This window comes from Eleutherodactylus coqui, chromosome 6, assembly GCF_035609145.1.
Source record: "Eleutherodactylus coqui strain aEleCoq1 chromosome 6, aEleCoq1.hap1, whole genome shotgun sequence".
NCBI classification, from domain to species: Eukaryota; Metazoa; Chordata; class Amphibia; order Anura; family Eleutherodactylidae; genus Eleutherodactylus; species Eleutherodactylus coqui.
Genome location: NC_089842.1, coordinates 136911603 through 136983691, shown reverse-complemented (window position 1 = coordinate 136983691; position 72089 = coordinate 136911603). Strand labels below are relative to the sequence as shown.

The following is a 72089-nucleotide window of genomic DNA, read 5'->3' as shown; positions in this document are numbered from 1 at the left end:
AATGGTGTCTAACCTTAACTCTTTAGTTTCCTGACTCCCTCTTCTTATTAAATGAAGTCCAGCATAACTACTCTGTGTTAAATGAACTGGTAGTTAGAACAGTAGCTGTTAACTTGCAGGTAAAGTACTTTTATCATGTAGTGCCAGTCTAGGTCATTACAGGATGTCCTTCAAGAGCACATGTTACACAGTGACTAGCATGTGTTGGATAGAAAGAGTTTCCTGCCCACAAAAGTTCAGTAACCAATGAAATTATACTATGTAAGATGTTGCAACCCCTTTTGTCCAACATACTATAAAACTGGCTGAATTGATATAAACACTCTTTTTGGAACTGCACATGCTGTTGCGTGTTTCATAAACTGGTTCATTTATTATTTAACTAATCTGGTCAACAGCATATATGTTGTAAAAGGCTAGCTTTAGCTCTATCAGTAACATTATATACATGTTTTTGTTGAATATGTCATCCGACACTCGAACAGTTCGTGGACGGTGCAGGAATGATCCTGATATATTCTGTTACATTTGTGGTTGTTTTACAACACCAAAACAATGGACAAATATATCTGACTTTGTGCATAATGCTTATCAAACATATTTCGGGGGTTTAACTGGGTTACTAGGAAAAACCTTGGGCACCGCATGAAGTGTGCAGGACATGTGTTGCAAATCTGATACAGTGGACTAAGGGTCAGAGAAAAGGTCTAAGCTTTGGAGTTTCAATGGTGTGGGGATGAATCCATGAGAACAGTTCTCCAAGAAATCAAATATAATGATTATAATAATTATTGGTGGATTTTATGTGGTGACCTGAAAGTTATATCGATTCTTCTAGGTCAGTAAAGAGGATACACTATATTTCCTTGCTTCCTGTGCCTTTGTGATAGACGAGCAAAGGCAAAACATTATACAAGGACAGAATGGCCAGCTAGAGAGAATTTTACAATTGGTGAAAAGCATATCAAGAATGAACCACTTGTTAATCCTCATAGTGTTGTTCCCCCCACTGCATAGAAAATTGGGACTTATGAAACAGTTTGCTTAGGGCTTTGGATCGAGATTGAGTGCTTCAAGTACATCTGTACCACATTTCCTGCTCTTCCACATGAGAAGTTAAAAGCTGGCATATTTGATGGCCCACAAATAAGGTTTCTAATCAAAGGCAGAGAATTGCTTAATACCATGAAAACCATAGAAAAGGATGCTTGGTCTGCTTTTTCTGACATGGTTACCGTTTTTCTTGCCAACTTTAGGGCCGTAAATTATAACCGTATAGTTCAGCATTTGTTGATTGCTCATCAAAGACTGAGCGCAAACATAAGAATTTCAAATTGCATTTCCTTCATAGCCACCTGAACTACTTCCCCTCAAAACTTGGATGTCAGGGATTGAGTCCAGGTAGGGGGGCAGTCCCTAATCCTACCCGCAACCCCTGTCCCTACCTGCGTGCCCCCCTGGGCTAAGCCCTAGGGCGACAACTGGGCTGCGGTTCTTACACTTACTAGGGAAGCGGGGCACGGAAACCGAATACAGACAACATTGGAACAAAACAAACACAGAGGGGAGTCAGACAGTCTGAGTCGGTAACAGGAAGGTACGTGGTACAAAAGGGTCAGACGAGGGCGCAGTCTGGGTCAAGCAAATAGTCAAAACTGGGAGGCAGGCAATTCCAAAAATGTGAGTGCAGCAGAGACCTAACTAACACTGGCACCAGCAGAAAGACACAGAGGTGTTTAAATGCTGTCAGAGCTCCCGCCCCAGCAACTGATTGGGGCAGGGAGCCTGACAACAACAGTATAGATTCACAGAGGCGCTGGGGAACCCGCTTCCAGCCCTGCAGGATAGATGGACAATAGGGACGCACGCCTGGTTGCCATGGAGAGAAGGACGTGGCACGGGCGGGCACCCGACGCGATCCTAGCAACCCAGCGGCGAGGAAGAACAAGGCAGCCGGGGGAGGTTACCAGGACTTGGGCTCCCCTGCGCCGCACAACAGCAGCCTGGTTGACAGGGCCGGCGCCGTGGGCACGGAGGCCCCGTGAGCCGCCAATTCTGACATTGAATCTATGAGTGAGGAACAAGGAGAATGCTTTCACCAAGACATCAAAACCATGGAACACAGATATCAAGGCAGATGAAGCCCAAACATGATGGCAGACTACTGCTGGTGTTTACAGCGTGACAATCCTTGACATAACTATTCCAGGGCATCCAAAAAGAGAAAATTTCTCCCTAAGAATTAAAATTTACACAACTATTGTTCTTTTGGTTAGACGATAGACTCGTTTTTTGCTTGAAACAAATATATTACATGCTATTGCTTCTGCAGAACCTCTTATTCTCCCTGATATTTGACTTTATAACCTCTAATCAAACAGTTGTTATTTGTGAAAAAATTTGACATATTGCATATTTTTGGACTTCATTTGATGAATCACCACCTTTCATTTGGGTAAAATCAGCAAAAATTTTTAGGTCAGCAGAAATTCGTTTTCAAAAGCAGACTTATGCACTAGGACTAGTGTGGTATTAATATCATTGCCACTATATATGTGGTGCTGATACCGGATACCACTTGTCTATTGTAGGATCAGACATCAGTTTTATTGTCACTAACGTTTTCTGATAATATCTATTTGGGCAGGGATTGGGATTTGGCATTCTTTTAGGAATTGGTCCTTACTGTATATACTCCAATAAAGAACTCCTCCGTATCACATTGTTCAGGTTTACTTGAGTTGTTTCCATTTTTCAGTCTTCATGTTAAGATTTGTGTATTTATGTATTTTTTGTTCTATGTACTACTGGACGAGTTTTTATATTTTCCTTCAATAAAAGTTACATTTTAGAGGTTCTCCAGTGATATATATATTTTTTTTTACTTAGGTATCCCCCTTTTGGCCATACTGTGACCTGTCCTTATACTGTATAGCATGACTCATACTGTATATAATCATAATACATATGCTTCTTAAAGGTGGGTTCAGAAAGGGCGTAAAATAAAACCTGTAAAACAAGGTCCTTTATAGCATTGGCACTACTTTTTTAGCTAATCATTGGAGAAATGTTATGTAATTATTACCTGGAAGAAAATAAGGTAGAGGGAGGACATGATCGAAACCTTTACATAAGTGAAAGGTAGGAATAAGGTTCAGGAGGAAAGTGTTTTTATTAGGAAATTAATCATTAGAACAAGGGGGAACAGGCTGAGATTATTTGGAGAGAAGTAAATTTAACCCTTTTACGACCACCCATTCGTCTTTTGACGGCGTCAGTTAATGGGCTTTATTCTAATGCAATCGCCATTTTACAACAGCTGCATCAGAAGCCTGGCGTGGGTCTCCCGTGCCAGGGGGAGTTAGTGCTTGGCTTTTGGATAATTGCCTGGCACTTGCTCCAACAACGGAGACAGGAGAAATCTCTGATCCCCACAGTTTAGCCCACTGTCTTATTGCCCGCTGCATGTAAAAGGTTGACAGAGTGAAGGGGCTCCCTCTGTCACCCATTAGACCCCTGTGATGTGATTGCAGGGTCCTGAAGGGTTGCTATGGCACCTGGAGACTTCGATATGGCTTTCGGGTCTGCCGGCTATCGTGGCCTCTGAGGCTCAGCCTCTGCATGAGCTTGATAGGCTTTATAATTCACTGATATACTGAAGTATAATAATGTATTATAAGAATTTTAAAATATTGTGACATTCAAATTCCCTCGTGGGACAAAATTAAAAAGTAAAAAAAGTCTAAAAAAGAATTTGTAAAAAAATAAAAACGTCAAAACTTCACCTTTACCCTTTATTATGTAAAAAAAAAAAATCTGGTATCGTTGTGTTCATAATGACTCAGAGAAAAATATTAGTACATTATTTAACGCGCACAGTGCATTCAATGAAAAACAAAAAGATAGTTTTGTCTATCTCGCTTTATGAAAAACGGAATAGAAAGCAATCAAAAGGTTGAATGGATCAACAAATGGTGCTATTAAAAGCTTCTCCTGCAAAAACAACCCCTCACACAGCACCGTTAACAAAAATAAGTAAAATGTTAGGGGTCTTTGAATGCAGTGATAAAAAATTTTTTTTTTCTAAAAGTGTGAAAAGTAAAAAAAAATAAAAATAAAATAATATATATATATATATATATATATATATATATATATATATATATATACATATATATATATATATATATAAATAAAAATTTGGTATCGATATAATTGTACTGTCCTGCAGAATTAATTTAACATATTATTTATACTGCATGGTGGTCCCAAAGATTGGATAAATGAAGACTAGAGATCATCCTACAAAAAGCAAGCGCTTATACAGTTCCACTGATGGAAAAATAAAAATGCCATGGCTCTTGAAATGCAACGATACAAAAGCAAATCTTTAAAAAATAGGGGGTTTTGTGTACAAAAATAGCAAAACATAAAAACACTGTATAAACTTGGTATCACCAGAATCATGCTGGCCCAGAGAAAAATGTTAGCACTATTTATTTTGCATGTTAAATGCTGTAAAAATGAAATCTAAAAAAACAAATGGCGGAATTTCATTTTTTCCCAATCCCCCTAAAAAAACTTTTAAAAGTCATACAATACATTATTTGTACCCAAAAATGATGTCATTATGGCTATGCTAATGGAAAATTTAAAAAGTTATGGCTCTAGGAATGCACCAATGAAGAAAAGGCTAAATTAGTTGATCATTAAGGTACAAACAGGCTAAGGGTTTAGCTATGTCTAGGATAAACAACAACAACAACAATAATAGTTATTATAGATATAGCTACTAAAGGAAAAAATAAGGATATACTATAAGGTCAGACTAGATCGACCATGTGGTCTTTTTCTACTGTCAGTCATCTGTGTTGTTATGCTCAGCAACGTGCAACAGGATGCACACTTTCTGGGAAATACATTGCATAATGTCACACATGGCCAGGTTTAGTAAATAAGTTGTGCAACTGCAAGGTCACTCCACTCTTTACCCAACACAAGCAAAAAAATTTCTTTATGTTAGGAAAAAGTGGTGGGTGACTTTGCCCTTTGCATCTAAGGCCTTTTTTATAGGTGATATGAAGCATTAAACTAATTTGCATGTACGTTCCAGAGCTGCTGGCTGCTCCCAGCCAGGACAGCTAAGGAGATGTTCATTAAACTTCCATGTTTCTGAATGCCTTCATTTGTTCTAAAGCACTTCCCTATGTTATTGCAAAAATGGCTTGCTGGCTTTGCAGCAGATAAGGATTGTATGGTTTTTAGTGTAAAGCTATTGATGTGCACTGTGGTGGCTGACTATTTGGGAATACTTTGGAATTATGCACATTTCTGCTTATATTTGACTTGAAACTATATCAGATTTTCACACAAGTCCTGAAAGTAGATAAAAAGAACCAAATCAATCAAACGAGTCAAAAATATTAGACAAGGTCATTTATATTTTGGGGGAAATGATCCCATATCACATCTGAGAGTGGCAAAAGTATGTGAAACTTTCCTTACAGTATCTCATGTGACTACCTTGTGCAGAAACAACTTCATATAAACGTTTCCGGTAATTGTTGATTAGTCCTGTATATCGGCTTAAAGGATTTTTAGTCCATCTCTCTGCACAAAACTCTCTTTCAGCACCCCGTGGGGTGACCCCAGACATAAGGCACACATTGAGGAGCTGGGAGGGTAGAGTGGTCACTTGCCATGGTGGCACTTACCAGGCTCCTTCCCTGAGGGACACATGTAGCCTCGGCCAGAGTAGTGCTAGGGCTCTTGCGGGCACGCCTAGTATAGGGATGCCCAATAAACTGTAGAACAGGGATAGTGTTACATTAGTGTGGGCAAGTGAGCACCAGACCCACACAAACGTAACCAGAGATAAGGACTGCCAACAGGAAACAAACACTCACCTTGTATACCAACTCAGATAACAGATTGAATTGCTGTAATAAATATGAGGGATTAGTTTATGAATTGGGCAAGTCACTTAAGCCGCGAGCCCAGCGATCAAGGTTCCTCGTGTCTCGCGGTCCCTACACTAGGAAGACAACTGACCCCAAGCTTCAGGGAGAATGGCAGGACCCTACCTAATAAGAAAGGCGATCGCCTCGATAAATGCTGCCTTGCCCTGGAACCTCGGTCTTGACTATCCCTGAAGGGTTAATACACAGAACCAGACAGACGGTTTCTACGCAATTTAATCGCCCAACAGTGAAGTTTGGAGGAAGTTCTGTTATTGTGTGCGGATGTTTCTGTTTGGAAGGACTAGAGCTATTGGTTATAGTGAAGTCCAACCTCAAGACCAATGGATACAGAGGCATTATGGACAATCTGGCATTACCTATTTTGTGGCAATACCAATGAATTAGAACACTGTATTTGTGTACACCCAATATGCCTGCCCAGCATCGCTATCTGAAGCTGTCCTCAAGAAATGGAGGCAAATCGCCTCCAGACATCTCTCAGGATTTGGTGGAAAGCTGCCTAGGAGGGTAACTGCAGTCACTGAGGCCAAAGGCAGCCCAACAGCATATTGTAAAATGTGAACAAATTTGAATTTCATCACTTTTTATGTGTGCACTTTAGTCAACAAAGCAATGTGTATATAAAGAAGAATGTCAATATATTTCTAATATTTTCTGTCTTCATCACATCCTAATCCCCGACCATAATTCCTTGACAGTTTGGCATGAGTGGAGAATGACCAGTAAATCAATAACACAGTAATCTGCATTGTCATTGTTTTATCTGTGCAAAAGAGCATCAACAGTGAATCCTAATGAAATTAAGTATTCTTTATGCTCTATTATAAAACAATCCCACCATTGCCGATACAGCACTAAACTAACATCACTGCCATGACTTGCACAATGCCTTTTGAAGACTGCACCTTCTAAAATTGCTGGGAACTGTCAGTTTGCTTTCATTGTGAAATCCTTCGGTCAAAGCACTTTCCTTCCAACTGCAGCTCTTCAAATATTGATTGCCAACAAATAATCACAGATTCAACCGAAGAACACAGTGTTTACAGGAATCTAATGAACATGAACAGAAGGAACAGAGGTCTCTCCTTATTTCTGACTCATTATTTGGATTAACGACCACAGTGAATTGAAAATGCAGTAAGTAGGTAATAACTTCTCATTTTACGGATTTATTTTATGGTCTTACTTATCAACAGTTGATGTTTCTCAAGTTCAATGAGATAGACGGCCTTGTGATGTCACTACGAAACATTGATTGGACTTGGGTGTTAATTATAAGGCCGTCTTCGCACTCATTTTTCAATGAGAGGAGGCGGAACTGGGGTGGGGCTAAGTGCCAGGAATTAGCTCCGCCCCCATCCTGCCTCTCCTCATTGAAAATAGTGCTGGGGGTGGAGGGGAGGCAGAGAGGGGGCGGGAGCTCAGAGCACTGCTCCCGGCTCTTCCAGCCTCCTCGCCCTGCAGAGAGAGATGCCGTATATCGGCTGGGCGTGAAAACCCAGCCGATATACGGTCGTCTGAATGCAGCCTCAGATATGTTTTCCTGCACAGCACCGCGATGCGAGAAACAAATCGCAACATGTTCCTTCTCCCTGCTTGATCTCGCATTGCAGCCCCATTGTTTTCAATGGGAACGGTGGCAGCAGCGCCGGCTCAATTGAATTCAATGGGAGAAGTCCGCAATCCTCTGGCGCAGCTGTGATCACTGCGGCCGGGGATTCCCTGCACCCCCGAAGTAATGCAAGGCTGTTTTCACATGAAAGTGCCTTGCATCCATGGGGCTTTCACATGGATGGCGATATCAGGCTGTGATCCATGGCCCAATGTCACCCACATTAGTGTGAAGGAGCTCTAAGGACTCATTCACACTTACATGATAGACTCCTTGTTCAGCTCTGTCCTAGTAGTCAAATAATGGCAAAAGCAGAAGTGGCAAATCTCGAATGGCATGCAATCCTTTTTTGTCCTGAATTTACATGGAAATCTGAGATGGAGGCTCTGAATGGCCTCTGATGCAGAAGTGAACAGAGCCTAATGCTATCCAACAATTAGCCTTCATAAATGAATGTCATATTTTTGTAATGTCTTTCTCTGTACATCTTTTCCATGAAGCCATAACAGTTTGGCAATAGCTTTATGTCCAGGGTACATTGACACGTAGCAGAAATGCATCAATTGGTGCGGATTTTGAGTCGAAATTAGCTGCAGACCCACAGCTGATTTCAGCCTGTTGCACCTCTCATCAGCAACCCTTCATTGTAGCACACAGAGCAACCCTCACATCCTTCACCCGGCAATCGTAACAAAGCACCACAGCCACTAGTCAGGCGATGTGCCTACCTCCACATCACCTGACTGGCGGTCACAGTGTGTAGTAGTGGTCACTCGGTGAGGGCTGTAGTGAGAGGCTGCTGACTGCTAGGTGAAAGGAGCGGCAGCCTGTAATCAGCTGTAGATCCGCCACTGATTTTGAATCAAAATCCGCACCAATGATGCTGAATTTGACTCTTGCCTTAGGCCTCCTGCACACTGCAGAACTGGAATCCGCAGCTAAACCTGGCTGTGCCAGCAGCAGCGTCCGCGCGTGTCTGGTTAGTTTCTTTTTTTCTGTACTGCGGATGGTCCGCACAGCTCACAAACGGATATTTGCCGTACAGATTTTTTTTGTAAACTACTGCTTTACTTACGTCATTGCCTAGTGATGAGGCGGAATCCAAGACCTTTTCGCAATGTGATTGTGGAAGGGCCACAGATCAGACAGTTGCCATTGAATGCAATGGAAGCCTTCTGCGCGGAACCCACGAAAAAATGGAGCATGCTGTGATTTTTCCTCAACTTGCAGAGACCGCATTGGTTTCCACAAGTGTGCAGGAAGAATTGATTTCCCATAGCATGCTATGGGCGCTATTTGCTACGGATCTGTGGTGCAGACACCCGCCGCTGATTCTGCAGCAAGCATCCGTCCACTGGAAAAAATCTGCAGCATTTCCACTACATCTATAGACACCCTAAAGGGGTTCACTTATGCCTTAAATTGCTTCTCAACTACTCTGTCCTTCTTGGTTGCTGCTGATTAGAACCTGTGACTGCTGCGGCCAATAACAGGCCCCAACAGTGACCTGCTATAGCCAGTGATTGGCTGCAGCAGTCACATGTCCTAGTCAGCAGTATAGATGAGCGAGTATACTCGCTAAAGGCAATTGCTTGAGTGAGCATTGCCTTTAGCGAGTATCTCCCCTGCTCGAGACTGCAGGTTCGGGTGCCGGCGGCGGGCAGGGAGCTGCGGGGGAGAGCGGGGCGGAACGGAGGGGAGATCTCTCTCTCCCTCTCTCCCCCCCCTCCCTCCTGCTGACAGCCGCTACTCACCGCTCCCCCGCGCCGGCACCCGAACCTTCCGTCTCGAGCGGGCAGGTACTCGCTAAAGGCAATGCTCGCTCGGGCAATTGCCTTTAGCGAGTATACTCGATCATCTCTAGTCAGCAGTAATCAGCTGGTTAGGTAGCAAGGATATGGCAGTAACATATAACACTTGACAATATCACCAAAACTGCATCCAGTGTGTTATTTTCTTGGAATATAAGAAAAGCCAGCAAGAAGGGCAGTTAGATGGGAAAGTAGCGTATCCTAAGGGTTCCACTTAATCATGTCTTTGTCAAAACAACCGTTTTTAAGGGCATATAATTTCTCGTATGAGTTGTGATCAGAGATCGTCTGGACTAACTCATCAATGGAGGGGGACCTAGGGGCCTTTCCCCCTTTAATGTTTTTGAAGGTCTCCTGACATAACATAACAATTCTGGAGCTTCTTTTCTCAGCACTCTGTCCTGTTCCTCTGTTATTTCTCCTGAATATTCATGAATAAATGCAGAAGTGGGTGTTACCAGTCATGGGTATGTCCCTAAAGTGTTCAACCAGAGCTGACAGATGTAGACTGTGTAGGTAAGACCCAGTTGTCAAATTATTCATAAATATAGAGTGCTATGAAAAGACAGCCCAAAATTGTTACTTTATGGGGAATACAAGTATTTACTAAAACAGCTACACCAGGAGAGCTGACGGGTCAAAGTATTATTCTGTCTCCATTGGAACCTCCTTATCACACCCTTTTTGAAAAAAAAATATTTTTGGTGGCTTTTTATTAGGTTGTGACATTTTATACACATGTTCTTTCCAGCATTTTGGAAGTTCCATAAAGAAGCAATCCCTACAGCCTGCTGTGTTTTGATAAAAATGCCACAAAATGCCAAAATTCAAAACACCATGTATCTAGAATTGTCAATATTTAATAATAAAAAGTGCAAGGAAAAAACACTAAAAAGCTATAAAAAAATGTGCATAAACTGTCGTGTCCACAGGCCCTGCGGGTTTAATCCTTACAGTGAACGTGTTTTTCCGACCCTGAGGATTAAAGACCACAAAGCCAGGACTTAAAAAGGCAATGGGGCTGTTACTAAGGGGTTAAGTGATTACTCCAACTTTATTCATGCATCCATCTCAAATTCTTGTGATTAATATCTGTTGATTGAAACATCTATGCACTAGACACACCAAATAACTCATATATTTCTATCAAGTACAATCATTTCTCATTTCTAGCACTGAAAGTAAAACAAATGTCTAGGAAATAACTCAATGTTCTATAAAAGTTATCAGGGGTGTAACTATAGGGGATGCGGTTGCACCCTGGCCCAGGAGCCTTAGGGGACCCATAAGGCCTCTCTTCTCCATATAGGGAGCCCAGTACTATGAATAAAGCATTATAGTTGGGGGCCCTGTTACAGGTTTTGCATTGGGGCCCCGGAGTTTTGCCTCTGGTTATAATTCATAATATGAAAACCGTAAAATCAGTAATGTTTGATGCCTCTAAATTTTCTCTGTGATTCATATAGACGTGCTCTCTGTTCAGAAATCCAGATTGCGCCGTTTTCTAGTAATCCAAGGCCCCCCCAAACAGCTATTCTAACAGCAGCTTTTTCCAGAGGTCTTTGCTCACTTATAATGAGATTGATCTCTGTTGACATTTTGTGTTTGTGAAGTAAAAGCTGAAACTGGGATGCTTGTCAAGTCTTTTACCTCTCTATGCCTTTGGAGGTCATCTATGTCAGCCTTGCTCATTTTTAATCTGGTTTTCCTGCCCGGGTGTGCAACCTTTTACAAACAAGGGACCTGGAGGCAGCTCGAAAATAAATGCTGCAAAACAACAATACCACTGGCTATTCAGTTTAGAGAAATTGGATTTCTTCTCTGCTTGGAGGATATCAATGATTAGTGAGATAGAACATTTCCTGTTTATTCTCTGAATCTATATATGCAGCATGGGTGCACAACCTGCAGCCCAGGGCACATAGAGCTGACAATGCCATTCTATGCAGTCCCCAGCCATCTGAATACATGCTTGTGTGGATGCTCAGATGCATCTTCTATGCGAGAGCAAAGAGAAGTGGCACACAGCTCAGGAAAGGGAAATTATTAATGGGGCACTGTGTAGAGCTGAGTATATTAGCAGAATGGAGTCCTTTGAGTTAGGGGTGGCCATGGATCATCTCCTCGTCTCCTAGCCTTGTACACAGTAGACAGTGTCCCATATGCACTTTGTATGCCGGCTGTATGAGGAACTGTATTCTCATCCAGAGAATACCGGTAGTGCCGGATTAAACCCTGTAGAGATCTCTAGGCAGTTGAAATCTAAGGTTCACCTTATCTCTTAATACACTTTTTTAATTTTTCCATTAATAAAGCATTTTTATTGCACAAAACAAACATTTGTACCTCTTCTTTTCAGGTTCCGACTTTCTGTATGTAAAAAAGAGCAACAGCAAGAATCTGAACAAGATAGATTCACTCTATAATGGTAGAAATTAGATGGTGAAGTTATCTGAACTTCATTATAACTCAGAAAAGATAACTAGCTAATGGAGACGTCAGATATTTATGCTCATCGGTGCTCTTGAAGCCTCTACTTCCAAATATTCTACTATGATTTGGAGTCGGTGGAAACCCACGACACACTAACTAACAGACAACTTTGTTTCTTGAGCATGCACTCTAATGGGATGACACTGAACTAAGTAGTGTAGTGTGCATGTCAGCCACTAGATGGAGGTGACCATCACTACTGTACATTACACGTATGCAGATTGCACCGAAATCCTTTACACATTGACAGCTGACAGAAGATGAGCCTATAAGAGACAAACTGTAATGTGATCCTGATGTCTATGGTTTATGTACGATAAGATGTTAATGGGTACATAAATACAGTATTTTCTCTATAGAGACTGAATTCTAAAATTTTCATTTCTTTGAGTTGATTCATTTAGTTTTTAGCTTTTGGAAACAATTTAAGAAAACTTGATTGTAATTTTTCTTTGAAGATCAAATGTTCTAGGTTCTTTGTTGCGGAGCGCCTAAAAGATGCAGGGCCTATAGGCTGAAGCCTACTCTGCCTATTTGGTAATCGGGGGAAGTATGGGTATTGCACCACATGCTAAGGAGTCAACCATGATAAAATAAGACACATGGAGGTATATTATGGACCGATATCAGGGTATGGATATAGTTTTAGGGATCTTTACGAGATGGATCGATAGTACAGCAGTTTTTTCAAGCTCTGAGTGTGCAACATTTTTGTATTTATTTGATCCTCCGCACCAATGATGGAAAATTTATCGTTTCTGCTCCTACTTTGGGAAAATCTACTCACTGTGTAAAGCATTGACAAAAAGAAATACGTATGGGGTATTTCCACTTCCGCACAGCCGATACAAAGAAACACTTTCATGTGAATGAAATGCATTTAATAAAATCTGCAGTCATTACAAATAAATATCACTTTATACACATTCTCCTAAACTCTGCAGTAAAACAGTGTAGCTCATGAAGCGGCTGATCTCTCACACTGGCATGCAGCATTATTTACAGCCAAGAAAGAAATGGATAAAGAACAAATACACAATGGTAGAATTCTGTCTTGTTAACACAGAGAGGTTCAAATACTTATGGTAAAATCTTCTTTCATTCTTTCAAAGCATTCACAGTTCTTGGCATGAAGAGATTTCTGACACCACCTTCTTGAAGAAAAAATTATACTGAACCCACGTTGGCTCTAAGGAATATTAAAAGAGATATTTTTAGTAAAAATTAAGTCTAAAATCAATGTATTTGCACCCCTGAGGACATACAGCTAAGCTGACCCAATCATTCTTAAGCCTTAAGTTCCCTTGTGGCACTGTCTAGTACATTACAGCCCACAGGGTTAAATTAGCATTGTATAGCTTACAGGCACCTTACGGATGAAGCTTCCTAATTAGAGGAGTACTTGTCTTTCAAGTGAAAAATAACCTGTGAGGTATAATGTACAATATAGTCTTATTACATTCTTAAAATCTATTAAAGGAGAAGGGACAGTTGTATATGGGATGACTGATATGTCCATGCATTACATGGATAACATAGTGTGATTGTTTTCAGTAAGAGAAACCAAGTAATCTTGTAGATATGATACCTTCTAATAGCTAACAAAAATACATAATGTAATAGCGAGCTTTCAAACCTTTCAGGGTTCTTCCTCAGGTATAATGGAACAAATGTAAAGACGTATTCATAATAAAACATATACACACGATCACATGGAAGGGCACAGACATGGTGAACTTAATTTGCACTAGATAAATACCAGACGCAGGACCAGAGGGCACAGACATTGTGATTAATAGCACTTAGATAAATATCAGGGAGGGATGACCATAACAGTAAATTATTAGTCCAGTGATAAGGAATGTGAATGTTTATAGTCTGTAAATTGTTGTTAGGGGTCAACATCAGGCTAACCCGTTACCTCTGCTCTGGGTTTCTCATATTCTCCACTAGTGTAAACCCCCCCCCCCCTCCGAAATTCATTCAGTTTCTGATAGTAGGTTATAAACATATATTTCCAAATTCTTCTGTGACATTGGGACTTAACATTGCCTTTAAGTATATAACGCCCATATGTTGTATCCGTGACTAGAAAAATGCTTTTCCACAGGAAATTCTGTCTTTCTTTCTTTAATCGTGTGGCGATGCGACCTCATCCTCGCTTTCAGTTTTTGTCCTATTTCTCCAACATAGATATCATGTGAAGCTAGATTACCATGCAGCGGCCTACGGAGGGTAAAGGGAGACTGTCACTAATTTTGCATTGGCAAAACTGCAGACAGTGGTATGCAGGGTCAAAGGAGCAGTGTGTAATCATACCTTTGTGAAGCTTATTGCCATCCTCGTCAGTCTGCTTTTATTCCACAGGACACATGCCACCGCCAGTCTCTGGTGGTGGCTCTTCTCCTGACAGGTCCAGTGTCCAGCCAGGAGACCACTACAGTTTTGGAGCAGTACACTGGACACTGCAGAGAACACTTCAGTGAGAAGGCCTACCTCCAGAGCACTTATGGAGGCGAATGCCATGGATTAAAAGTTGATTTTATGACCGATGTAAGTAGTACCAAGTTTCACAAAGGTATAATTACATCCTTCTCCCATGAGCATACATAGCATTGTTAGCACTTTTGCATCTGCAAAACTGCTGCCAGAGTCCCTTTAAGGAAAATGGCTTTAAAAAAAAAAAAAAAAAAAAAAAGGGGAGGGGGGGATGGTCTTCATGAGACAAATACTTAAAGGCCGGTTGCACACAAGCATATTCTGAGCATATTTATGTGTTTTTATATGTACGAGTGTCCAGGCCTGACTGCGGATCTCCTGACCCAAGCTCACAGCATAAGACGAATCTATGATGCTCTGAGTTCATGCTCATCCGTAATACAGGTGCATAAATGTGACTTTAATACTTGTGTGAAACTGGCCTAAAGTTGGATTCACAAGTGGAGTAAAAATTAACCGGAAGCAAACCCACTGCAAAACTTGCATGTCTTATAAGTGGATTTTGGTGCAGATTTGCTGCAGAAATACTGCGGATTACGCCATTTGCATTCCACTATTTCCATGGTGCCGAGGTGCTACTATACACACTAAAAAGCTGACCAATCCAAGATGCATGCTGTATGTATATACAAAGGGTGTGGACAGACTAACCACATGATCTCTCTCGATCAATGAGCTGCTTAGCACACAGCAGAGGGTCTTGTCTTAGGATGCCCTATTTCAATCATAGGACCAACAACTGACAGAAGAATAGGCACAGCACTCCAGGTTAGAGAATGTAGGAAGCGACCAAAGGTGTGGAAATAAAATACGTGATCAACATATGAAGACGCGTTTCAAGAAAAACCCCTTCATCAGTTTAGCTGGTGTTTAGAATATGCAAGCAATTGGGGGGACCCAAAGGGTTAATAATGAGATCCTGTTTGCCTGTATGATGAGCTTTAGCCAGGACAATAGGTGTTGTAAACTTAGATAAAGAGTCTAAAGATGCTCCAAATTTATGAGCCATTGTGATAAATTTGCTGTATTTTCAAACTGCCTGGTCTAAGCAGCCTTTTTCAGGAATGATTATCGTTCAGTTGATCATTGGATCATGCGAAACGTAACGATAATCGTTAAGGGTAAACACGGCCAACGACTGCACGGCAAGTATAATTTATAAAAACCTGTGATAGTTGGCCCATGTGAACAGGCAGACATTCATCTATGAACAACTGCCTGTTCACTGTGACTGGAGGAGGAAGAGATCTCTGAAGCAATCTGCCTCCATTCATTGAGTATATCACTCCTGTGGAAAGCGATGATTGCTGAGACGACTATTGGATACATAGGCGCTCGACAGTCATCCTATGTAAAAGGGCCCTAAGTTTACACTGTCTATTAGACAAATTTAGTACATTTGCCTCATTGTGCTTAATTTCCTAATTTATCTGATTTCTGAACACTGATTGCTAGCTATAGGCACACATGAGGTTCTCGATTGTATGTATTTCATATATTCACTTTTTTACTGTTCTTTTGTTTCCTGACAATGCAAGATTAGTTTTATATTTAGTTCAGAAAAATGATATTTTGTCTAGAGAAAGAGAAAACGTCCCACAGGAGCTTATGAAGAAACTCTGCTCACCTAGGGACTTATATGTGTTTTCTCTTTAGTAATGATTTCTCACATTGACAAAGCTGAGACTGGCACTACAACATACTGTTAGTCTTTTAAAGGCTTTCTATGGAATATCAAACCTTCCAGTATATTTTTTGCAATTTTGTCATGACTTTGTACTTTCTGTATTGCTCCGTTTTCAAGATCTCTGCTTTCTGTTATTCGATAAGAAAATTCATTGCTTACATCCACCGGATAAAAATCTGTCTTGGTTATGTGATGGAACAAACAAAAATTTCCATGAGGGCAGAGATGAGCCTGTTAATTGTGTCCCTAACAAAATTAAATGCAGTAGTTATGTATATTGTCTAAAATCAACGTCTTGGGCCAAATTAAAATGATAGAGCTGCTATGTATTTCAGGTGTAGACTTCAGACTACACTTCTATGCCTGTTCTCTGGTGAATAACACTGTGTGTAAAGCAATTGTTGGAACTCATTGCAAACTCTACATCCTAATAAAGTTCTTGCTGTGTGAAGAGCTATCTATACTGCAATACTACAATAGCCCCTGTAACATTTTTCACCAACAAAGGTGTCATCAGGGCACTGGAGCTATATGTGAGCATCCAGACCATAACCCGGCTTTTTAAAATCTCTGCCATGACCTCAGCACTCGCATTAGCCAATTGATTCAAGATGACCATAGGTTATGAGTGAGTGACAGATGGACATCATATAGAGTCTATCCCAAAGAAGACTTGCCCACCAGTTTGTCCAACAGGAATGTTGATGTGGCACATCTTCTTGGTGGACCATTCAAAGACAGATGCTGGAGACTGCGCATATTAAGATTCTAGGTGTCTATATTAGAACAACTGGAACAAGCCACCAACTTATGTGTCCCTCATATGACCAGAACAGGTTTATTCCTTCGAAGTAAACAATGAACGTTCCCGTAAATAATGCCTCGTTCACACGAGTGTGGCTTTAGCGCAGCAGAGATGCGTAAAAAAAAAAAAAAAAAACGCACCTATACTGTTCTCAAAATCACATGAACGGGCAGCTGCTCACTGGAGTAGCTGTGCTTAAAAAAGTGCAGCTGCTCAAGGAGGAGAGAGAAGAAGCAGCAGCCCCGCAGGGCTTCGGGATTTCCCCATAGCAAGGAAAGAGAGAGCGGGGCTATGGGGGATTAATCCATAGCTCAGTGCTCTCTTTCCCTGCTCTGGGGATTGCTGAGGGATATCCTCATAGCACAGAGAGAGTGGGCAGGGCTAGAGAGAGGTGGCAGGCTTCTCACATAGATGCCCTCTAGCCCCACCCTCCCCTCCCATGCTCTCAGGGAAGCCCTGCAACACTGCCCCCTCTCTCATCCCGCTATAGGGAAATCTCTTGCGCAGTGAGGTGAAGAGAGTCCCTACTGCCCTCTACTCCTGGGGAATTGTCCAGCAGGGAGGCTGGAGGAATTCCCAGCAGCTTACAGCAGGACATTTAAAACGTGCTGTCCAGAAGCACATTTTAAATGTCCCACTGTAAATTCCTCTTAGTCCTCGCAGAGATTAAGGGAACCCTCGGGGCTTCCCCTCATCCCCACACTAACAGGAGTTTACAGCGGGACATTTAAAATGTGCTTCTGGGCAGCTGGGAATTCCTTCCATCAGCAGAAATCCTCCTAACGAGAGTTGTAATCTCGTTTTCCTGCGCAGAAGTTTCCATAGACTCCTGCTCCCATAGGAGTTTATGAAAACTCCTGCACATCATGCACCAAAGATAGGTGTGGATTTTCATGGTGAATTTCATTCATTGCATTTACTTACATTATACTTTACTTTATTCTAGAATTTCATTGCGAATTCCACAGGTAAAATTCTGCAACAATTTTGTTTTTTAATCAGATTACTTTTATGAAAATTATATTTTTGAATACAATTGCCCTATAATTCCATTACATTTATACATTCATAAGTATAATATGCAAAGAACATAACTCAATGATCTGCCAAATAATTCAAATATAACTCCTTAAAGTAGTAGCTGATTCATTACTAAAAATAATCTATTTGCGAATACTTTCGTGCAGATTTTAACATCAGTGGTCAACGGAGATATTGAGCTATAGGAATCAGAAAGGGACAAGTCCTTTCCAGGTTTAGGAATTAAAACAATCACAGCATCTCTCATGGATGGTGGAAGGATGTCTTCATGCAATGATTCATTAAATATCGTCAATAACTGTGACAGAAGCATATCCTGGTAGTGCTTAAAAAATTCATTAGGAAGACCATTCAACCCAAGCGACTTTTCATTAGGAAGTGTTGCTACTGCATCTTTTGACTCATTTAGCATCAAAGGATCCTCTATTTTGACTCTGATCATCACACAAAATTGGCAATTACATCCAAGCCAAATATTCATAAAAATCTTCACAATCCACAATTAACTTCGAAGCATACAGATTTTTAAAATAGAGAAAAAAAAACATCCTCCCAGAATGTTATTAGGCCTTCTCAATGCTGCAGCATAAGATGATGATTCCTGTGCCTTAATTATAGCAGCCAAAAAACAACCCCCTGCTTCCTCTTCCTCTAAGATCTTCCGCTTCATAAAAAGACACTTATTTCTTTCAACACTTCTCAGATCATCTGCAAGTTGAGACTTTGCCTCTTTCCAATTAATTTCTGCCTGTTTAGTGGGAGAATATTTATCTAAAGCTCGTCATTGAAAGACCCTAATGACATCCTGACATTTAGACTTATATAGGCTAATCGTCTGTATATAATGACCATTTATAAATGCCTTCATAGCATCCCACATTATAGACACTGAGGAAAAGCCAATATTAATCTGAAAAAATTCCAAAACAGCCTCCGCCGTTCTAGCATTACTATCAAGCAAGTTCAACCAAAGGGGATTTAACTTCCAAACTCTATCCAAACCAATTTCTCCACCATATAATCAACAACAATTAGAGTGGAGAGTCATCAGACACAGTTCATGGTGGATATTCCACTCCGTGAACATAAGGAAGCATAGATGGAGTACCTATTTGGAGATTTGTTGTAGAAAATGTATTATGTGAACTGTAATAGCAAGAGTATTAGAGTATTGTCAAACTTCTGGATTTCTGAATCTCCACAGGTCATATAAACCTAATGCCATTAATAAATGTGCAAAAGTAGTTGGGGAAGAAGAAGCCACTATAGGGCCTTCATTAAAACTTATTCAAACAGAGATCCAGACAATTCTTATAATCACCAACAATCAATGTAGGTATAGCAGGGTATAGAGCCACAAATTTCAACACCTTCTTAATAAATTCGCTAGAATACAGAGGGTAAATGTATATTGCCATCAAAAATATTTCTTTTGAGCAATAATACATTAAAGACAAACAAATCTCCCTATAGATTCTATAAAAGATGACACACTTAAAACAGATATTATTATGAATCAGTACAAGCAAATGACTTGAGAACACAGATTCAAAATAATGTGCCCATACAGAAAGGTGAAGCAAGTGCACAGTACAGTATCTCCTGTTAAGTGTGTTTGTAATAGACAACAGCTAGTTGAAATTGTTGAATAGATGAAAAAACAGCCTTTTAATTTTAATCTTTTAATTTTGTCAAACATACCACACACATTGCATAACTGTTGGAGCGCTTCTGGTGTGCCTCCACTGCAATCATCAGGCTCTAGGACACTCCCCACACAAAAGACATGATGTGTGAACAGACCCTAAAGCCTGATTGAGAGACTGATAAGAGACCTTGCATACAGGATGGGACACAGCACAGATGCAGATTTTGTCAATTAGTACACATTTGGTTGCAGTTTTAACTGTGGAATGCGTCCTGTGGAACATCTTGCGGAATTTCTTGCGTTTTTTTCCTGCAGACTTTATTACAGCATTATATGTCCTGTGTCTTAGAAATCCACAACAATTCTTCTGGACATCCTAAATTCTGCAGCAGAAAGCTTTCCCGCAGCGGAATTGAATCTTGCGGTCTTGAATTAAAGATGCTTGGATTTTAACAGATGTCAAATTTAAGCCCTTTAGTAATCTCATTGTTGCGCAGAAATGTCTGTGCAGGCTAATTCTGTCCCTTGTGAAATGTCCCTAAAGTGGATCCTTCTTCACAGTTCAAGTGAACAGAACTTAGCTAGCCATTGGCTTTGATAGAATATTAAAGGCGTTTCCAGTGAGCAAACTATTGATGACTTATCCTCAGGATAGGTCATTAATAGAGATGAGCGAGCATACTCGTCCGAACTTGATACTCGTTCGAGTATTAGGGTGTTCGAGATGCTCGTTACTCGTAACGAGTACCACGCGATGTTCGAGTTACTTTCATTTTCTTCCCTGAGAAATTTGCGCGCTTTTCTGGCCAATAGAAATACAGGGAAGGCATTACAACTTCCCCCTGCAACGTTCAAGCCCTATACCACCCCCCTGCAGTGAGTGGCTGGCGAGATTAGGTGTCACCGAGTATTAAAATCTGCCGGCCCGCTGCTCGCCACAGATGCGTTCTCACTTAGCTGAGGGAAAGTGCTGTTGATGCCGGGGCTGCTATAGGGAGAGTGTTAGGAGTGATTTTAGGCTTCAAGAACCACAACGGTCCTTCTTCTCTATATGCGCTCAATGGGGCCGGCGGCAGCAGCGCCGACCCCATTGAGAACATATAGAAGACAAATCATTCTTCTCTGCCACAGCTGTAACAGCTGTGGCAGAGAAGAACGATGTTTGTCCATTGAATTCAATGGAGCTGGCAATACAGCCGACTCCATTGAAATCAATGGGCTGCCGACGATCGCGGGATGAATTGTCGGGAAGGGCTTAAATATATAAGCCCTTCCCTGCAATTCATCCAGAAAAGTCTTAAACTAAAAAATATATATATACTGACCTGCTACCGGCAGCCGGAGTTCCGCGCGGCCATCCTGCAGTGGGTGTGAAGGGGGTGTGAGTCAGACCTGCCCCCTGATTGGCTCAGCGCTGAGCCAATCAGAGGCAGGTCTCACTCACACCCATTCAGTGGGTGTGAAGGGGGTGTGAGTCAGACCTGCCCCCTGATTGGCTCAGCGCTGAGCCAATCAGGGGGCAGGTCTGACTCACACCCCCTTCACACCCACTGCAGGACGGCCGCGCGGAACTCCGGCTGCCGGGAGCAGGTCAGTATATATATATTTTTTAGTTTAACACTTTTCTGGATGAATTGTCGGGAAGGGCTTATATATTTAAGCCCTTCCCGACAATTCATCCCACACTCGCCCGCAGCGCATTGCTTTCAATGGAGCGGGCTGTATTGCCGGCTCCATTGAATGCAATGCGCTGGACAGCTCCGCCCGATTTTCGGGCACCAGTCACGCGATTTGCGGATGCGCATCCGTCATGCAATCCGCAAATCGCGCAAAAAAAACGCCTGTCTGACTAAGGCCTTAGTCAGACGGGCGTTTTTAACGCAATTTGCGCATGCGTCCGGCGAATTTTTATCGGACACATGAGCGCTTTTTATGCGCTTGTCCGATAAATTATAGAACAGAAATCGCAGACCGCACCTATCTGCGATCTGCGATTCCTGTTCTCTTCTCTATATGCGCTCAATGGGGCCGGCGGCAGCAGCGCCGACCCCATTGAGAACATATAGAAGAGAAATCATTCTTCTCTGCCACAGCTGTAACAGCTGTGGCAGAGAAGAACGATGTTAGCCCATTGAATTCAATGGAGCCAGCAATACAGCCGACTCCATTGAAAGCAATGGGCTGCCGACGATCGCGGGATGAATTGTCGGGAAGGGCTTAAATATACTTTCCCAAGATGGCTGCCGGCTCTTTTCCCATCGCTTGCTGTAGCCCGACGTGCGCGCTCCCGAGACGCTACCAGCTGTGTCTCCCTGACAACCAGACGCCCCGCAGCCGCCGACCGGACCCCTGGATTGAACGCGGCCGACCACGGCACACAGTCACCCACCGCCAGGCAGCAGGTAACCGGCGCAGCCCCCCCCTCCCCCGGCACAGCGACAGCCCCCCCATCACAGCGACAGCCCCCCCCCCGGCACAGCGGCAGCCCCCCTGGCACAGCGGCAGCCCCCCCATCACAGCGACAGCCCCCCCATCACAGCGGCAGCCCCCCGCATCACAGCGGCAGCCCCCCCCCGGCACAGCGACAGCCCCCCCATCACAGCGGCAGCCCCCCCCGGCACAGCGATAGCCCCCCCATCACAGCGGCAGCCCCCCCATCACAGCGGCAGCCCCCCCCATCACAGCGGCAGCCCCCCCCCCCGGCACAGCGGCAGCCCCCCCGGACCATCACTTACCTGGGCGGCAGGACGGCGGGACAGCTGGGCGGCTTCTCGGGACAGCTGGGCGGCTCTGCACCTTCCTCTAACAGAGGATGGTACAGAATGGCCGCTCCAGCGCGCTCCCGAGCAGTGACAGCTCGTCTGCGCATGCGCAGAAGAGCTGTAGCGGGGAGCACACTGAAGCGGCTCGTGCTGAAAGGAGAAGACCGGACTGCGCAAGCGCGTCTAAAAAAGCAAGCTGCCAGCGAATTTAGACGGAACCATGGAGACGAGGACGCTAGCAACGGAGCAGGTAAGTGAATAACTTCTGTATGGCTCATATTTAATGCACGATGTATATTACAAAGTGCATTAATATCGCCATACAGAAGTGTATAACCCCACTTGATTTCGCGAGACAACCCCTTTAAGTGTTGGTTGGTGGGGGTTCACTGCTTGGGATCCTTACCGATCAGCTAAATGAAGAGGCTATAGGGCTCATGTAAGTGCCACAGACCCTTCTCAGGCCAGTGACATCACATTCATTCATCACTTGGTCTGAGAGTACCCCTCTCCCGTTCAAGTGAATGGGACTGAGCTGCAATACCATGCACAGCCACTATAGAATGTAGGGCACTGGTGCCTGGTATGGGCTGAAGTGACAACAAATGACAGGTCACCACGATCAACTATTATTGATGTTCTATAGGATAATTCATCAATAATTTACTATCTTTAAGGCTGGAAACACATATGCAGTTTTCGATGCTCTTTTTTTTAGACAAAGCCAGAAGTTTCTCATGCCTCCTCTCTCATCAAAAGCTACACCAAAAACTGCATGTGACTCCAAAAAAAAACCATGTGGGAATCTAGCCTACACTGTGTTCAGGAGATCTGCTTTTTCAGATTTCTTTTTTTTTCATAAAAATGTAGTTTTAGGTGCAAAAGTCTACACAAAGTTCCATTAGAATGCAAAGTGTCAACTGTGCAATCTTTGTTCATGGGATACTGACAGCGAGTATGCACACTATACATAAATCATGTAACGGCATTCATTTACCTTCATAACACTCTGGAGGTTTGAGTTCTCCATCAAAACATTGGCTGGAGGCTGTGTAGCTGCAGGCTTGTGTTTTATTCCGACAGAAAAACCCCACGTTCTCGGAGTGATGCACCAGACCCTCATCAATTTCTGTGACCCAGACCTTCTGATCTCGGTAAATAACTTGGCTTCGTTGCACTGGCACTTTACATCTTGCTGCATACAGAGTGGAAGGAGACACATAAAGAAACACGATTACAAACTGTTCAAGGATTTATTTGCTTTAGGGCTCATGCCCACGAGCAACGCAGAATACGCCTATGGATTTACGCCACAGGAGTACCGTGATTCAGAACAAAAAAAAGCCAGCTAGGGATGGCGTTTTTCCACATGGATTTCCGCAGTCTCGCTTTCTTGATACCAATAGAGACCTCCTGTGGCGTAAAACCGCGGTAAAATAGAATATGCCACGATTTTTTCCCACTCGCAGAAATCAGCGGTACAAATCTGCATGTGTGTGTTGGCAGGAAGAAAGCTGTTCGTTTCAGTAGAACCTTGCCAATGTGGAATTCATGCGCCGATTTCTGCCACGGGAAATGCAATGCAAATCCGTCCGTGGGCATTCACCCATAGGCCTTAGTCAGACGGGCGTTTTTTCGCGCGATTTGCGGATCGCATGACGGATGCGCATCCGCAAATCGCGTGACCGGTGCGTGCAAGTCGCCCGCAAATCCCCCGAAAATCTGCTCCTAGCCGCGTTTCATTAGAAACGGGCCGGAGCTGTGCAGCGCATTGCATTCAATGGAGACGGCAATAGAGCCGCCTCCCTTTAAAGCAATGCGCTGCGGGCGAGCCCGGGATGAATTGTCGGTAAGGGCTTAAATATATAAGCCCTTCCCTGCAATTCATCCTAAAATGTGTTAAAATAAAAAAAAATTGTATACTCACCTTCTCCCGGCAGCCGGAGCTCCGCGCGGCCGTCCTGCAGTGGGTGTGAAGGGGGTGTGAGTCAGACCTGCCCCCTGATTGGCTCAGCGCTGAGCCAATCAGAGGCATGCCTCACTCACACCCATTCATGAATTCATGAATGGATGTGAGTCAGACCTGCCCCTGATTGGCTCAGTGCTGAGAGGCAGCAGTCACTCACCCATTCATGAATTCATGAATGGGTGTGTGAGTGAAACCGGCCTCTGATTGGTCAGGGCTGTGACCAATCAGAGGCAGATCATTCAGCAGGGGCTTTAAAATCCCCGCCGGCTGAATAGTGCCAAGAAGCAGTTCAGGAGAACTGACAGCGGCCGCGGCTGGACTCCGGCTGCAGCGGAGAGGTGAGTATACAATTTTTTTTTATTTTAACACATTTTAGGATGAATTGCAGGGAAGGGCTTATATATTTAACCCCTTCCCGACAATTCACCCCGCGCACGCCGGCAGCCCATTGCTTTCAATGGAGCGGCTGTATTGCCACTCCATTGAATTCAATGGGCAAACATCGTTCTTCTCTGCCACAGCTGTTACAGCTGTGGCAGAGAAGAATGATTTGTCTTCTATATGTTCTCAATGGGGTCGGCGCTGCTGCCGCCGGCCCCATTGAGCGCATATAGAGAAGAGAACAGGAATCGCAGATCGCAGATAGGTGCGATCTGCGATTTTTTGTTCTATAATTTATCGGACGAGCGCATAAAAAGCGCTCATGTGTCCGATACCATTGCAAAGCAATGGTTTTATAAAATCGCCGGACGCATGCGCATGCGCAAATCGCGGCTAAAAACGCCCGTCTGACTAAGGCCTTAGAGTCAATTTTTTGTGTTTACTGAAACCAAAAATAAATGATTTAGAAAAACTTTTAACTAACAGTCGTTATCCTTTAGCCCTATGCACAAGGGCAGATTTTTGCTGCGGAATCCGGAGCGGGCATCCACCTCTGGATTCCGCAGCAATAATCCTCCATAGCATGCTATGGAAAAATTATTCTTCATGCACACGAACGGAAAACAATTGCGGTTCCCGCTCATGGATGGAAGCAGCATGCTCCATTTTACTGTGGTTCCCATACGGACGGCTTCCATTAAGGTCAATCGAGGCTGTCCGACCCGCGGCCCTTCTAGACGGGCTGTAGATTCGGCAGGAAAAGCAGGAGTTTAAAAAAAAATGTACTGCGCATGTCCGACAGCGAGTCGTGCGGACCATCCGCAGTAGAGAGAAAAAGAGGAAAATACAGGTACACGTGGATGCCGGCTGGGCATAGGGTCGGATTCCGCAGCATGCTCCCGCATGTGTTCATGCGGCCTTATGCTAATACAGCATGCCATCGGCTCCTCCCCTTCTATAAATGCATGTGTTAAAAGAATCAAAATCACTAATAATATTGCAATATCTCCTGTTTGTGATGAATTGGCAGTTTTTGTTACAGGTGATTGAGTAGAGGCATGATTCATTTACGGAAGTCTTCAATTTTGCGATGCAGTACTGGCACAGCCCGCAAAGGTGTACCTTGAAGCTTCTTGGCCCCAATATACAACCTGTAACAGGCCTCCCACCTGCCATGTGCCATTTGTAGTACTCGTATTGTCTTAGGGTGCTTGCACAGAGGTGGAATTATTCCACCAGGATGCACCAGAATTTGCCATTGCAGAAATCCGCACAACAACCTGCAGGGCTCATTGTGGATTTTAATGCGGAATTGTAGGCAGATTTAAGCCACTTTCAATTCTGCATAAAAATTCATGTTAGCTGTGCAGATTTTGGCGCAGAATTTTCCGCGTTCTGGCGGAATAATTCTGCTGTGGAATTAAGGACATCTTACGGAAATGTTGTGGCAGATTTCTTACATACAGGAGATGTAATTCCACAATAAATTTTGTGGAAAAAATTCCTCAAGACATTTCGCAGAATGCACTTCGCAGTTAAAACCGCAATAAAATCTGCACTAATTGACAAAATCCACATCTGTGTTGCATTCTGTGGATAATTCTGTCCCATACAGAAGGTTCCTTATGTTTTAGACTCAATATCGCAGGCTGGCTTTATCCAGTCTCTTTGTAAGGGCCAATTTACATGGCCATAGGCGCTTTACATGTGCCTGCCGATGCCGTATAAACCCCTGAATGGCAAAGGGCCTGGTGCATATACGCTGAGGCCGCAATGCCGTGGGGCCTGGGGAGACATTCCCCCTTCCCTCCCCCTCACTAGCTCACCTCCTCTCTCCTCCCCTCCGGCCATTCGCAATGGGAGGGGGTGGAAGGAGGGTGGAACTAAGCTCACGCCTCTTTTCTGCAGCCAGCAATGGGAATGAGCTGAGCTTAGCTCTGCCCCCGTCCCGCCCGCTCCCATTGCAAACAGTGGCAAGGGGCGGAGAGGAGAAGGGAGGGAGTTTAATAGTCTTGCTGCTAAACTCCCTCTAACCTCCTCTCTCCGGCAGCTGTCATAGGCTCCTATAGGAATCTATGCAGATTCCGCCGCCGTCGTGAAAGCCCCTTTGATGCCCTTGTGTGTCAAAGGGGGAGTGTATATTGGCTGGGTGTGAAAGCCCGGCCAATATATGCCCATGTAAATAAGCCCTAAGGGCATGAGTACCATTAACTTCACCCCTATAAACAGCATGTCTATTATATGATCAAGTCATCTACAACACATTGACACGCCAATTGGCTTTATATATACAAATGTGGAACATCTCTGCCATGCATGCAAACTACACTGGACAATGAGCAATAATATGGAGGAAAGAGACTGAATTTTAAGGAGTACACGTATAACGTAAAATAAGAAAAATATTATTAAGAAAAAAAAAGTGGAAAAATGAAAGATTAGAAATTCGAAACATATTTTTTTTTCTAAATCCACTTCCTTCCACTCTGAGCCTAACCAGCTAACATCAAAAATTGAAAAAAAAAATGTACAAAACTTGTGCAAATGTAAATTCTTATCCCTTCCTTTAAAAAAAAATGCAAAAAAATCATTTGCAAGCGCACAGAAAGGATGATATAATGGTGTGTGGACAACGAGAGCCTGTAGTCATATCTTACCTCTGCAGGCTGGACCATCAGACCACTGCCCATTTGCCATACAGGTAACACTGTGTGGTCCATCCCTAAAGAAATTTCTTTTGCACATATAGTATATCACCTCTGAGACTTCATACTCTGCTTTCTTCACTGCTACAAGAATGCCTTCTTTGATTTCTGGAGGAGGTGGACAATAGACTTCTGAAAAAAAAAATCACAAATTTCCTTATGAACATTTTCACATGGGAGAAAGGGATCTTTTATGCCGTCTCATGTTCCAGTCTTTGGGTGAGAGACCACAACCTTTGTACCCCTATAGTAACAGGGGCATAGCTAAAGGCTCATGGACCCAGGTGCAAAAGTTTATTGTGGGGCCCCCCAACTTCTCTTGACCACCCCTGTTTGCATACCTGTGTAAATCCGTGTTTATCCATTGAACTTTTCTTCCCTGAATCCTGTGTAGACTCCTACATGTATTCATAGAATGATACTACACATAGAAAGATACAAGGCTGAGAAAAGTATTTGCTTGAGGGCAGAGGTGTAACTTGAAAATTCGGGGCCCCAATGCAAAATCTGTAACAGGGCCCCCAACTATAATGCTTTATTCATAGTATTGGGCTTCCTATATGGAGAAGAGAGGCCTTATGGGCCCCCCTAAGGCTCCTGGGCCCGGGTGCAACTGCATTCCTGGCATCCTCTATAGTTACGCCCCTGCTTGAGGGCTTATTTCGACGTGCGTATATCGGCAGTGTGTATCGTTAAGGTTTTCACGCCCGGCCGATACACACTGTCTCTCTCTGCAAGGGCAGGAGGTGGTACAGGCTGGTAGCAGTGCACTACGCTCCCACCCCCTCTCTGCCCTCTCTCCGCCCCTTGCCACTGTTTGCAATGGGAGGGGCAGGGCAGAGCTTAGCTCCACCCCCACCCTCCTATTGCAAATAGCGGCGAGGGGCAGAGAGGGGGCGGGAGCTCAGTGCACTGCTCCCGGCCCAGCCCATCTTCTTCCCCTGCAGATAGGGACAGTGTATATCAGCTAGGCTTGAAAACCCGGACGATATATGCATGTCGGAATAAGCCTTCACACCCACTTTTTCTATGTGTTTCACATTTAAACATTTCACATCATCAAGCTAATTTTAATTTAAAAGAAATAATATAAGTAAACACAAAAATGCAGCTTTTAAATAATCATTCTATTTATTGCAAATGAAGATTTATTCCAAACCTATATCACCTATGTGAAAAAATAATTGCCCTCCAAAAGCTAAAAGCTGGTTGTGCAACCCTTGGAAGTAACAACTGCATTTAAATGTCTGCGATACTTTGCAATAAGTCTTTTACACCTCTGCTGACAAATTTTGGTCCATTTTTTTTGTAAAGGGTTTCACAGTAGCAGGATAAACACCTGGATGTTGATAATACTTGTCACAGAAAGGGTTTAGAGTGTCCCTCTTAAAACTGAGCTTTCATTAATAAAAATGTATATAAAAAGGATTTTTTGTGAATCCTAAAACAGACACAGATACAGACAACAAAAATTAGTATAACGTGACCGGCGTTATCTCCCGAAAAAATGTAAGCCAAAGTCAGGTATCTGGGGAGACGTTTTTAGGTAAAAAAAACTCCCTTAGCGGATAAGTGAATCCTGTTACCCAGTACCTAAAAGGTAGTTATTGGCTGGGGATATTTCAAGGGTCAAGTTTGAAAAATCAAGTTCCTGACTTGTAAATAGTTATATCAGCTAGCGTACTGTTCAAGAAGACGGTTTGTACTTAAATGAACGGTGCACGGTTATATCTTATAGAGGTCGCTGTCTGATAAAACACCTATCTTGGACACACATCAACGCATAGAGAACATGAATGTCCCAAATCAGGATGTATGTACCAAGAGAAAAAGGATGATGGATATAACCTGGTCAATGCCACGTAAGTCCCATATGTGGATAATGGCTCTCACTGTGGTCCACCGGAGTCCCAGAGCCTTAACTTTGTAATCCTTTCCAGAGTGGTAAATTTTAATGACTTTGTGTTGCATCTGTATTTGAATCACTTTAGAAAGTGGCAGCATGTGGTGCTTTTTGAGACCCTCCAGCCTGCTTCACATTGCCAGACAGGTTCTATGTAAGTGATGTTTAGATTCAACGGGTCTGGCAGTAATCATACCTCGAAGTGGCGAGTGCAATTGAACTCAATTAGCAATTGAATTTGGTTAACTCGTTGATTTAGTAGCTAATTACTTTTTCACTTAGAGTTGAAACAGCATTTTTCCTTCAATTAATGAAATCATCAGTTAAAATTAGCAGTTTGTGATTATTCGGGTTAGACTTGTCTAATATTACAAGAAGTTTGATGATCTGAAACATTCAAGTGTGATAAATATAGTATATGCAAAATAGGAAAAATTTGAAAAAGGGCAAATAGTTTTTGACAGTACTGTAAATATCCTGGGTGAACTATTTGAATGTAACAAGACAGCAGCAGTAACTTACTTTTACATTTGGGAGCATTTTTAGACCAGGCCTTGTTCTCCAGGCACTCTGTGAATATAGGACCTTCAAGTATGTAGCTGTACGTGGAAAAGGTACAATCATATAAGTCTGTGGGAAACATACAACTATGTCTTATACTGCATCATAATATATTTGCTGATATAAAATTGCCATGTCTAGTTTATAATGTGGACTGATTTGACTTTTCTACCATCCAGGAACAAGAACTTTTTTACAGTCATTGCAGATTATGGGCTAGTAATACATGGCTATGACTTGCTTCTACATATCTACAACTAACTGGAGATGCATATTGCTATATCTCAAGTCTAAAAGAGACCAAGACTTTAAACTTACCCTGGGTTGCATCTATACTGAACCAGCGCTCCTTGTATCAAATGGCCATTCTTTATAAAGTATCCATTCTCAAGGCTTGGAGGATTATCACAAGTGGATACAACTGAATTTTCAAGCAAAGTAGTGTTAATCATTAGCTTATGTGGAACCAAAAACTCATTGATATCACATTATGAATCATAAATAATATTCAGTAGTATATGAACATCATATAGTCCCCACTTGGGACATCTGTCTTTTAACCAGAGTGGAGAGAGGAGCCGTGTAATACTACATTTCCCTTACAACAGCCGAGTATATAGAAATGTCCGAACTCTCTTGCTATGGAGAACGGTAAGTTCTGCTGCAAACAACCCACTTAAAGAAAATCACTACACCTAATAAACCCAATTACTATGGAGATTATTTACTTGTGCTCGTCTTAGCAGAGACCCGCTGGTTTATGACTGTACATTATTGGTAGAACACAAGCTGCAATAATATACTGACCAGTCCTTACATCAACCTCTTAAAGAAGAGGGTGTTTCAGTCCTAAAGTACTGGACACTATAGCAATTTTACCCTTGTGATGGTTTTATGACCCTATTTTTTTTCCTGGCCTGCCTAAATTATAATTTAGGCAACGTGATTTTTGTGCCAAAGAAATGCTTATTTGTTCCTGTTAGCTTATTGTAAAATATGGAAAAAAACATTCATTTAGAAAAAAGTTTGCTTTTGTGGTCAGGACATCGATAATTAAAAATATATTTTTGAATTTCTAGTTTCAAGGACATACATAGTGAGAAAAGAAATTACTTACAATCATGAGCCAAAGTCATTGTACAATGCAGAGTATGTCCATACAGTTCAAAATTAAGTAAAATGTCTGGTTCTTTTTGATTGACAATTGTGTACTTGGTCAATTTGACATACCAGCCCCCAGATGTAGTCGCCCACCATATTCTTGTTGTACTGTCCTTCATAAGAACGCTCGAACTACTGCATATCTTGGTGGAACCTTTCTCCTTGTTCCTCACAGTATGCTCCCATGTTCTGCTTGAATTAATGTAGATGAGAATCCAGGATATGAACCTTGAGCGACATCCTGCAACCCATAGCAGGGTATTTCTTCACCATCGTTTCCACCAACTCCACATAGTTGTCTGCTTTGTGATTTTCCGAAAACCCCTGAACCACGGCAACAAAACTGTTCCAAGCTGCTTTCTGTACTTCCGTGAGCATGTCAGGAAATTTCGGATATTCTATGATCCTCTTGATTTGTGGTCCTACAAAAATGCCAGCTTTTATCTTGGCCTCAGTCAGCTTCGCGAAGAAGTTTAGTAGATGTTTCATCACTGTAGATTCTTTATCTAGAGCTGTGACAAACTGTTTCATAAGCCCGAGTTTTATGTGAAGACTTGGCATTAGAATCAACTTAGGATCTACTAGGGGTTCGCACTTGACATTGCTTTGTCCCATTAGGAAAGCAACCATCTTGAAGTCTCCAATTACCTCCCAACCATAGTGATCGTACTTCAGAACTTGCAACAGGAATTTGACAATACTGTATTCCCCCCTGAGATGTGCAGAGTGAGCCACTGGAAGGGATGGAAATTGATTTCCATTGTGGAGCAGAACTGCTTCCAGGCTCTTGGAAGAACTGTCAATGAAAAGGTGCCAATACTGTGCACTACAAGGTATCCCAGTTTCACTGAATAGACCTGTCACATTGTGGCAGTAATAGAGTCTACCTTGAAGGGTGAAGAAGGTAGAAAATATTTGATGACGTTTTCTTTGACTTGTAAGTTCCATGCTATCATCCAGCAAGTTCCACTGTTTCAGCCTGGATGTCAGAATTTCTGCTTTAGCTTCTTAAGACTAAGATCTCTTACCAAATCATTAATATCCTTCTGGTTTGGGTAGTATGGTCTTCTGTCATCTTCGGCATGGAAAGGATCAGTGTCCGGAAATCAGTGGTATTTTCACATTATTTGGATAGTAAACAAATGGTTATTAACAGTTATTGAGCCAAAACTTTTATTGTCACATTGCTGACTAAGATTAGAAGTACAGTGCAGATTCATGATTCTACATCTGCAGTAATTGTTTTGTATGCTTATATAATGCTGTTATTTTTTGTTGCTGGATGATAGCGTGCAAGTTCATATCCTGGATTCTCATCTACATTAATTTAAATAGAACATGTGAGCATACTCCGAGGAACAAGGAGAAAGGTTCCACCAAGATATGCAGTAGTTTCAGCGTCACTATTAAGGACAATACAACCAGAATATGGTGGGCGACTACATCTGGGGGCTAGTACGTCAAAGTGACCAAGTATACAATTGTCAATCAAAAACAACCAGACATTTTCATTAATTTTGAACTGTATGGACATACTCTGCATTGTATAATGACTTTGGCGCATGATGGTAAATAGTGTCTTTTCACACTGTGTATGTTCTTGAAACACTCAAAATTCAAAATCATATATTTTTACTTATCGATGTCCTGACCACAAAAGCAAACTTTTTCGAAATGAAAGTTATTTTCCATAAAATTTTACAATAAGCTAACAGGAACAAATAAACTTTTGTTAGACACAAAAACTGTGGTTTTTTTGTTGCCTAGTGTTTGCTGGCTTTTTTTGTCACATATAGGGCTATATTTTAATACCCTTTTTCCCCTTTTTCACCAACATTTTTTCCAGTTTTTTTCACTTTATTAAGGGTAATGTGTGCAAAAGGTTAAAAAAAGATTTTTTGAGTCTATAATTCTTTGTTTTTTTAAAAACAAAATATAGTACAGCAATGGGTTTCCTTTTTTTGTTTTAGAGATTTTGATATATAATTTGTAAAGTCTTTACAGGTCGGATATGGTGACAGTCTAGGTTGACGTGCGCAGTGGGTGGTTTTCTTTATATATATATATATATATATATATATATATATATATATATATATATATATATATATATATTTTATTTTTTTATTTTTTTTATTTTATATTTATTTATTTTATTCTGTAATTTTTTTTTCACTTGGAATCATAGAGTGGTAGAGTTGGAAGGGACCTCCAGGGTCATCGGGTCCAACCCCCTGCGCAATGCAGGATCACTAAATCATCCCAGACAGATGTCTGTCCAGTCACTGTTAAAAGACTTCCATTGAAGGAGAACTCACCACCTCCCGTGGTAACCTGTTCCATTCATTGTTCACCCTCACTGTCAGAAAGTTTTTTCTAATTTCTAATCTGCATCTCCTCGCTTTCAGTTTCATCCCATTGCTATATAATTTTTTTTTATTATTTCATAGTTTTCCACTGTAACTGGTGCCTCCATAGGAGCCCCAATTACAGGGGAAAACACCCCATACAGGGACAACAGTCACGGTGAGCGCTGTTCTAGGGTCTGCTAAGACCCTACAGTTCTGACATGCCGAGTTTCGTTTGCAATCACGTGATCACTGGATTCCATGCAGGAAACTGCAATACTGCTTCCTGCATTCTCTACATAGTGCTCAGTGAGCACTTTGTAGCCTATGAAAGAGAAGGCAAAAGGGGTTCAAAACGGCTGAGCACCTGACCTATTCCTGTTAAATTTTGGCTCGGTGGGTTTTAGATGTACTTGGTTACTGCAGCCTGCAAACCCAGCATAAAACCACTGGCATTTCAAGTGAATATCATAGATGGTCTAGTTACAATAACACCAGTCAGAGACGTAACTAGAAGCTCTTGGGTCCCAATGCAAAATAAGTAACAGGGCCCCTACCTACCATGTGCTATTATTATTGTTGGTGTTTTCTTATGTGATGGAAAGGCCTTTGGGCTCCCTAAGGCTACAGGGTCAAGGCTACAGGGTCTAGTAGTGACTGCTACCCCTTCACTCCCTATAGCTACGCCCCTGGCACCAGTCAAGGTGTGGGATATATTAGGCAGCAAGTGAACAGTCAGTTCCTGAAGTTGATGTGTTGGCATGGCAGGCCTGAAAAGACTTTGAGCATGTATGGCTGCAAATGTGTAATAATAGGCCCCTACAGATGAGTGTATTTTAGCATTGTATTTGGTCCGCGTTTTTCAGACTGTAATATGGAGCTAATGTAGAGCTATGTATCTATTCACACAGTTGTATTTTTCACAATGATTTTTAAACTCTCAGCAGGACCTTTAAGAAGCCTTTAATAGAAGGGCTTATAAATAAGCAGCACAGTCGGTAGACAAGACGGAGCTTTGTTCTGCTTTCAAATTCATCTACATATCTATGTATTATTTTCATGTTTCTGTTTATGCAGAATGATTGATTCATCGGATTCCAGAAAAAGGTGAATTTGCAATTTTACCTAGCACCAGCAACACAATGAATAATGAACTTTCTCCCAGAATGCTTGAATAATCTAATGGTTTTCAATTTTTACATACAGAGGAAAGCTTCCATTTCCCCAAGCACATAAGTGTAACAAAATCTCAACTGTGGCCACCATCGGGAGGGCAACCTCTATACAGCTGTCTATGACTCCACTGACGCTCAATATGTGCTGCATGCAGATATGCCCCCTTGTGGAGGTGCTCATACTTTATAATATACACCCTATTGACATTTTGCCACTGAAAGTGATTACACGGGACCAGAAATGCAGAAGGAGCTGATTTAGTCTTTAGGAGTTAATATGAGAAGACTTGCCCGCACAACTGTTAGCACAAACTTTTCCCTGTTGCTTTCTTACTTGGCGCCTGTGTAGATGCTGCACTTTGTAGCCCTGGTTAAGATTAGCATGGAAGAATTTTTACTGCAATATTTAGGCAGCATATTAAGTAGTGATTTACAGTGTGCATAGGAATAAATGAGCTCTTTTGCTGGCAGACAGAAGATAACAGCTGCACCCAGGTCCATCTTCTGGCATTCCCACTGGTAACGTGTTTAAAAATGCAAAGGGGAAGATTGCAGAGACTCCACATGTGAGCAGCATTCTTATGAATTACACAGCTAAAATAAAAATGAATCCTGTCACTTTGCTATTACCGTCACAGGGTGCTGGCACACTCCACTTCTTGTCTCCTTGACAACGACTTTGTGCCATCTCCTGTCCATTGGCCATTTTGAATCCCGGATGGCAGCGCACTAGCATCTGATCTCCAAAGTTCCATGTTTCCTGCATCAGAGTTACATTGGCATTCTCAAGCACTACGGGCCACGGGCAGCTGCTGCGGGCTGGAATAAGAGTCCAGTGTCATTCCACCATCAAAATGTACAGTGACTTGTGCTTAGAAATAATTTACTTGTACTAACGAAGTGCAAAGCAGTCATCGGTGAAAGCCAAATGTTACTTTTGCCATAGAGGTTATAAATGGGTGCAGCAGAGTTGCATTTACCCAGCTAACTCTTTAGTGTTATTTTTTAATGCATCATGAATATTGTAACCAGTCTTAAAGAAAAAGAGGTTTCCAATGTATTAATATTATTAATACTAATAATAATTAATTAGCCATATAAAAACAGACAATCAGGACTAATATGATAAAAGCCAGGGTGGAAAAATCTGTAAAAGTGCTGATGAAACAATCAACCACGTAACTGAGCTGTTGCAAAAAATTGCAGAGAAATTGAAAGAAAGACACAATTTGGTGGCAAAGATGATTTATTAGAACCCCTGCAAATACTACCATCTGCCTATAATAAAGAATTGGTGGGGCCATAAGCCCGCAAAAAGTGGTTCAGAATGAAGCAGTAAAAATACTGTGGGATTTCCATATGAAAACAAAGTCTTGGTCCATTTGACCATCATTGGAAAGAAAAGGGTTTCAACATTGCTATACCTGGTGATGACAGGGTTAATGAGAAACAACAGAAAATAGCCAAATATGAAAATTTGAAGGTTGAAATACAGTGTCTCTGGCACAAGCTGGTCCCAGTTGTAATCGGCACACTGGGTATTGGGTTTAAAGACCTTAAAACAACTAAATACTGACAAATTTAGTATCTGTCAATTACAGAGGGTCAGACTTTTGAGCTCTACGTTCACTTTACAGTGATATATAACATTTTCCTACCGTGTTTCCCTAAAAATAAGTCTTACCCCTAAAATAAGCCCTACCCTGATCTATTGGGGGGCCTGAAATATAAGCCCTACCCTGAAAATAAGACCCAGCTATACTACATAAAAACAAAAACAATACTTAGGTAGCAGGGTCGTCCGTGTCCCTCCCGTTGTTCTCCTCTGTTCCAGAAGTCTTCCGTACCATTCTCAGCGCCGACAGAACATCGCTTGCTGTTTGTAAAGCTAGCCTCCAGCAAGCGATTTCTCTGTTTGGTTCTTGAGTGCCGTGGCTCAGTCAATCACTGCGGAGCTCAATGAACCAATCACAGCATCACAATTGAATGGCTGTGATTATTTTATCGAGCCGCGATGCTTGCGAACCAATCAGAGCAATCACTTGCTGGAGACGGGGTTTACAAACCCCGTTATCAGCAAGCAATGTTCTGTTGGCGCTGAGAACTGCACAGAAGCCTGCTAGAACTGCAGAGAACAAGGGATGGTGCCTGCTAGTTAAGTATAAGACATCCCCCGAAAATAAGACCCTGTGCCTCTTTTGGGACAAAAATTTATATAAGACAGGGTTTTATTTTCATGGAAACATGGTAAGTTCCTAAGTGGATCCTAATGAGGTATGAAGACAAATTACCAAGTTGTGATTTTGTGCTTGTGTTGTACTGTTTGTATAGTGTATAATCATAATAATAATAATCATATTTTTGTTTTAAGCTACCATTAAAGGCATATTCCTAAAATTGACTATCATCCATCTACCTATCAATAGGACGACCTGAAATAGCCGAGTACAAGAGCTCTGTTATCTTCGGGAGTGCCGTAGATATGAATGCAGTGTGCATGCTCTGCTGCCACATGGCACTCCTGTTTTTGGGATTAGTGAGGGTCTCAACTGTTGAGACACTTGCCAATTAGACTTTTCTCAACTATTCTGTGGATAGGTGATAAAAGTTGATTTTAGGAATACCCCTTTAATTCCAGGGCTCTGTGCAAATGAAAATGTGTGATTTAAGTACATTACATAAGACAAAAACAAGTGTAATAATCCTGAACTCAATGAGTGACCAATTAATACAGAAAAAGAGGACAGTTTACAATGTAGAAGTCAGGTTGAAAGCTGCTCATATGATGGTGGCAGCAAGGTTATTGTAGATTGTAGACTTTGCTGAAGACGTGTTTTCAAGTTGCTTTTGCAGGTTTCAAAGGTGGAGTAGAATCTGTTTGGAATAGCAAGTTTCAGAGTACGGGGTGAGGCAGGTGAATTCTTGGAGATGCTAATGTGAGGAGCAGACTAGAGGAGGGCCGAGAATGAGGTCTTGCAAGGTCTAGAGTGTGAAGGTACACAATAAGCTGTGGCTGAAACCTAGTTTATTCTGCAACTTCATACTTAAAGCTGTTTTCCAGGGAGAATGCTATTAATGACCTATCCTTAGGATAGGTCATCAATAGCTAATCAGCAGAGGTCCGTCGCTCGGGACCCCGACCGATCAGCTGATCGTGTGCTTGCTGGCAGCAACGCAATTACACAGGGGTTTGTAGCGGAAGCAGCAGAAGTCTCTGCTCTGACTTCTGTGGAGTGGCTGGCACTTGTAACTACAAGCACGGCTCTCATTAAAATCAACACTGACCACTTCCGCTGTTTCCACTTCCTCCTCTGTGTAATTGCGGCGCTGTCAGCGGGCGCACAATTAGCTGATCGATCGGCCGACCCGAGTGACAGACCCCAGCTGATCAACTATTGATGACCTATACTGAGGATAGGTCATTAATAGCATTCTCCCTGGAAAACAGCTTTAATCTATTTCTTGGATGTGCAGACTTTTGTCATGCACTCCATTTTACCATCTGTTCCAGGTGGTTCAGTAATAGTGTATAGCTAGGTATTCAACTTTCCTTACACTATTACTGAACTTTCATTTAATTGGTGCCTTTTTAGCCCAAAGAGAGGTATCTGTCGCACTAGGTACCAATCCATTAAGGTTTACCTTGGCATGGTGGATGGGCACACACTAATTTCATCAAATTGTGTGCCAATACCCCTGCTTTTTATGTGGCTAGTATAAACAACAGTTGTGCAGTTTATGCAGATATTAGGTGTGTATGACTATATATGGTGACAGCGGCAGAAATATCCCCTCTCCCAATGCGCTGACTTTGTTTTGTATAGGCATATAAATGTGATGCAGCTTCTTTCTCTGCTCCCTCCAGTAGAATCCTGTTTACGTTCTCTGCTGGAATACAAGCTTTTGCAACAATATATCCTCTGTAGAATATCTGTTCAGGCGCCTGCACACGGGCGGAAATCCCGCGGCGGGATTTCCGCCACTGAAAGCCTGCATAGGATTGTGTTAACAAACGCAATCCTATACAGACGGCCGCGGTTTGGCCGCGCAAAATCTCGCGTGGCAAGCAAACCGCGGCATGTCCCATGTCACAGAAACGCCACTCACCCGGCCGCCGGCTCCGGTCTGCGCATGCGCCGGCTGCCCGGCAGCCAACACATGAAAGAGCCGGGGCCGCCAGGCGCGGGTGAGTACGCGCTCATCCCTGCAGGCGCTCGGGTCGGGTCCCGCGGCGATAATCCTCGCCGCCGGATCCGACCCGCTCGTCTGCAGACGGCCTTCCTACAATATCATGAACTAGATTTTCTGGACGATGGGTAGCCAGTGAAGGAAATGATAGAGGGCAGAGGCAGAAGAGTAATGGGGGTAGAAACCCTTATAAAAAGGATAGATTTGTAAGGCAACAGTGGGTAATTTTCTACAGCCTTATCTGTAGTACTGCAAGACCACAACATACTATACATCACCATATCGGGAATTACTTTGTGTCATGATGATCATCATCCATTCAGTCGTATCCGACCTTCGGTCACTCCATGGATCAATGTTCTCTCATGTATTCCTGTCTTTCATCGCTGCTTTCAGTTCGGTGATTGACATGTTCATGGTGGCCTTGATTGTATCTAGCCATCTTATTCTTTGTCGTTCTGATCTTCTCTTCCCACTGACTTGCCAAGCATCAGTACTGTTTCCAGTGAGTCAGCGCGCATCACGTGGCCAAAAAAAGAGAGCCGCTGTTTGATGATTTTGCCCTCTAGTGATATTTTCGGTTTGACGCGATCTAACCCTACCTTGTTCATTGTCATGGTAGTCCAAGGTATCCTTAGCATTCTCCTCCAGCACCATAGTTCAAACGTACAGTGATCCCTTGCTATATCGCGGTTCAAGGATTGCGGCTTCAGTACATTGCAGATTTTAGATAGACCATATATAATTCTGTTTTCGCTTAGTTTTTCGCTATATCGCGGAATTTTGAGGTACATACAGGAAATACAATACACCACTAGCGCTTTCAAATGCGAGATTGTACACGGCACACTATTGGCTGATGGAATGTGTTCTGTATCCTGGGTGCTGATTGGCTCACTGATCGTAGCATCAGTCTGTTTGTTCACTTTTGCGATTATTTGTCAGTTCACCCGACAGATTCATTTGTGTAAATATAATGGCGCTACTTTGCAGATTTTCATATATCACGGGAGTCTTTGGAACGTAACCCCCGCGATAGACGTGGGATCACTGTATCAGTTTTCCTGAGTGTCCAACTTTCGCTACCATACGTCGTTATAGGAAAGATGATTGCATCGACCAGTCTGGTTTGTGTTGCAATGCTAATATCCTTGCTTTTCCAGATCTTTTCCACTCCTTGCATTACAGTCCTACCAAGTATAATTCACCTCTTGATCTCAGGTCCAGATTTCCCGTTGCAATCAATTTTGGATCCAAGGAAGATGAAATCTTGGACCGTCTCGACTTCTTTGTTGCTAATTTTTATGATCACTGTACCGTTGTCTACCGTGGTCACGTTTTCTTGCTGTTGAGATACAGTCCCATGCGTTCGCTTTCCTTTTGCACTCATTGGATAAGGTATTCCAGGTCCCTTTCACTTTCCGCAAGCAGGGTGGTGTCATCTGCATATCGAAGGTAGTTGACATTTCTGCTACCTATTTTGATTCCGATTTCTGATTCGTCCAGATTGCATCGCCTCATGATAGTTTCTGCGTACAGATTGATAAGGACTGCTGATAGAATGCAGCCTTGCTGTACGCCTTTCTCGATTCTGTGTTTCCATAAGCGGTCCTGAGTGTTGCTTCTTGGTTGTTGTAAACTTACTTTACTTTATGTAGAATTGCATAAATTAGTAGTGCAGGTTTAATTGTAGGTGACCCTACAATTTAGCAGGTTAGTAAATGCAATAGACAGATGCATTTAAGAGGGTGTAATGCTAAGAGATATCATTAAACCATCCCAAAAATGCACTTGCTGTCTGCAGGCTGTGACATGTGTGGAAAGCCTTAATGCATTTAAAATTCATTGGGGTTTGCTTCCTGCATTTATCCTTTCTGTGTGTGAATAGGAACATTTTCTGACAGCTTGCACCTTTAATAAGTCATACATGTATGATGATATAAGAGGAAACAGCACCATCTGGTCACCTTCCCTTCGGTGATAAAAGTCATTTAACAGGCAGAGCATCTGGGTTTCCGCAATGCCCTCCTCTGCAACATGTGTGCCAGGGAGTCAGGCCGATGTTTGTCTGTGATAAACGTTTTAGTAGGCTTTAATTTTACAGTGTGGCTCCTCTGGTACACAAATCTCCTCTCTTTTGATATTTTATTCATAATCTTAGTCATATTTTACAGTGCAGCTGTGATGTTAGCATTTACATTGTAGAAGCAATAGACTCAGTCACTGTTTGGTGTGTCATCATTATAAGCTAGAGGGGTTGTCCGGTTGTAAATTATTGATGGTCTATCCTTCGGATAGGCCATCAATAGTAGAACGGCTAGGTCCCCTTACGCTCATGCACTGAGCTGATTTTTGCAGGATACAGACAGCTTTGTCTCCACTGCAGTGGCTAGGCTTGGTACTACAAGCAAAGCTCCCATTAAAGTGAATAGGAACTTGGCTTGCAATACCAAGACAAGCCACTGCTGTGTGAACAGAGCCATCTGTTTCCTGCAGAAATTGGCTCAGTGCATGAGCACAAAAACCTGATCAGCGAGGATCCTGGGGGGTGGAACACTGCTGATCAACTATTAATAACCTATCCTTAGCATAAAGGCTTTTTCTCAAGAGCGTATATTGTCCGTGTTTTCACACCGACCTCTATGTAGTGGCCAGCGCTTGTAAGCGCAGGCAAAGCTCTCATAGAAATCAATGAGAGCCGTGCTTGCAGTTACAAGCACTGGCCACTACATGGGAGGTTGGCGCGGAGGCTTCCGCTCCAACCTTTGTTATTATGGTGCTGACAGCATGCGCTCGCACAGCTGATCGGTCGGGTCCCAAGCGGCGGCCCCTAGCCGATCAACTATTGATGATCTATCCTGATGATAGGTCATCAATACTATTTCCACAGAAAACCCCTTTAACCTTAAAATCATCGTTCAAACAAAAAGTGCATGAACCCTGCGTTTACATGTAATGATTCATTTTCATCCATTTGAACGAATTTTGAGTGATAATCATTGCATGTAAAAGGGCCTTATTTCCCAAAATAGGGTGATTTTTTTTTTAAACATTCCAAAAGCACTGGTCTTAAGGGACTTGCACAGCAGGTAATGCCAAATGTGTACTTATCGACTGTAGGTGTTGGATATGTCCGTAATGATCTATAATGTATTCCATATCAGTAGCTGATATATGAGCAAGCAAACAATACCGTGTTCTAGCCATGGCTCCAGAGATCAGCGCTTGGAAAAGTGTTTGTAATAGACACTATATTAAGAAATGAGGGAGTGTTCTGCTAATTGAGCTCTATTTATACACTCCTGGAAAACCACATCCAATAATAGTTAGAAAATGAGATAAAGTAACAGAAACATTTGCATGCTGAGTTCCTCTAGATGGTAGGGATTCTTTTGGAAATATGTAATCTGGAAAGGAAAGTTTTCTAACAAATTTGTCCTTGAACAACAGTATATAGCGACACATCTACAAACTGTCCTCAAGCTCAGGCCTCATGCACACGAGCATTGGAATTTTCCGCCGCTCGCATCGTGGATGAAAACTGCATGAACGAGAAAAAGCAGCGACCAAGCCACAATCATTCACACGGCAGGGTGCAGTGATATACCCTGCAGCACAGAATTCCTTTGGGCGGCATAAATGCTTAACCTGGCTCAGTAGAGCCAGCTGAAATAGCTTAGCAGTGCTAGCCGCTGCTAAACTCCCCCCCTTTGCCGGCAGCTCCCATAGAAACCTATTTTGCAGCCGATGTTCTATCTTTGCCGGCCAGATGTTTTTACGCGGCTAATAATCGCCCATGTAAATGAATGCTAAGACTCAAACGCCTGTTTCACACAAACGTATTTGCGCACGTATTTGTGCAAAAAAATATGCGCATGCAATACGCAAAAAATAGAACACACTGGTTTCAATGGGTTTGTTCGCAAGCACATACTTAGCGTGTAGCGTGTGCAATAAAAACTGTAGCATGCTCTATTTTTCTGCGCTTTTGCACAGGAAAGAAAAATCTTGAACTCATTAACTCTTTGCAATCCAATTTTAGATTCAGGGTTTCCTAGGGGGCTTTCTCTTTCTGCCATTATACAATGGCGCCATCTGCCAGCTAGAGCCAGTACTGCGGTATGGGACATGCTGGAGAGGCCCCCAACAACAGAGCAGTCAGTAATCTACAGTAAGAATACCCTGCCGGACGTCTTCCGACATCGGAGCTGTACAGTCTTCAATCAGAATGTCTTTAGACATCAGACAGTGGATTGGAAAGGGTTAAACTAATTAACCATTTAAATGGCTGAGCGCATCGGTACGTATCTTTTGCATGCACAATTGCACATAACTTAAACGCACAAAAGGTACAGTAAAAAACGTTGTTGTGCGCGCAAATATGCAATGCCCGATGCTCAAAAATGCAGCGCAAATGCACGTGCAAATACGCATATGCTCCTGTGATACAGGCCTAAATCTCAACTGTTCGCATAATTACTAATTAAATGTAGTTGTTGTTTTGTTAGTTCAGTATGACCATTCCACTGGTGTAATGATACAAAATGTAGACATACGTGTAACACAGCTCATTCCACATTCTCCATCACATAAACATTTCAGCTTCTTCTTTGGACAGTCTTGGTCCTTTGTACAAGCCTTCTGACAAGTATGATCTATAGGATTTTGCCTTCTTGTAGAACAGAGATCGGTAAAATCTAAAATAAATGAACAGATAAATGAATGAATTAATCAACCAATTAGTCTAAAGAATAATAAGATATAAGCTCAACAAATGGTTATGGGCTATTTTGTGTTATAAAATATGTGTGTATACGTATATGGTTATAACTAGTGGGTGACTAAAGAAACTTCTACTTAGAATGTCATCTTACTAGAGATGAGCGAGCACCAAAATGCTCGGGTGCTCGTTACTCGGGACGAACTTTTCGCGATGCTCGAGGGTTCGTTTCGAGTAACGAACCCCATTGAAGTCAATGGGCGACCCGAGCATTTTTGTATTTCGCCGATGCTCGCTAAGGTTTCCTTGTGTGAAAATCTGGGCAATTCAAGAAAGTGATGGGAACGACACAGCAACGGATAGGGCAGGCGAGGGGCTACATGTTGGGCTGCATCTCAAGTTCCCAGGTCCCACTATTAAGCCACAATAGCGGCAAGAGTGGGGCCCCCCCCCTCCCAAAAACTTTTACTTCTGAAAAGCCCTCATTAGCATGGCATACCTTAGCTAAGCACCACACTACCTCCAACAAAGCACAATCACAGACCGGGCTTTTTAATTCATAGACAGAGGCAGGTACAACTCCCTATTGTGAAGTCCCTGTCGACCGACAGCATGGGTGGCTCCCTGGAACCCACCGGCGATACACAAAAATATCCCATTGCATTGCCCAACACAGCTGAGGTAGTAATGTCGTGCTTAATGCAGGTGGGCTTCGGCCCACACTGCATGCCCCAGTCAGACTGGGGTTCTTTACAAGTGGAAACAGATGCATTTATAATTCCCTGTGGACCCACAGCATGGGTGGGTGCCAGGAAGCCACCGGCGGTACATAGAAATATCCCATTGCATTGCCCAACACAGCTGAGGTAGTAATGTCGTGCTTAATGCAGGTGGGCTTCGGCCCACACTGCATGCCCCAGTCAGACTGGGGTTCTTTACAAGTGGAAACAGATGCATTTATAATTCCCTATGGACCCACAGCATGGGTGGGTGCCAGGAAGCCACCGGCGGTACATAAATATATCCCATTGCATTGCCCATCACAGCTGAGGTAATGTCATGTTTAATACAAGTGGGCTTCGGCCCACACTGCATGCCCCAGTCAGACTGGGGCTCTTTAGAAGTGGACACATGTAGTTACAACTCCGTGTGGACCCACGGCATGGGTGGCTCCCTGGAACCCACCGGCAGTACATAAATATATCCCATTGCAGTGCCCAACACAGCTGATGTAACGTCAGCTGTAATGCAGGTGGGCAAAAAATTAATTGGATTACACTGTAGGCGAGGGCCCACAAAAATTGGTGTACCAACAGTACTAATGTACCTCAGAAAAATTGCCCATGCCCAACCAAGATGGCAGGTGAAACCTATTAATCGCTTTGGTTAATGTGGCTTAAAGGAGATGTCTCGAGGAAGCAGTGAATTTTTTTTTTGCCCAGTCCCCCTAATTAAACATACATTACTAATTACCCCTGTAAATTACTTTCCTAGCTGGTTTCTACTTACCGTTCCAGCATTTCAGCAACTTATAAAACTTTTTCCCAAGATGGCCGCCAGCTCTTTTCGCATCGCTTGCTGTAGCCCGACGTGCGCGCTCCCGAGACGCTACCAGCTGTGTCTCCATGGCAACCAGACGCCCCGCAGCCGCCGACCGGACCCCTGGAGTGAACACGGCCGACCTGTCACCCACCGCCAGGCAGAAGGTAACCGGCGCAGCCCCCCCCCCCCATCACAGCGGCAGCCCCCCCGGCCCAGCGACAGCCCCCCCCGGCCCAGCGCTAGTTCCCCCATCACAGCGGCAGCCCCCCCGGCCCAGCGACAGCCCCCCCCGGCCCAGCGCTAGTTCCCCCGGCGCAGCGACAGCCCCCCCCGGCCCAGCGACAGCCCCCCCGGCCCAGCGCTAGTTCCCCCGGCGCAGCGACAGCCCCCCCCATCACAGCGGCAGCCCCCCCGGCCCAGCGACAGCCGCCCCCGGCCCAGCGCTAGTTCCCCCGGCGCAGCGACAGCCCCCCCGGCCCAGCAACAGCCCCCCCGGCCCAGCGCTAGTTCCCCCGGCGCAGCGACAGCCCCCCCCATCGCAGCGGCAGCCCCCCCCCGGCCCAGCGCTAGTTCCCCCGGCGCAGCGACAGCCCCCCCCATCGCAGCGGCAGCCCCCCCCCCCCCCGGCGCAGCCCGGCGCCGCGGCAGCCCCCCCGGCCCATCACTTACCAGGACAGCTGGACGGCGGGACAGCTGAGCGGCTTCTCCGGACAGCTCGGCAGCTCTGCACCTTCCTCTAACAGAGGAAGGTACAGAATGGCCGCTCCAGCGCGCTCCCGAGCAGTGACAGCTCGTCTGCGCATGCGCAGAAGAGCTGTAGCGGGGAGCACACTGAAGCGGCTCGTGCTGAATGGAGAAGACCGGACTGCGCAAGCGCGTCTAAAAAAGCAAGCTGCCGGCGAATTTAGACGGAACCATGGAGACGAGGACGCTAGCAACGGAGCAGGTAAGTGGAATAACTTCTGTATGGCTCATATTTAATGTGCGATGTATATTACAAAGTGCATTAATATGGCCATACGGAAGTGTATAACCCCACTTTGTTTCGCGAGACCACCCCTTTAAGTGGTAACTAGGCCTGGAGGCAGCCCAGTTTAACGAAAAATTGGTTCAAGTTAAACTTTCAACGCTTTTAAGAGCATTGAAACGTATAAAAATTGTTTAGAAAAATTATGAGTGAGCCTTGTGGCCCTAAGAAAAATTGCCCGTTCGGCGTGATTACGTGAGGTTTCAGGAGGAGGAGCAGGAGGAGGAGGAATATTATACACAGATTGATGAAGCAGAAATGTCCCCGTTTTGGATGGTGAGAGAGAACGATGCTTCCATCCGCGGGTGCAGCCTACGTATTGCTTAGGTATCGCTGCTGTCCGCTGGTGCAGAAGAGAAGTCTGGGGAAATCCAGGCTTTGTTCATCTTGATGAGTGTAAGCCTGTCGGCACTGTCGGTTGACAGGTGGGTACGCTTATCCGTGATGATTCCCCCAGCCACACTAAACACACTCTCTGACAAGACGCTAGCCGCAGGACAAGCAAGCACCTCCAGGGCATACAGCGCGAGTTCAGGCCACGTGTCCAGCTTCGACACCCAGTAGTTGTAGGGGGCAGAGGCGTCACGGAGGACGGTCGTGCAATCGGCTACGTACTCCCTCACCATCCTTTTACAGTGCTCCCGCCGACTCAGCCGTGACTGGGGAGCGGTGACACAGTCTTGCTGGGGAGCCATAAAGCTGGCAGAGGCCTTGGAGAATGTTCCCCTGCCTGCACTGTACATGCTGCCTGATCTCTGCGCCTCCCCTGCTACCTGGCCCTCGGAACTGCGCCTTCTGCCACTAGCGCTGTCGGATGGGAAGTTTACCATCAGTTTGTCCACCAGCGCCCTGTGGTATAGCATCATTCTCGAACCCCTTTCCTCTTTGGGAATGAGAGTGCAAAGGCTCTCCTTATACCGTGGGTCGAGCAGTGTGTACACCCAGTAATCCGTAGTGGCCAGAATGCGTGTAACGCGAGGGTCACGAGAAAGGCATCCTAACATGAAGTCAGCCATGTGTGCCAGGGTACGTGTACGCAACACATGGCTGTCCTCACTAGGAAGATCACTTTCAGGATCCTCCTCCTCCTCCTCCTCCTCCTCCTCAGGCCATACACGCTGAAATGATGACAGGCAAGCAGCATGGGTACCGTCAGCAGTGGGCCAAGCTGTCTCTTCCCCCTCCTCCTCATCCTCCTCATGCTCCTCCTCCTCCTGAATGCGCTGAGATATAGACAGGAGGGTGCTCTGACTATCCAGCGACATACTGTCTTCCCTCGGCTCTGTTTCCGAGCGCAAAGCGTCTGCCTTTATGTTTTGCAGGGAACTTCTCAAGATGCATAGCAGAGGAATGGTGACGCTAATGATTGCAGCATCGCCGCTCACCACCTGGGTAGACTCCTCAAATTTTCCAAGGACCTGGCAGATGGCTGCCAACCAGGGCCACTCTTCTGTAAATAATTGAGGAGGCTGACTCACACTGCGCCGCGCTAGTTGGAGTTGGTATTCCACTATAGCTCTACGCTGCTCATAGAGTCTGGTCAACATGTGGAGCGTAGAGTTCCACTGTGTGGGCACGTCGCACAGCAGTCGGTGCACTGGCAGATTAAACCGATGTTGCAGTGTCCGCAGGGTGGCAGCGTGCGTGTGGGATTTGCGGAAATGTGCGCAGAGCAGGCGCACCTTTACGAGCAGGTATGACAAGTGGGGGTAGCTTTTCAGAAAGCGCTGAACCACCAAATTAAACACATGGGCCAGGCATGGCACGTGCGTGAGGCTGCCGAGCTGCAGAGCCGCCACGAGCTTACGGCCGTTGTCACAAACGACCATGCCCGGTTGGAGGCTCAGCGGCGCAAGCCAGCGGTCGGTCTGCTCTGTCAGACCCTGCAGCAGTTCGTGGGCCGTGTGCCTCTTCTCTCCTAAGCTGAGTAGTTTCAGCACGGCCTGCTGACGCTTGCCCACCGCTGTGCTGCCACGCCGCGTTACACCGACTGTTGGCGACGTGCTGCTGACACATCTTGATTGCGAGACAGAGGTTGCGTTGGAGGAGGAGGAGGAGGAAGGTGCTTTAGTGGAGGAAGCATACACCGCCGCAGATACCACCACCGAGCTGTGGCCCGCAATTCTGGGGGTGGGTAGGACGTGAGCGGTCCCAGGCTCTGACTCTGTCCCAGCCTCCACTAAATTCACCCAATGTGCCGTCAGGGAGATATAGTGGCCCTGCCCGCCTGTGCTTGTCCACGTGTCTGTTGTTAAGTGGACCTTGGCATTAACCGCATTGGTGAGGGCGCGTACAATGTTGCGGGAGACGTGGTCGTGCAGGCCTGGGACGGCACATCGGGAAAAGTAGTGGCGACTGGGAACCGAGTAGCGCGGGGCCGCCGCCGCCATCATGCTTTTGAAAGCCTCCGTTTCCACAAGCCTATACGGCAGCATCTCTAGGCTGATCAATTTTGCAATGTGCACGTTTATCGCTTGAGCGTGCGGGTGCGTGGCGTCGTACTTGTGCTTGCGCTCAAACTGTGGCGCTAGCGACGTCTGGACGCTACGCTGAGAGACATTGCTGGATGGGGCCGAGGACAGCGGAGGTGAGGGTGTGGGTGCAGGCCAGGAGACGGTAGTGCCTGTGTCCTCAGAGGGGGGTTGGATCTCAGTGGCAGGTTGGGGCACAGGGGGAGAGGCAGTGGTGCAAACCGGAGGCGGTGAACGGGCATCGTCCCACCTTGTGGGGTGCTTGGCCATCATATGCCTGCGCATGCTGGTGGTGGTGCCTCCCCAGCTGATCTTGGCGCGACAAAGGTTGCACACCACTGTTCGTCGGTCGTCAGGCGTCTCTGTGAAAAACTGCCACACCGTAGAGCACCTTGACCTGTGCAGGGTGGCATGGCGCGAGGGGGCGCTTTGGGAAGCAGTTGGTGGATTATTCGGTCTGGCCCTGCCTCTACCCCTGGCCACCACACTGGCTCGGCCTGTGCCCACACCCTGACTTGGGCCTCCGCGTCCTCGCCCGCGTCCACGTCCTATAGGTCTACCCCAACCCCTCAGCATGGTGTATTACCAGTGATTTGATTTCCCAGGCAGGAAAGAAAGTGGCGCAAGGCTGCACTCAACCGTAGCTGGTTGCGTCTGATTTTTTTACGTTCTCCACGCAGCACACACGTACCCAGAGCCCTGACGGCTGTCAGAGGCAGGGCAAATATACTTTTTTCCCTTTTGTTTAAAAGGATAGGCCCACTGCGTCTATTCACTGAATAATAAGTTTAATAACTGTGTTGCGGCCCTGCAAAACTGTCACAGAACTTTACTGTTGCAGAGTTACTAACTGTGACAGAGCAGGTATTTCCCAGGCAGGAAAGAAATTGGCGCAAGGCTGCACTCAACCGTAGCTGGTTGCATCTGATTTTTTCTGAACGTTCAGCGCACAGCACACACGTACACAGAGCCCTGAGTACTGTCAGAGGCAGGCCAAATAGAATTTTTTCCCTGCTTTTTACAAGGAACACCCACACTGCGTGTATTCAATGAATACTAAGTTTAATAACTGTGTTGTGGCCCTGCCAATTTGTCCCAGAACTGCAGTGATGCAAAGTAATTCGCTACCTACAGCAGATCAGGGATTTCCCATGCAGGAAAAAAATTGCCGCACGCCTGCGGTAAAACGTAGCTGACTGCGTCTGATTTTTTCTGAACGTTCAGCGCACAGCACACACGTACACAGAGCCCTGAGTACTGTCAGAGGCAGGCCAAATAGAATTTTTTCCCTGCTTTTTACAAGGAACACCCACACTGCGTGTATTCAATGAATAATGTATGTCTTCTGGCCCTGCCTACACAATTCTATCCCTGTAGTATTAATGCCGGGTGCAATGCTCTGCACAGCCGGTTTTGAGAAAAAAAAATAAAATGCAACACTGCTAACAGCAGCCTGGACAGTACTGCACACGGATAGATGTGGCCCTAGAAAGGACCGTTGGGGTTCTTGAAGCCTACACTAACTCCTAACACTCTCCCTGCCTAACCCCCACTTCTGTCCCTATTGCAGGGCGCAATGCTCTGCAGATCCAATTTTGGAAAAAAAAAAAAATACTGTGCTAACACAGTACTGCACACTAGTAGATGTGGCCCTAAGAAGGGCCATTGGGGTTCTTGAAGCCTACACTGACTCCTAACGCTCTCCCTACAGCAGCTTCAGCACGATAGTACTTTCCCTCAGCTAAGTCACAAGGCATGTGTGGCGAGCCGCGGGAGGGGCCGATTTTTATACTCGGGTGACATCTGATCTTTCCAGCCACTCACAGCAGGGGGGTGGTATAGGGCTTGAACGTCACAGGGGGAAGTGCTCTGCTCCCTTCCTGCTTATTATCGTGGCTCAGCCACTGTTGGCCACTCTGTGGCATTCTGGATGGAGCTCTATATTTAAGTTACAGATTGTGCTGTCGAAGTTGGTCGCGAGACAGAGTTCCAACACAAGCAGGGGTTGTTGCTAATAGAAGTGAAAGGAGCTATTGGACTATATTGAGAAGCTTCCAGAATAAACTTCTGATTGGCTGTGTAACCTTATGTGACACAATGGGGGAAGAAAAAGCAGCAGTCTTAGGGTTGTGATGCAGCAGAGAATCCAGCGTGTGAGAGGAAGAGGACACAGCATAGGGAGGTCTGCAGAGAGTGACACCAAAAAGGCCTGATGTCCAGGGCTGAAGGTAGACAGCAAAAGGGCCCTGATGAGCTAGTGGCTGAAGGGGAAGCTGAATGGAAGACCAATCATACCACTGGGGTAAAGGTTCTCACTGTGGGTGGTAGGAAAAGGAGTGTCCATCTCCGCAGTTGCCACACACAGAGGCATTGGTGCTGAAGTGCAACAGGACTGTCATGGCAGGAAAGAAGAATCAGCATGACAGAAAGGCCGATACTCTGAGCAGGAGATGTGGCAAGCATAGAAGTGTACTCGCTCCCCTGAGACTGTGTAGAATAAAATCCCTAGCCAAGGTGGGAGATGTGGACTTTATCAGACTAAGTTAGTGCAGGGGGCCTCCAGAGTTAATAGTTATGTTGTAGTGTAATGTAACCATGATGTGTATTATTTTTTAATGGGGCAGCAAAGCACCTGATTGGTAGAGCAGCACTATGTATTTAAGGTGGAATGTGATGCAGTAATTTGGCCACATGTGAAGTTGTTTTGCTTAGAGAGACCTCAGTGAAATTGGCATCTATGACATTGTGCATCCTGTGTACCATGGATGTGGTTCCTATGGAGCATGAGAGGCCGTGGCTGTGGATGAGGAAGCCCAATGTAATGGTAGTGCTGCATGTTTTGTGGGAGAGACCCTGTGTCTGGTGTCCCGTTAAGGAAAGAACACAGCTTCTACAGAGTGGACGGAGTTAGTCTGGAGATAGTGTACCAGGTGTCAGGCATGGTTGGAGAAGGCCTATAAGACAAGTGCTTTGCTGCCACCACTGGAGAAGATATTAAAGGCAATGTATGTGCTGGTGTAAGATGCAGGATGATACCAAACGTGGTAATGTGACTAAGTTTTGATTCTGTAAGGAAGCGTTCCATAGTGATGGCAAGAGTTATGACACAATGGTTACCGCATGTAGAAGCAATGCCAAGCAGGCACAAGCCTGTGTAACAAGTGAAAAGGCACTTTGTAATCAGGGAGTTATGCGCCAAGGAAAGTGTATATGGGAGCATGTAATGTAGATATATTGTTGCACTTATGGTGCACTGCGTTTTCAAGGTGCATGCCAGGTCAGTGAGCTCTGAGAATATACACTTATTGTCAAAAACATCTCAAGCCCCTAGAAGAAGTTGTCAGAATGGAATGAAACATTCTATTTGTGATTGCAACATTAATATAAATAAGTGATTACAATATCAGAGCAAAAGGATAGTTTATTGTGGAGAACTGACCCCTTGAAGGGAGGCTCTAGTACCCTGTTGCACCGCCTCTAACTTGGATACAAGATGTGATACAGGTGGGCATGGAGGCTCTAGTACCCTGTTGTACCGCCTCTAGCTTGGATGCAAGATGTGATACAGGCGGACATCGAGGCTCTAGTACCCTGTTGTACCGCCTCTAACTTGGATACAAGATGTGATATGGGCGGGCATGAAGGCTCTAGTACTGTGTTGGGCCACCTTTAGCTTGGATACAAAAATATGATATGGCCGGCGTAGAGGCTCTAGTACCGTGTTGGGCCGCCTCTTGTTTGGATACAAGATGTGATACGAGCGGGCATGGAGGCTCTAGTACCCTGTTTCACCACCTCTAGCTTGGATACAAGATGTGATACAGGCGGGCATGGAGGCTCTAGTACCCTGTTGTACCGCCTCTAGCTAGGATACAAGATGTGATATGGGCAGGCACGAAAGCTCTAGTACCCTGTTATACCGCCTCTAGCTTGGATACAAGATGTGATATGGGCAGGCATAAATATATTTGTAATGCTGTTATGCTGAATTATCACATAACGTTTAAGTTCAAGGTCCCTCCTATAGAGCGGAATAATGTAATTTATGTTTGGTTCAGTAAGAGCTATTTTGTATTTTAAAAAGTGTGCTCCCTTCTTTTTTTTTTTTACCGCTGCGCAAACACACTACCCACCTTCTTCACTAATGTATGGACATTGCCATGTGAAATATTTGTTGGGTAGCACATAGTATATAGTTTGATAGGGAAAGTTTCAGATAAACTTGTATTTTAATCAGTTATATCTCTGCTCATTCTGAACTAAATAGTCAAGTGAGCGGTCCTATCAGTGATTGACAGCTATCTGTGTACATACAGGACTAGCTGTCAGTCACTGATAGGACCGCCCACTGGACTCTTTAGCTCAGAATGAGCAGAGATATAAATGAATACAATACAAGTTATACTGAATCTTTCCCCATAAAACTATATATCAATCTGCTCAGCTCCTCCTGCTCTATAACACGATGCTTGCCTGCAAAGATTCTCTTCAAATGCAAATTTTGACGTGGAATCGCCAGCAGAATTCTATCATTTTCAATTCTATATCAAACTCCCCATTCAGATTTTGGTACCAATTTTTCCACATGGCAGAATATTCCGTCCCGTATGAAAGCACCCTGAAGAGGTCATTAGCTCTCAAGGTATTTAGAGAACATATTGTTGAGATTGCAATCACAGTTGGCTTTAGAGCGGTGCAGTTTAGGTGGGGGAAACTCCAAATTAATTTGCAATGATATGTTTCAGTGCTTCCATGACTGAGAATATTGAATGGCAGCTAGCCATTATTGTAGCTCTAAAAGTGCAGTTATCCGGCCACTGCTGACATAGATTGTACACTATATAAATTTTTACTAAGTGCAGCTGCTATGCCTTGGCACAAAACAGGGCAACAATGTTCAGCATAATTGCTTTTATTCTATCTTCTTTGGATAAAAGGAGGTTGGTGCCAGCCCCATATATGATTTTATTTCATGTTCTAAATTGCACTACTGGAAGGAAAAAGTCTTGTAGAAGGAAATTAATGGAAAGTCAAGTTTACAGTTAATATAGACTGAAAAATGTTTCAATTGTGAGTATAACTGGATTATATTTTCTCTATGGAATTTCAGCAGTAAAGCAGCTTGGAGTGTCATATGGAATCTCCTTTGCTATTGTTCTGTGATTAATGGGGTATCCAGCATTCGACATTTAGCAACTCAAGCTGACATGATATTTCTGCTGCTCATATAATGTTACTGTAGCTGCAGAAATTTGAGTTACTATCATGTTTGAGTAGCAGAAAATGCCACCCGCAGAGCTTTCTTTAACACAAGCTATCTCAGCAGAGTAAGTAGACAGAGATGTTTCTGTCTACTTACTGCCCGTATACTTCCCAAATAGGTGCTATATAAAACTCACTAGATTAATACTTTAAGGGAGTTATCTCAAGGAAATTTCACCTTGTTAAAGCAACCTTACAGACAAAATTGGCCACAACTCCAAGATGGCCACAACACTCCAGTAGAGATGAGCGAACGTGTCCGTTACGGACACATCCGCACCCGGACACCCGCTTTGCCGAACACTGCAGTGTTCGCGCGTAAGTGTCCGGGTGCCGCCGGGGGGCGGGGAGATGCGCGGCGGCGCGGGCGGCAGTAGCGGGGAACAGGGGGGAGCCCTCTCTCTCTCCCTCTCCCCCCCGCTCCGCGCCGCACCCCCCCGCGCTGCCACGGCGGCCCCCGAACTTTTTCGCCCGAACACTGAAGTGTTCGCAAGGTTCGGTGTTCGGGCGAAAAAGGGGCGGGGCCGAACGTGTTCGCTCATCTCTACACTCCAGTCATTACTCAATGTACACTATTGGTAGGCAGAGACTGCATGCTGATTTCGTATTGGCCAGTGCTACTCACATGAGCAGTACTGGCTAATCAGAGCAGCCTGTAGTGTCTTAGACTACTTATGCATCACCAGTGCACAGTGTGCATTGGGTAGACCAAAACCCACTGTAGCAATCTTGGAAGAATGAAGAGAGACACCAAGAACATGCGAATTGGCAGCAGAACGAGGAGAAAGAAGGGCACAAGGTAATATAACTCCCATCTTCCAGCCCCTAGACAAATTTTATTCAAGGACCGAAGGGTCACTTTAAATACAAACCAACCAAAAAGTTATCTTATGCCCATAAATCTGGCTTCTCTAACCCTCGATGATCATCTGTTATATCATCACGAAAGCTGCATCTAGCCAGACATTTCCCCACAGGGGGCAAATAAGTTAATGGGTAACAAAATAAATGTAAAGCAAAGGCAAGTCCAGTCTCCATCCTGGCTCCTACAGTGGGGTCCCAATTGGATGACCCCTATATAAGATGTACACATGTCCTGGTAGAGCATATCGCAGTGCCTTCATGAGACAACCCCTTTAAATGAACTTTAATGTACATTTCTTTAGAAAAATATATATTTTAGGCAAAGAGTAAAAACACAATATATTATAAGAGTATTCACATTTCTATGTTAAGTAGTTGGCAGATCATGGAATCGAGTTACACCTCAAATTATAGCAGTACTTATACAAATATTGCATTATTAGATGGGTTATCCCAAAATTGACTTTTATCACTTCTCCATAGAATAGGTGATAAAAGTTTGAATAGTGGGGGGGTCTTTGAGACCCCCACTGATCTTAAGTAGAGATGAGCGAGCGTACTCGGAAAAGCACGACTCGCTCGAGTAATTTGCTTTATCCGAGTATCGCTGTGCTCGTCCCTGAAGATTCGGGTGCCGGCACGGAGCGGGGAGCTGCAGGGGAGAGCGGGGAGGAACGGAGGGGAGATCTTTCTCTCCCTCTCTCCCGCCCGCTCTCCCCTGCTCCCCGCTGCGACTCACCTGTCAGCCGCAGGGGCACCCGAATCTTCAGGGACGAGCACAGCGATACTCGGATAAAGCAAATTACTCGAGCGAGTAGTGCTTTTCCGAGTACGCTCGCTCATCTCTAATCTTAAGAACAGGGGTCCTGTGTCCCACTCTCCTCCTCATTGCAGGCTAACTACCTCTGCGTAGTGGTGTCCTCCCCCACTGGAAGAGGAGCATCAAAGTAGGGCGTAGAGGTAGGGCAAAGGGACTAAGTGCACAAAGGGTATGTGCTAAAGAAAAACTCACCAAGAGATGTCAATTGTAGCCTCACTTGCTGTTGGAGATGGCTGTGGTCCCAAATGTTGCTAATTGACCCAATGACTATTTGTTACCCTACTGAAGTACTTATATTTTTTCACAAGGAAAGAACATTTCTGGCTTTCTTTACATTTGTGTAATACTAACAGTTCTCACTAGATGTCAATGGAATCTCTAAACAAACCTCCATTTACTATTGGAAGCATTGTGCAAGACAAGGATTACATTGCTATATAATGCTTGACTAGAGGGACATGTGACTACTGAATGTATTAGTAACCAAAGATACCAACAGTGGGCTGCAAAATCGTTACTGCTCATCAACACAGCTGGCAGTAACCCACAACATTAGAAAATGTCCTTATTCACCTAGCAACGGAACAGTAAAAGTTGCATTAATGAACTCACTTTTACATCCCCAACAATATATACCAATTATAACAAGAGTATCTATCATAGCTACCGTGCAGTGTAATCTGAGTTAGCTACAAAATACCCCTATAATAGAAAAGTAGACTAGCAAGGGATTATACAACCTCCCATATTATGCTATTGTTGAAGAGAGTTTTCCATATTTAAAAGAGTTGTCAAGTTTAAAATACTTCTTTTCATTTACTGTAAGACCCTTAACCATTAGCTAGAGTGGAGAGCAGCTGCGAAGAGCATGTCTTGCTCTGGACAATTCAGCACCCTTCATCTATTATGCAAAGAACCATTGATTTCAGCAGGGAGCAAGCAATGTTTCATTTCCCCTGTGGTGGCGCTGCAGGCAAATTGGACACTTATTGCTGTCTTTCATCATATATTATGACTGATCTCTGGGGTTCCAGTACAGACAACTCCTTTAAGAATCAGTTAACACTAGAGATGAGCGAGCGTACTCGCTAAGGCAAACTACTTGAGCGAGTAGTGCCTTATGCGAGTACCTGCCCGCTCGGTTGAAAAGATTCGGGTGCCGGCGGGGAAGAGCGATGAGTTGCGGGAGTGAGCAGGGGGGAGAGAGTGAGATCTCCCCTCAGTTCCTCCCTGCTCTTCTCTGCGGCTCCCTGCCCCCCCCACCAGCACCCGAATCTTTTGAGACGAGCGGGCAGGTACTAGAATAAGGCACTACTCGCTCGAGTAGTTTGCCTTAGCGAGTACGCTCGCTCATCTCTAGTAAACACAAGTTTATTGGGCTATCTACATTTCTATAGTTGTTTCTTAGCTATATCCATCCACCATTAGTGCTCCTGCAAGGGTTATTACTGAATAACTACAGAATAACTGTCACATCACTGCCAGCACACCTTTACTGCAGTTGGATCTATTCTGACTAGTTAGGGTTATTATCTCCTGTCCTGACAAGTTAGGGTTAATAATCCTTGCTGCTGCTGTTATCTGAGGTAGTGGCTGGTGATTGACAGCTCTGACAGCCAATCAACTTCTCCCCTTTCCCTATATAATCCTTCCTGGCTGGAAGTTGCGGTTGTATTTCTGTATCTCTGGTCTAGTAAGCACCCTCTGGATTCTGTCTTCTGGTTAGTTCCCTGTGTTCCTGTTTGTTTTGTATTCTTGTCTTTTATTAGTTGTCAGTTACTGTTTGTCCCCAGTTTCTCTTCTTTATTTCCCCTCTGACACTGGACCTGCTTTGTGCAAGTAGTGGGGTTGTCCCTTTCAGGACAGGTGCTCCGCTTCAAAATAGATTCTGTCAGAAGGGTTCGGAGTGCCCCGCTCTAACTGGTACCCCTTTGTTCGGTCTGCTCCTGCATTTAAGCCACCTTAGTAGTAAGCATACATGCCTGTCTGGACTGCTCCAGTACCATATCACCTATGGTTTTGTCAGCAGTCAAGGACAAACGTGAGAATAACAAAGGTATGGGTGAGGAAGTTGCATTATTGGTTGACAACACTAGTGTGGTTTACATTGGTCACAATCCTTGTTGTCACCTAGGTTTCCTAGAAAGAGATATAATAACAAAATGTTGGATTGGATCCTTATACAACCCAAGGCCCCATTCAGGAAGCAGTATTTGTTCAGTTTATTGCACCTGTATTTCTAAGACAAAACCACAAGTGGAACCTACAGAGGAAAAGTATAATGGAAAGCGCAATTTTTCAGCATAAATAGATATGGTGTGGATTCAGAATCCACAGCATTGTTACAAAATTGTTGTAGTGACCTTTCACACATGATAGAAATGCGTTGCAAGATGTAGCCAAAATGTGGCTATGGAATTCCACACCAGAATCCACAAGTCTAAGGCCTTCTTCATGTATACATTTTTACGTTCACCCGTATGCGCTATATAATTGCATGAATGAAGATTTGCTGCAATCGAGTCCCGATCTTGATTTGTGTATTTCATGCCATTCACACAGGGAGCTACTGCACATAGGCAAAAAATACGCTGAAGCGATGAAAACCACTGGTCGGAAGAAAACCTGGGAATGACCAACAGTGCTTAAATACGGCCAGTTGTCTTCTTTACCCAGTGTTGAACGCAGGGTAACTCCCTCCCCCTCCCTTTTTTCCAGCTTCAGTAGAAGTCTATGGGAGCTTGCTGCATATTTCGGCAAAAAATTGGGCAAGACCTATCTTTTCACGTGGCCTATGAAACTGGTGACCAAAAATGGTTGCATATGTGCTATTTTTCCTGGTGAAGTGTCAAACAATTATTCACCTGAATGACGTCATTGGAATCCAATGCTTAGCATGGCCACGTGTTTTCGACTATTTAAATTTTTTTTTTCTTCAACGCAACTAAATTCTTGCGTATATGTGGTCGTCTGAATAAGCCCTCACTGCAAGTTTTGATGCAGAATTGCAAGCAGGTTTTACATCATCTTCATTTCCACATCAAAGTCCGCAGATAGCCTGCAGATCTTGGTGTGGCATTTACCACTTTGCGCTGCATTGTGCAGCGTACTCCACCCCATGTAAAAGGTCCTGAAGGGTATATGTGTATTGGACAGACTTGCGGTTAGAGATGAGCGAGCACCCAAATGTTCGGGTCCGTGTTATTCGAGTCGAGCTTTTCGTAAAATTCGAGAGCTCTACTCGAGTAACGAACCTCATTGACTACAATGGGAGACTCGAGCATTTTTGTATGTGGGACGCCGGGTGCCGAGCTTTTTTTTTCTTTCATTTTCTTGCCTCGTGTTCTCGTTCTCTCTCTCTCTCTCTCTCTCTCTCTCCCCCTGCCTGCCAGCCAAAAAATTTGCCATTGACGCGTGCTGCATCCCGGCGGGGAAGGGCCAAAACAGGCACGTCACAGCGGGGAGGAGCCAAAAACTGGGGCAGGGTCGAACACGGCGTGATGCTCGTTCGAGTAACGAGCACCATCGAGTACGCTAGTACTCGAACGAGCATCAAGCTCGGCAGAGTACATTCACTCAACTCTACTTGCTGTGGATTTGCATACAGACAATCTGCAGTGAAATACAGTAGCAGTACAATAGATGAGACTTTTAAAAAGTTTTGAAAATTAGCGTCTAGTGAAGATTTTTCAATCCACAGCACTTTCACTAATGTTTTGGATTTTGCCCAATTGAGCACAACAAAATCCTCAACTGCAGATTTGATAGTTATTAATTTTTAATCTTTTCTTTTTTTTCATAATCTGCAGAATAAAATTCACATAGGCAAATCTGCAACAATTCCACACCAAATTCTTTACAAATTGCTGCTGATTTGCTGAATATTTTTTTTTCTAATTTGCTGCGGAAATCTTCTTCAGCAGATCTGACCCCATGCATTTAATTTAATGAAATATATTTTTTTCTGCAAAAAGGCATGGAACACATTGTACAAGTTATTGAATCATAACTAAGTATTGCATGAAAAGGATACACTCGTGTATTACACTATAGTGATATTAGCTGCAATAATAGCGTTAATATTACTCTAGTAGCATGAAATAACACTTGAAGAGTTAATACTGGAAATTAAGGGGTCGTAAATGGCATCCTTGACTACAGAGTGCCCTCCAGAGATTTGCCTGGATATTGGCTGTAATTGGAATGTTCTGGAGCTGCTATCAGCAGAATACACTTTTGTAGCTTGCTGGTGTTTAGTATAATTAGTTTGTTCATATTACTGAGGAAACCTCCGGAGGTTGGGTTTTTTTCTGTACAGATTATCATATACCTTTTGGGATCCTTGAAATATATGAAGTGAAGAGAAGTATCCAGTTTCTAACCCCACCTGTACTGAGCCGAAGTTATTTCTAAATTAGACCTCATCTACGCCCTAAAAATAAAACAAAATGAAAATAAAACCTAGGAAAGAATAAAAAATGGACTAAATTATTTCATAGCTGGTAATAAGCATGATACAGAACATGGAAGGGTGTTCAATGCATGGCTGTAATATGCTGCAGTTTTTAGAACTACCAAGTGAAGGGGTGGGAATGAGCACCAGAAACTTGCTAAGAGTTCACTGTCCTTCATTAAGCCCTATCTTCCACAGCAAGTAATAATAAAGTCAACAGCAGCACTCACTTGGATTCTCTCCAAACTAGTCTCAGTCATTCTGCCGTAAATGCAGCGAGGAGCAGGTGGATGCAACAGCCCAGCTTGGTCCGGATCAAGACCCAGTAGTCATGAGGAATGTAAAGCAAAGACCAGGCAGCATCCTGATGCTGCCGGGTCTTTGCTTTACATTCCTATCTTCCACAGCAGGCCTGCTGACTAACTATATTTTAATTCTTCCTGGTGTGCACACCCAGTGCCCTTAATGAGGATAGCCTCACTTACGGTTTGATGTGTAGGAGCTTTTACTGAACCAATCAAGCCTGCAGTTTTGTCTAGGGGTCAGGAGTGCTACTCTCCATTCCTTTCAGCCGACATTGGGCGATCCTGCTCTTCTGTGATCCCATGCCATCGCCAGATCTCTTAGGCTTAGTCATGTGTCACCTTAGCGCTGCTTGCTCTCTCTCTGGCCTCTTCCTCACCAGCTCCATGCACCTCCTTCGCACAGCCAGCAGCCTCTACTTCTTCTGTCCAGCACCTGCTCACATCACTATGCAGCAAGAAATTGTCCTTTTTATATCAGGGCATTCACCAATCACATTCAGTCCAGTGAGAATGCTCAATTCCGTTGCACCAAAAGTTTTCGAAAATTATGGCACATGCGGTGATTTTGCTGTCATTTTTGGCGAAAATTCCCAGCCCATCTCAATGGCAACTTTAACCGCTCAGGGTGAGTCCTTTATGGACACACTATTGCCTAATGGATGTAGCCAGCGAGGTCTACCCTCCCCCTGAAATAATTTATTTTAATAAGAAAATAATGTTTAAAGGGAATCTGTTACTGGCAGAGACCCTATTAAATCACAGCTTCTAACACATACTAGATGTAAAACAAGCCAGTGTATGCTCAGGAGGTTGCTCGAGCGAGACTGTGGGGCCACATACATGTAATTAGCTGAGTGGGACGATTCGTTTACATAAAGCAGTCATTTAATATTCCCCAAAAACTTTTGGGGCGTGCTCAACAGGTGCACAGGCAAATGTCAGCTTCTGATTCTTAGGGCCCTGCCATGGCCCTTTATGTAGCTCTACCATCTTCTATGCAGCTGTGCAATATATCTCAAGGATTTTTAAGGGAACCTGTCACCTATAAACACCATAAACTAAGTTATGGAGCTCATAGGCCAGGTTCCAAGGAGTTCGGAAATGCATTTTTATACTCACTTGGCTGCCTGTTCCTGCGCTGTCACCTGTAGACTCATCTCTGCAGCTGTGCGCACGCACTCCCATAGAGAACAATGTGTGTGCATGCGCAGCCTGCAGAGATGAGTCCAACGTGTCCGCAGATATACATTGTTCTCTATGCCAGTGCATGCACACAGCTGTAGATATGAGTCCGCTGGCGACGACTTCCATTGATAATAGCGTGGGAATGAGGAGTTGGGTGAGTATAAAAACTACATCCCTGGCTTCCACAGGTTTCCTTTAATTTGCTGCATCTGTTTTTTTTAGATAATCTGATTCATAGCTGCAACAATATTTGCTTTGAAGACACAATGATAGTCACTTCATATGAATATACCTGCCTCAACTGAATTATATACCCAAAACCCTTGGTGAAAGTTTTACTAGATAGCCTTACTTACTTCACTATGCAAAGTCAAAACTATTTCAAACTGAAAGTTGCAAGTACGGCCAAAGGATGGGACTGAGCAAGTATCTATCAAACGGTAATTACGGTAAAGAAATATCAAATATAAAGATCAGGGTGTTTGCCAGAAAGTCATTATCAGTGTGATCATATGTAGTTTACTTCAGTCCTCAAGTATAGTTATGTATTAATTTCCCCTGCTTAGGTCAGGTAGCTGGCTCAAGGTTGACTCAGCCTTCCATCCTTCCAAGGTCGGTAAAATGAGTACCCTGCTTACTGGGGGGTAAAAGATGACTGGGGGAGGCAATGGCAAACCACCCCGCCAAAACAGTTGTAGTGGCCCAGAACGTCTATTCCTGGCTCCTTCATAAATGCCATATATGTATGACATGTCCTTTGTGTGGATGCACTGTGCAAATTGTCTTGTTTCTTGTTATGTGTATTGCACAGCTGCAGCAGATAAAGGGTTAATGTCTGCATGAGACTGGGAGAGGTCTGCAAATGTATCAATTTATGTCCTGTCACGTGGTATTTTAGAATCTATAAGTATGAGTGCTTGAGAGCAAGGTGTGGTTTATCATCTTCAACGGTAGAAAAGAGTGGAGTGCCAGCCACATTGCCATGAACCATTAGAGAGTGAAGAGAGAGAGGGAGAGCATGAGCAGTGAAGATAGTCAATACCACCATGAAGAGGTTCTTCCGAAAGTGAGTGTCTGTGGAGGGTTTGCCCCTTCCCCGTCCAGGAGCAGTACCATGCAGATAACGAGGACTGTAGGGTCGATATCATCCTGAGTTTCCTCTTCGAGAGAGTGTCCCCTTCCAGGAGCAGTACCATACAGATAACAAGGACTGTAGGATCGGCATCATCCTGAGTTCCTCCCTGACCTCCCTTCTTTTGTCTTGACTGCATTGGTGTGTTCCTAAAGTGTTAAAGTTTATAGTAAAGTTTTACCAGGCCCTGACTGTTCCCGGGGACTGAGGTACTTAAACACTAAAGTGTGTGTGGACTCTCTTTATTATCACTAAGGTTCATTCTAGTGAGTAAAGGAACGGTGGCGTCACATGACAAGTTAAAGTTCTTTGGCATGTATATGGGCCATCGCTCTCTTAGGGGTGTCCAGAAGAGGCCCAGCGATGCTCTGGCAGAGGCTGCGTGTGTCCCTTTGGGGAGGAGTCCGGTAAGAGCCACCGTGACAGGTGACAGCTTTACTCTCCCAGCTCTTCAGCGTATGCCCCGTGTCCTGACTTACCCTTTGGAACGCTGCACAGTCTGCCAAGAAAACGTCACAATATGATGTCACCATAGGAGTCAGCCAAGACTCAGTGCTTGCACCAGGAGACTTTCACCAAAAAACTTTAAAATTGTCAATATGTGTATAAATTGTATTATGAATTATAATGGCATAACATATGCTGGTATCAATGTGCCTAGCAGCCATGTCACCTCTTACTAGGCCTACAGACAGAAGTGGCCTAGGAATGGCACCACAGAGGAAGCCGACACTCAGCCATGTAGTTAACTGATAAAATTATTTCTACCTGCAACTGCCACTAGGGGAGCAGTTAGAAAAATACTGTCAATGTATACAGATAGCATTGACTGCAAAGAGCTGTATGAGTCCATATGCAGCAAGCTCCCTCTAGTGGTGTGTGAATAGCCCCTTCAACCTAATTCTATCTCTTGGTTATTACACTGATATTCCTTAGCTTGAAATCAATGGGACTGTAATACGCAAATTGACAACTCCCACTGATTGTATACATGCATCTGTGAGTTCAACAGATAGATAATGGTGCATATATTCATCTTCTTGTTTGAAGGGTATCTATTGAAAAGTACAAATGTTCTAACTAAACGAAGATGTGTGTTAGTCAAAACAACCCAGGTTTCCCCTATTTATGGGTCCGATGTAATAAGTGAAAATGTTTAAAAAGTAACTGCACTTTAAAGAAACTTTTGACATGTCAGAGTGACATGTTAAACGTTTTGTTCAGTGGGGGTCCAAGTGCTCAGAACCCCACTGATCACTGAAATGAAGCACTGAAGTGCTCCCCTGACTGTCTTTGGACACTTAAAAGTCTGTAAAAGTCAAGGTGTCTGTTTTCAGCTGCTGAGAAGAGCCAACACATAAAAGACTATAGAAGTCAATGTGTCCATCTTCAGCTGCTGAGGAGAGACGACACCTAAACAACTATAAAAGTCAATGTGTCTGTCTTCAGCTACTGAAAAGAGCCGACAAATAAAAGACTACAGAAGTCAATGTGTTCATCTTCAGCTGCTGAGAAGAACTGACACATAAAAGACAAGGGAAGTCAATGTGTCCATCATCAGCTGCTGAGAAGAACCGACAAGTAACGATCACAAGCTGAATGAGCACAGTGCTCGGGTGAGCGCTTCTACCCCTTCATTTCAGCGCCTGGACCCCCACTTCAAAATTTTTAACATGTCACTATTAGGATACTTTCACATAGGTGGAATTATTCCTGCAGAAAATACACACAGCAGCATGAACCCAGGACAGATATACCCAATTAGCCCACGTATGCTTTTATTCTAATAAGGGAGATGGAATGAAACCTCCACAGCACCACCTATTAAAAGGCAGCATTCCTTCACGCCAAAGTCAGATTTTTTATACAAGCCTTGTTACAATGAACGGTAATTAAAGGGGTTGTCCCGCGCCGAAACGGTTTTTCAATAGCCCCCCCGTTCGGCGCGAGACAAACCCGATGCAGGCATAAAAAAAACAAACCGTCCAGTACTTACCCGAATCCCCGCGCTCCGGCGACTTCTGACTTACCTTGTGAAGATGGCCGCCGGGATCTTCACCCTCGGTGGACCGCAGTTCTTCTGTGCGGTCCATTGCCGATTCCAGCCTCCTGATTGGCTGGAATCGGCACACGTGACGGGGCGGAGCTACGAGGAGCCGCTCTCCGGCACGAGCGGCCCCATTCAGAAGGGAGAAGACCGGACTGCGCAAGCGCGTCTAATCGGGCGATTAGACGCTGAAGATTAGATGGCACCATGGAGACGGGGACGCTAGCAATGGAACAGGTAAGTGAATAACTTCTGTATGGCTCATAATTAATGCACAATGTACATTACAAAGTGCATTAATATGGCCATACAGAAGTGTATACCCCCACTTTGTTTCGCGGGACAACCCCTTTAATTCTGAAATGCTGCTGCACTTCAGAAAAAAATGACTTTTTTTGACTTGGAGTTAAGCTGTTGATTTGAAGGGACAAGCCACACTGGGCTCTCCCCACCCGCAGCATTAATAGTGACAGCCCCTATCCCTGCTTGTGTATAGGGAGAGGGCTGTCAGTCATGATGGCGTGGCAGGGAAAACTTGACATGGCCGATCTTTTTGACTTAGAGCTCTGTTCAAGTTGACTCAAACTTCAAAGTTTTTTTTAAAATTGCTGCAGTGTTTCAGAATAAAACATCCATAGGCTATATCTGTCCCGGGTTCTTACTGCCGTGGTTTTGATATTAAAAACCTGGAGACAGGTATGTCTAGACAATCCTACAGTACAACAGGAATATCTAGGGAAGTAACCTTGCATGGCTAAAGCAGAAGGAATAACTTTCCATTATGGATTTGCCATGCTTAGAAAATGATAAAAGCAAGTAAAATAAAGGACCATAGAAAACTTTCCAGATATCCGTAAATAGTATTAATCAGAAGTCAATCAGATTTTACCTTCATCTCCAAAGACACAAAGGGCAGCCATCGGAATGAAAACCATTATGAAATATATTTTCCAAGCCATTTTCAGGATTGTCAATATCCAAATGCTATCACCCTTCACTGGATCATATTTTGCAAGTCTGCTCTGTCTTTATACATGAGAAATGTTACTTATTAACCAGAAACTAGTATGAAAAAGAACAAAATCTATGTCAAAGGCCATGTTGACTGTGGGCTCATCCTTCTGATTTGGTCTTTGACCTCTCCCACGATGTTAGTTTAAAGAAGAAAGAAATAATTACATGGAACGTCTCATGTCTGGAGGAAAAACAGTAAATGGCTGAATATGAATTATACTTTCCAATGCCAGTAAAGTATAATTAGATGTGATTTTATATTGTGAGGAACTGAGGAAGACAAACACTTGTCAATGATATTTACACACAACTTTTCCCATTTCAAATATTCAAGCTGGCCTTACTATAGCAAGCTGTAAATAAAACTCGTACATGGTTATTTATCAGTCTATCAGAACATGTTCTTTCCCTTCTCAGAAACAACCCCTTTAACTCAAGAGCTGTGAGACCCCCATCAAACAACTAATTTTATGGGAAACAATTGCTGTCAGCAGCTCATTTTTCTTGTAGCAGCCACTACTGGAGAAATATAGTATTGCATGCACCATTCAAAGAATGGCCATCCACTAGCTCTGGCTCATAAATTAGTGAGGGACCCCTCTATGATATCCATATACCCTGATAGGACATATAGCCCGAGGTTATCAATTACAATCACAGAAAGCGGCCATATACTTACTGATATACTAATACAAGAAGGCAGGTAAATACACCACTTATCCCTCAACACGCAGACAGCCAGACTGCTAAATGAAGAAGCATTGCACAAGTGCAAGGTACTGATGAACAACCACTCACACACCTTCCTTATATTGAGTGGGGTGGCTGCTTAGTATATTAATCCTCCACAAAAAAAAAGCATATACAGGGTGTCAGGCCACATGGTACGTGCCGTGCACCATGCAGGCTTACAACCTATTAATAACGCCATATTTTAATCCAGCGGGCTGCCCTGCAGCCCACAGGGGAACCACATCGGCACTGGCACCCTGGGCTTCCCCAGCATTCAAAGCCGCACTGCATTTTACTAATAAATAAGAGGTATTGGTTAATATTTTGACCAAAATACACAAGCCAACAACCCACGTCAAGGGTCCTCGTTTACTTGTGGATCCCTACACTAACATGAATAAAATCACAGAAAATAGAAATATAAACATACAAAAATCACAGAAAGCAGCTATATACTTAGTGGTATACTGATACAAGAGGGCAGGTAAAAACACCACATATCCCTCAGTATAAGGTAGGTGTGTGAGTGGTTGTTCATCAGTACCTTGTTCCTGTGCAACGCTCCTCCATATAGTAGTCTGACTGTCTACATGTTGGGGGATGTGATGTTTGTACCCGCCCTCTTGTATCAGTATATAAGTAAGTATATGACCACTTTCTGTGGTTTTTTTTGTTGGTTTGTTTGTCTATATATACCTTTTCTGAGATTTTAATTCAAGTTGTAGCTTATAATTATTACTACTAATCTGCAACTTTTATGAAGGTAGGCAAATCAATGTGGCTCATGTACTTAAATTATGAATAAAAAGAACCTGTCACGTTCCCACAGAACTATAAACTAAGTTATCGTGCTGTTCATGGGAGGTTACAGGGAGTCGAGCGATGTATTCTTTTATACTTGATGCAAGAACGAATTTGAGCGATAATCGTTCAGTGTGAATGTGAAAAAAATCACTCACCTGTCGTTAGTGGTTGTTTAAGTTGACTTTTCTTATAGGAGGCGAAGTGCTGAGTGAGGAGCAGAAGAGAAGCCTGCGAGCCAGCGGCAAGTCTTTCTGTTTGAATGCTCTGCACAAGTGCTAACGACCCTAGCAGTGACATCAGCAGTCGTCCAAAAGACTGCTGGCCCGTGTAAAAGGGCCTTAACACTTACATCCCTGAACTCAGCAGGTCACCTACTTCTAGCCCTGTAAGTCTCTTTAGGGTACTCAGGCTTGTTTTACCTGAAACAATAGTGAGGGTCCTGGCAAATGGATTGCAATCTATCTTCATATATTTTCCGACACTGATGCAGTTTTTGATCTCTCTGCCTGGATGCAAAAATCCATAAGACTTCACCAGCACTATCAAATATTTACTCAAGGGTTTGTATCTCTACATGAGAAGCATAATTGGCCTGGGGATCTTCAAAAGTAGAGATGAGCAAGCATACTCGATAAGGCAAAATACTCGAGCGAGTAGTGCCTTATTCAAGTACCTGCCCGCTCATCTCTAAAGATTCGGGTGCCTGCAGGGGGCGGGGAGCGGCGGGGGAGAGCGGGGAGGAACAGAGGGGAGATCTCTCTCTCCCTCTCTCCCCCCCCGCTCCCCCCTGCTCACCGCCGCAACTCACCTGTCACCCGCGCCGGCAGCGGAATCTTTAGAAACGAGCGGGCAGGTAGTTTGCCTTATCGAGTATGCTCGCTCATCTCTATTCAAAAGGTTTTATGGCACCCTGCTAGTTAATTGATGAAGAATTGAAAAAAGGTGCATTTAAATGTTTTTTCCATAGTTTTGTGTCCAGACCCAGTTCAGTACTATGTTGCAATTTTGCAAAAGCTATAGACAACCATAAAACAGCCCCCTCCGTGATACGCCCCCCCCACACCCCCCACCGCCCATTACCAGGACTGAGAGTTAAGAGTAATTGCAGATTTTGCTGTGAGTCCTAAGATTAAGAATTCCTTTTTAACTAAACGGATAAATGATTCTGAATCCCCCGAGCGTTGTGCAGAACATAACATGTCTGGTGCGCTGGAATTTAACACATTGTTGCTATGTCAACAGGCAGGTGCAGTGACCATAGAAATGGATGATCTTGAAGTTACCGACTGATAGGCAAACAAACAACAATCCCTTAAAACGGCAGGGTGACAAGTCGAAATGCAGTAAGCTTGACTGGGTTTATGTAACTGCAATAGGAAGGTAAACAACTAACTAGTAAATGAATGTAGAAATGATGGGAAATTCCGTGTAGGGGATTTTATTCTTTTCTGCAGAACATTTCGACATATTTTTCCAGCTCATCAATTTCATGTGGGTCAAGGATGTAGACATTAGAATACAGATTTCGACATTAGCAGAAACTAAAGGGTGTAGCAAGTTTGTGTATCCGCAGCTGCATAAAAAAAAGCATTATAGCAGATGGTAAAGTTGCTTAGCAACCAGGAATGCTGGAACGGTACTAGTCCTGCAGCTTTAACATGTAACGTTAACTCCTTTGGATCTCGCTTGAATTGAACGATAGTGGCCCAGTTTTTAATTGCATGAGTAATGCAACTCCGTCCTCCCCGACCCAAGAAACCTCCCCTGTAAATATATGATGAATAGAGATGAGCGAACGTACTCGTTTCGAGTAATTACTCGATCGAGCACAGCGATTTTCGAGTACTTCAGTACTCGGGTGAAAAGATTCGGGGGGCGCCGGGGGGTGGGGGGAGGCGTGGTGGCGCGGGGGGTAGCAGCGGGGAACAGGGGGGAGCCCTCTCTCTCTCCCCCCCACTCCCCGCTGCAACTCCCCACTCACCCACGGTGCCCCCCAAATCTTTTCGCCCGAGTACGGAAGTACTCGAAAATCGCGGTACTCAGGCGAAAAAGGGGCGTGGCAGAGTACGCTCGCTCATCTCTAATGATGAACATGACACGGCTGGTCAATGCAGTAACAGTGGCGATACTTATGGGAACCATGTAAGAGATTGTGCTTGTGGCACTAAAAGCTTAGTGTGGGCATTTGTAGGTACATGGCACATTCCACAGTGAACATACTATTCTGTCAAGCCAAACTGCTGGAAACAAATGGCAACCCGCCGCTTGTAGCTTTGCTCTTTGTTTCAGAAACAAAAGCCCATGAAGCCGTCAGGGGTTCTGTCTGAATGCTGTTTTTAGCATGTCCGATGGAATTCTCGGATAGCAAACCTGGAGGGGTACCTGAAAGAGGTGTGAATACAGCCTTAAATATACGGATTTTGCTGCAGATCCTCTACTGGCTGTGCTGTGGAATTGCAGCAAAGTTTGTGGAGGATATTCTCTCCACTTGTAGAGTGCAGTTAGGCATTGTGGGTTCTGTTGTCCTGGTCCATTATAAGCAGGAAAAAGGAATCCACTGCCCATCCATGTTATGATGGATCAAACTAATCCCATTGACTTAAATGAGGCCTGTTTGGTTTCTTTCCTGCTGTATGACATTTTGTAGGACATAGCAGTGGGGCACATAGCGCTATTTCATCCTGTATTTTAATGGAATTCAGTGACTGAGGCTCCAAGTGTAGTGGCCTATAGTTAACGGGGCCCCTCCATAAGTGTGAATGTATTTGTCTTGTGCCTATGTGTTGTTAGTGTCTTCTGTGTTGCATGAATTTGATGTGTATTGCATAGGTGCAGCACTGAATGGGTTAACTGTCTGGTATGTGAGATATCTGAAAAATGTATCTTGTTGTGTGTCACGTGATTGTGCAATATATATGTAATTGCAAGGTGTGTGCAAGAAATCGAGAGTTTAGTCTGCAGTTGCAAGAGAGAATGAAGGAGTGCAGTGCTGTTCTGCAGGTAAGCCACACAGACAGTGTCTGCTCTGTGTGGTCTAGAATGGAAGAGCCTGAGAAATTCATATCAGCTTGCCCTAGGCCCAATTCACCCAGGCCTTCATGCTACTAATCTGGAGGACTGAGAGTGTAAGAGGAGCCGCCATGAAGCGTTGAGTGCCTGTCTTCCAAATGTGAGTGTTGACCGGTAGAGAGCTGGAGAGAGTGAAGGACTTTGTGTTCTGCACCATTTTCCTGCTGGCATGTGTATACTGTTTTTTGGACTGTAAATAATTCTACAAGTAAACGAGCACTGCTGACCATCCCTGGCTTTGCTTTAAATGTTTCCCTGTGTGTGGACTACTTATTTCTACTATACGGATATACCACAGAGGAAGGAACGGTGGCGTCACGAGTGACAGGACTTTAAGGTAAACTGCATCTTGGGTTACCCCGTAAAACTCCTACAGCAGTAACTTGGACGGGTCCTGTGCTACCTCCAGGGGAGGAGATAGTAGAGCCCCGTGACAAGGCTGTAAACTACCCCTCTATCTCCTCAGCTGTGGGCCTGCTTTTTGGATGCTGCAGGGTGGAGCTTATGGCATCACAAACAGGATGATTCCTGCATGCCTGTTCCCACAAGATGGAGAAAAAAATGCCTCCACCAATTTTTACCAGACCGGAGAGGAAAATTATATTGCCCGCATCTGTGTGTCTAAGGACTGTAAACCTGTTGGAATTGTTGACATTGTTCTTGCAGGAGAAAGCCTGTTTAAATTTGTTATGAAGACTTTTGCAACAAACTACCCTTAGTTATTGTCAAGAGCGTAAGTAAAGGCTCAGGGGCCCGGGTAAAAAAGTGCAGCTCAGGCCCCCTACCCCCAGCCCCCCACATACACCTGTACCCATACCTAAAGGTATTTAGATGGGACGAATGTTGGGCAAACGATGTCCAACATTCATCCCTGCTAGTACCCGCTCACATGCTGCTGCACAGGAGCGAGTATCATTGCTTCACAGCGGGGTGGCTGCAGGAGATTTCTCTCCTCGCTCTCACCCACTCCTCTCCATTCACTTAACATAGTGGCCATTCAGTACTGAACGGCTGCTGCTTACACTGAACGATCATCGTTCAGGATTTTATGCAGCTTAAAATCCTGAACAATGATCGTTCAGTGTAAATAGCAGCCATTCAGTACTGAACGGCCACTATGTTAAGTGAATGGAGAGGAGTGGGGGTGAGCGAGAAGAGAAATCTTCTGCAGCCGCCCTGTTGTGAAGCAACAATACCCGTTCCTGTGCAAAAGCACGTGAACGGGTTCTTGTGGGGACGAGTGCATCGTATGCCTAACTTTCGTCCCGTCTAAATGGGCCTTAAATCATACTGCCTAGAGGGTGCAAAACAAATTTACATACATGATTTAGCCCCTTGGCGTAAGCTTTCAAAACATGACTCATTTCCTGGACATGGGAAAATTCGTTTATAGCCCCTCAGGCTAATTTCACACAGGCGAATGCGATATCAAGCTGTAAACCACAGCTTGATATCGTGCTCACCTGGATGCGAATTTGCTATGGATTTGAGGCATTTTTGTATCAAGGTTTTGCATCACTCTGGGAAAATAGTGTTACATTGAAAACAATAGAAGATATAATTGTATATGTACAGCTGGTATAGGTTATACATCACCTGTATATTTTCCTGCAGGATGATGCTCAGCCGCACATACAAGGGTGTCACAGTTATGCCTACACAACATTGCCACACTTCCGTGGCCTGCCCAGTTACTAGATTTATCGACAATAGAACATGTTTACATGATGTAGTGTCTCAGTTACAGCAATGTGGACCGATATGCTGTAGGATATCATACAGAATGCGTATGCCTCTTTGCCCACCAGTATCACATCTTGTATCCAAGCTAGAAGTGGCCCAACAGGGTACAAGAGCCTCCATGCCCACCCCTTTCACATCTTGTATCCAAGCTAGAGGCGGTACAGCAGGG

General features: G+C 44.1%; 1 protein-coding gene across 1 annotated transcript; it reads right to left on the bottom strand.

The window, feature by feature from the left end:
- Window positions 1-12781: 12781 nt before the first annotated feature.
- Window positions 12782-65545, bottom strand: LOC136631471 (beta-2-glycoprotein 1-like). The gene is made up of 8 exons (XM_066605769.1): window positions 65448-65545; window positions 43287-43427; window positions 35173-35361; window positions 30177-30279; window positions 29820-29896; window positions 27347-27526; window positions 23337-23534; window positions 12782-13086 (listed from the first exon to the last, which is right to left on the bottom strand). The coding sequence occupies exons 1-8, from the start codon at window positions 65515-65517 to the stop codon at window positions 13013-13015; spliced, it is 1032 nt and encodes a 343-aa protein (XP_066461866.1). The 5' UTR covers window positions 65518-65545; the 3' UTR covers window positions 12782-13012.
- Window positions 65546-72089: the final 6544 nt, after the last annotated feature.

Excerpts from the sequence above, each read along its gene's own strand:
- LOC136631471 (XM_066605769.1), bottom strand. The coding sequence starts at position 65,517 with ATGGCTTGGAAAATATATTTCATAATGGTTTTCATTCCGATGGCTGCC. Across the intron at positions 43,428-65,447 it reads TTGTGTCTTTGGAGATGAAG|ATTTTACCGATCTCTGTTCT; the intron begins GTAAAATCTGAT and ends CATTTATTTTAG. Across the intron at positions 29,897-30,176 it reads CAGTATAGATGCAACCCAGG|CTACATACTTGAAGGTCCTA; the intron begins GTAAGTTTAAAG and ends TTCCACGTACAG.